Source organism: Oncorhynchus clarkii, unplaced genomic scaffold, assembly GCF_045791955.1.
Source record: "Oncorhynchus clarkii lewisi isolate Uvic-CL-2024 unplaced genomic scaffold, UVic_Ocla_1.0 unplaced_contig_8491_pilon_pilon, whole genome shotgun sequence".
Classification (NCBI taxonomy): Eukaryota; Metazoa; Chordata; class Actinopteri; order Salmoniformes; family Salmonidae; genus Oncorhynchus; species Oncorhynchus clarkii.
This window is the reverse complement of record NW_027257943.1, coordinates 197496-269584: the sequence shown is the minus strand read 5'-3', so window position 1 is coordinate 269584 and position 72089 is coordinate 197496. Positions and strand designations below refer to the sequence as shown.

Genomic DNA, 72089 nt, shown 5'->3' with positions numbered 1-72089 from the left:
TCAGCCACATACAGCTTCCATATTCAGCCACATACAGCTTCCATATACAGCTTCCATATTCAGTCACATGGAGCTTCCATATTCAGCCACATACAGCTTCCATATACAGCTTCCATATTCAGTCACATGGAGCTTCCATATTCAGCCACATACAGCTTCCATATTCAGCCATATACAGCTTCCATATTCAGCCATATACAGCTTCCATATTCAGCCATATACAGCTTCCATATTCAGCCACATGGAGCTTCCATATTCAGCCACATACAGCTTCCATATTCAGCCATATACAGCTTCCATATTCAGCCACATACAGCTTCCATATTCAGCCACATGGAGCTTCCATATTCAGCCACATACAGCTTCCATATTCAGTCACATGGAGCTTCCATATTCAGCCACATACAGCTTCCATATTCAGCCACATACAGCTTCCATATACAGCTTCCATATTCAGTCACATGGAGCTTCCATATTCAGCCACATACAGCTTCCATATACAGCTTCCATATTCAGTCACATGGAGCTTCCATATTCAGCCACATACAGATTCCATATTCAGCCATATACAGCTTCCATATTCAGCCATATACAGCTTCCATATTCAGCCATATACAGCTTCCATATTCAGCCACATGGAGCTTCCATATTCAGCCACATACAGCTTCCATATTCAGCCATATACAGCTTCCATATTCAGCCATATACAGCTTCCATATTCAGCCATATACAGCTTCCATATTCAGCCACATACAGCTTCCATATTCAGCCAAATGGAGCTTCCATATTTAGCCACATACAGCTTCCAGGTAGCCTAGTGGTTAGAACGTTAGAGCGTTGGGCCGGCAACCGAAAGGTTGGTGGATCGAATCCCCGAGCTGACAAGGTAACATTCAAGGTAAAAAATATGTTGTTCTGCCCCTAAACAAGGCAGTTAACCCACTGTTCCTAGGCCATCATTGTAAATAAGAATTTGTTCTTAACTAACTTGCCTAGTTAAATAAAAAAATGCAGCTTCCATATTCTTCCATATGCAGTGATAGTCTCTACTATCTATATAACATGGGAGTTTGATAACTTATTCAGGACATGTTATACACTGGTGGACACACACTGGGGAACTGTGAAGCTGGACATATATTGGGGAAAACCTATATACTACCCCTCCCTCTCCCGCTCTACCCCTCCCTCTCCCGCTCTCCCCCTCCCTCTCCCGCTCTGCCCCTCCCTCTCCCGCTCTACCCCTCCCTCTCCCGCTCTACCCCTCCCTCTCCCGCTCTGCCCCTCCCTCTCCCGCTCTGCCCCTCCCTCTCTCCTTTCAGTACCTCCCATTATCTCACAGTGTTGAGCATTCCACTGCATTCCGTAGTGGTGACATCAGCAGCTGTGTTTGTTTACAGGGCTTCTATATTGTGGGTATTCTACCCACAATGCCTCACCGAGCACAGACAGTGGCGAGAAAACACTGCACTGTAATGTACTTACCCAGCCAACACACACACACACACACACACACATTATTAAACCATTATTTAACTATTCAAGTCAGTCAAAAACAAACTCTGTTTTACAATGACGGCCTACACCATCCAACCCCGGACGACTGTGGACCAATTGTGTGCCGCCCCTGTGGGACTCCCAATCACGGCTGGATGTGAACCAGGCTGTATTTCCTTAAGTTGGAGAAGTCTTTACAAGAGCTGATATCACTTCTCATTACCGATGCACTGAATGTACTTCTTCATGCAGCTTACCTGGGGGGTTTCAGGTAATGGCTCATTTATCATGCAGTTTACCTGGGGGGGGTTCAGGTAATGGCTCATTTATCATGCAGCTTACCTGGGGGGGGGGGGGTGTTCAGGTAATGGCTCATTTATCATGCAGCTTACCTGGGGGGGAGTTCAGGTAATGGCTCATTATCATGCAGCTTACCTGGGGGCGGGGGGGGGGGGTTCAGGTAATGCTTCATTTGACTAATGCGTTTAATTCTATTAACAGGATAATGAAACCCCCAAAACGACCCACCCACTCACACAGTCCCTCATGTAGTGTCGCATGTCTTGCTGTGAAAAGGTCACCAGACAAGGTCAAAATCTGTCCTTCTGGCCCGGAGCAGTTAACCCACTGTTCCCCTGAGCAGTTAACCCACTGTTCCCCGGAGCAGTTAACCCACTGTTCCCCTGAGCAGTTAACCCACTGTTCCCCTGAGCAGTTAACCCACTGTTCCCCTGAGCAGTTAACCCACTGTCCCCTGAGCAGTTAACCCACTGTTCCCCTGAGCAGTTAACCCACTGTTCCCCTGAGCAGTTAACCCACTGTTCCCCTGAGCAGTTAACCCACTGTTCCCCTGAGCAGTTAACCCACTGTTCCCCTGAGCAGTTAACCCACTGTTCCCCTGAGCAGTTAACCCACTGTTCCCCTGAGCAGTTAACCCACTGTCCCCTGAGCAGTTAACCCACTGTTCCCCTGAGCAGTTAACCCACTGTTCCCCTGAGCAGTTAACCCACTGTCCCCTGAGCAGTTAACCCACTGTTCCCCTGAGCAGTTAACCCACTGTCCCCTGAGCAGTTAACCCACTGTTCCCCTGAACAAGGCAGTTAACCCACTGTTCCCCTGAGCAGTTAACCCACTGTTCCCCTGAGCAAGGCAGTTAACCCACTGTTCCCCTGAACAAGGCAGTTAACCCACTGTTCCCCTGAACAAGGCAGTTAACCCACTGTTCCCCTGAGCAGTTAACCCACTGTTCCCCTGAACAAGGCAGTTAACCCACTGTTCCCCTGAACATGGCAGTTAACCCACTGTTCCCCTGAGCAAGGCAGTTAACCCACTATTCCCCTGAACAAGGCAGTTAACCCACTATTCCCCTGAACAAGGCAGTTAACCCACTGTTACCCTGAACAAGGCAGTTAACCCACTATTCCCCTGAACAAGGCAGTTAACCCACTATTCCCCTGAGCAAGGCAGTTAACCCACTATTCCCCTGAACAAGGCAGTTAACCCACTATTCCCCTGAACAAGGCAGTTAACCCACTGTTCCCCTGAACAAGGCAGTTAACCCACTGTTCCCCTAAGCAAGACAGTTAACCCACTGTTCCCCTGAACAAGGCAGTTAACCCACTATTCCCCTGAACAAGGCAGTTAACCCACTGTTCCCCTGAACAAGGCAGTTAACCCACTATTCCCCTGAACAAGGCAGTTAACCCACTATTCCCCTGAACAAGGCAGTTAACCCACTGTTCCCCTGAACAAGGCAGTTAACCCACTGTTCCCCTGAACAAGACAGTTAACCCACTGTTCCCCTGAACAAGACAGTTAACCCACTGTTCCCCTGAGCAAGACAGTTAACCCACTGTTCCCCTGAACAAGGCAGTTAACCCACTGTTCCCCTGAGCAAGGCAGTTAACCCAATATTCCCCTGAGCAAGGCAGTTAACCCACTGTCCCCTGAACAAGGCAGTTAACCCACTATTCCCCTGAGCAAGGCAGTTAACCCACTGTCCCCTGAACAAGGCAGTTAACCCACTATTCCCCTGAGCAAGGCAGTTAACCCACTATTCCCCTGAGCAAGGCAGTTAACCCACTGTCCCCTGAACAAGGCAGTTAACCCACTATTCCCCTGAACAAGGCAGTTAACCCACTGTTCCCCTGAGCACGGCAGTTAACCCACTGTTCCCCTGAACAAGGCAGTTAACCCACTGTTCCCCTGAGCATGGCAGTTAACCCACTATTCCCCCGAGCAAGACAGTTAACCCACTATTCCCCTGAACAAGGCAGTTAACCCACTATTCCCCTGAGCAAGACAGTTAACCCACTATTCCCCTGAACAAGGCAGTTAACCCACTGTTCCCCTGAACAAGGCAGTTAACCCACTGTTCCCCTGAACAAGGCAGTTAACCCACTGTTCCCCTGAGCAAGACAGTTAACCCACTATTCCCCTGAACAAGGCAGTTAACCCACTGTTCCCCTGAACAAGGCAGTTAACCCACTATTCCCCTGAACAAGGCAGTTAACCCACTATTCCCCTGAACAAGGCAGTTAACCCACTTTTCCCCTGAACAAGGCAGTTAACCCACTATTCCCCTGAACAAGGCAGTTAACCCACTGTTCCCCTGAACAAGGCAGTTAACCCACTGTTCCCCTGAACAAGGCAGTTAACCCACTGTTCCCCTGAGCAAGACAGTTAACCCACTATTCTCCTGAACAAGGCAGTTAACCCACTGTTCCCCTGAAAAGGCAGTTAACCCACTATTCCCCTGAACAAGGCAGTTAACCCACTATTCCCCTGAACAAGGCAGTTAACCCACTGTTCCCCTGAACAAGGCAGTTAACCCACTATTCCCCATAACAAGGCAGTTAACCCACTATTCCCCTGAACAAGGCAGTTAACCCACTGTTCCCCTGAACAAGGCAGTTAACCCACTGTTCCCCTGAACAAGGCAGTTAACCCACTATTCCCCTGAACAAGGCAGTTAACCCACTGTTCCCCTGAACAAGGCAGTTAACCCACTATTCCCCTGAACAAGGCAGTTAACCCACTATTCCCCTGAACAAGGCAGTTAACCCACTGTTCCCCTGAGCAAGGCAGTTAACCCACTGTTCCCCTGTGCAAGGCAGTTAACCCACTGTTCCCCTGAACAAGGCAGTTAACCCACTATTCCCCTGAACAAGGCAGTTAACCCACTTTTCTGATTCAGAAGGGTTGAGTTAAATGTGGAAGACTCATTTCAGTTGTACTGACTAGGTATCCTCTTTCCCTTTCCCCTCCAGACCTGTGGGTTAACCTGTCACACACACACTCCTCCAGACCCGTGGGTTTACCTGTCACACACACACTCCTCCAGACCTGTGGGTTTACCTGTCACACACACACCCCTCCAGACCTGTGGGTTAACCTGTCACACACACACTCCTCTAGACCTGTAGGTTAGCCTGTCACACCCTCCTCTAGACCTGTGGGTTATCCTGTCACACCCTCCTCTAGACCTGTGGGTTATCACAGACACATCCATCTAGACCTGTGGGTTATCACAGACACATCCCTCTGGACCTGTGGGTTATCACAGACACACCCCTCTAGACCTGTGGGTTAATCTGTCACACCCCTCTAGACCTGTGGGTTAACCTGACACACACACACTCCTCCAGACCTGTGGGTTTACCTGTCACACACACACCCCACTAGACTTGTGGGTTAACCTGTCACACACTCCTCTAGACCTGTGGGTTAACCTGACACCCCTCTAGACCTGTGGGTTAACCTGTCACACACTCCTCTAGACCTGTGGGTTAATCTGTCACAGACACATCCCTCTAGACCTGTGGGTTAATCTGTCACAGACACATCCCTCTAGACCTGTGGGTTAACCTGTCACCCACTCCTCTAGACCTGTGGGTTTACCTGTCACACACACACCCCACTAGACTTGTGGGTTAACCTGTCACACACTCCTCTAGACCTGTGGGTTAACCTGACACCCCTCTAGACCTGTGGGTTAACCTGACACCCCTCTAGACCTGTGGGTTAATCTGTCACAGACACATCCCTCTAGACCTGTGGGTTAATCTGTCACAGACACATCCCTCTAGACCTGTGGGTTAACCTGTCACCCACTCCTCTAGACCTGTGGGTTAACCTGTCACACACTCCTCTAGACCTGTGGGTTAACCTGACACACATCCCTCTAGACCTGTGGGTTAACCTGACACACATCCCTCTAGGCCTGTGGGTTAATCTGTCACAGACACACCCCCTCTAGACCTGTGGGTTAATCTGTCACAGACACATCCCTCTAGACCTGTGCGTTAATCTGTCACAGACACATCCCTCTAGACCTGTGGGTTATTACAGACACATCCCTCTAGACCTGTGGGTTATCCTCTAAACAGACTTCAGGCAGAACAGAAACCCATGTCTGCCGGCCAAATTCCATCGGCCTGTCCGTATCTTTCCTATGGTGTTGTCATGTCTTTGGCATCATTAAATTGAAGACTGTTATTTTATCAAATCAATTCTCTGTCATTATTATTACGTGATTAAACTAATCATGTAAATGTAATTAACTAGGAAGTCGGGTCACCAAGGAAAATATTCAGAGTACAAAGTTATAATTTTCCTAATATAACTCTTCAGATATTTTAATATCTGATCAATTAGTCTTCTAATGAATGAATTATTCTTTACCTCACGTCAGTCTCATTCCAAACGTAGTAAATTGTTGGTTATCTGCATGAACCCAGCCTTTACTATGACTCATCCATACATCAGTTGGCTTAATCATTTATTTACTAACTAAATAAATAAAATGCAGAAAAAAAACAAACAGTAGCTATGGTTACAGGGAAATGATAGGGGAGGTTCCCTAGTGGGCTAAGCCGATATGACGGCTTGGTGGACAAAGGGAACTGGGTGTGGACTGAGAAGGGGGTGTGGACTGGGAAGTGGGTGTGGACTGAGAAGGGGGTGTGGACTGAGAAGGGGGTGTGGACTGAGAAGGGGGTGTGGACTGAGAAGGGGGTGTGGACTGAGAAGGGTGGGAAAGACAAGAGTCACTACACAGTTGATAATTATATTGATTGAAATGCTAATCCTTTGCACAAGAACGCTCACTCATTCGGGAATAAATTGCAATCAATATATATATTTACGCTCAGGGTGTCATCGTGATCTCTGTTGGAATCGTCCGTCTTTCTGTTGGAAAGTTCCTCTGATCGTCTCTCTGCTTCCATGAAGTCTCTTTCGTGGTTCGACTGGATACTTCAGAGTAACATTCAGAAATGTTCTTGTAGAATAGATGTTTCGGTGGTTGTTGGTCTTCGCATTCAATGGTACATAATTTCTAGTTGCAGGCTAGTAATTAGTATTGAAGAGTTGCTCTTATTCTGGCGGGATCGATAGTCTCAGAGTTTAACCATTTCCACCCGTGTAGCCAATGCTCCACGTGGTTTGGTTAGGAATTCAACAACCATTACAACCTTAGCTTATACTGAAGTTTTTGTGATCTCTACTCAAACCTTCGCCCCTCAACTTACCGAGTTACGCATGGTCTAAAGTGCATTTCTTCAGGTGGGGGTTTTATTCAGAACAGCAGAAAAGGGCTGTCCCATGACGTCAGATCAACGTTTGTGCTCACGGGGGCGGGCCATTGACTTAGTTCAACTTTAAAGGGAATACAATTCTCTCACATTAATGGTTTAAAATCACATTACATCATTTCACAAATAGTTTCATCTTTACTCATTCGTTTTATACAGTAATGAGATGCAAACCTCATGATGGAGGCTCCTGTATAAACAGAGTTATGGTAATGTGGCCGTATTGTCTTTCATGAGGTCACAAACATGAAACAAAATGGACCGGGTCGTACCTGGCTTCTCCACCGACCGTTTACACATTCTCCAAAACATGGACATTGTTCAGTTCTCAAGTTCTGTGATGTAGAAGAAGTTCCTTTGTTCTACTGTGAAACTCTCTCTCTCTATATATATATACTGCCTGGCCATGAGGAGAGAGTCTCCTCCAGGAATTTACGACCTGAGATAACAGAACCTGGATGTAGGGGTAAGAGAGAGGTGGTGAGAGAGAGGGGGGATGGTACGCGCTATACCCAAAGAGGGCAACGTCATGACAGTGTCTACGGTTAAAGGTAGAAAAAATGGTTGATATCGGTTCAGTTCAAATCAAATTGTATTGGTCACATCCACGTGTTTAGCAGATGTAATTGCGGCTGTAGTTCAGGATGTGTGCTATTCTGCGTGATGACATAAAGCAGATGTAAGTGGTTATTTGCGTTCATTGGGTGACAAAACCGTTGGACAGTGTGAGATGTCATTTCTGTTGAAGTAACAGTTATATTTTATTGCCTTGCGATAATGTAGTTACTGTTGATAATGTAGTTACTGTTGATGATGTAGTTACTGTTGATAATGTAGTTACTGTTGATAATGTACTTACTGTTGATAATGTAGTTACTGTTGATAATGTAGTTACTGTTGATAATGTAGTTACTGTTGATAATGTAGTTACTGTCAATAATGTGCCGTAGTTACCGTCAATAATGTACTTACTGTTGATAATGTAGTTACTGTCAATAATGTGCTGTACTTACTGTTGATAATGTACTTACTGTTGATAATGTTGCCACTGTCATTAATGTAGTCACTGTTGATAATGTAGTTACTGTTAATTATGTAGTTACAGACAATAACGTAGCTACTGTTGATAATGTACTTACTGTGAATAATGTAGCTACTGTTGATAATGTAGTTATTGTTGATAATGTAGTCACAGTTAATAATGTAGTCACGGTTGATAAAGTCGTCACTGTTGATAATGTAGCTACCTCTGAATAACATAATCTGATAGGAGCACACAATCACTTCCTCTGACATCACCAACAGATGTTACATAACCAGAAGTCTAACCAACATGGAACCAGTCGGACAGGAAACTAACAACCTGAATGAATCATTGTGGGCTCCAGATAATGTAGTTACCAGGCTCTGTTGTGTAATTCATTTTTGGGAACCAAAATAAAACTGGTAAATGAACCACCAGGCAAATAGACTGTATTCATTACCCTTGATCAGAGCAGCCAAACACGACCTAACACAGTGTTAATGAGGGTTGGATAGAGGCCATCTCCAGCTCTCTCTAATGGGCATGACTCACTCGTTTACAGGCAGCAGCAACAACCAGGCTGATATGTCTCCATCCCAAATGGACTCACTCATTTACAGGCAGCAGCAACAACCAGGCTGATATGTCTGCATCCCAAATGGAACCCTATTCCCTATATAGTGCACTACTTTTGACCAGGGTCCATAGGGCTCTGGATAAAAGTAGTGCACTAAATAGGGAATAGGGTGCCATTTGGAAGGTAGCCTATCCCTTGATTAGATCCATGGGACAACTCTCTCATTGGCTTTCCACCCCCAGGATATGTGTTAACAGCCAGTACTAACCACTAATATAACCCCTCTGTGCTAGCAGCTAGCATAGCAGCATGTGGTCTCCTGTATGGGTGGTCTGTCTGCTTCAGTTGACATGGGGGACTCATTTGAACTTTGGCTGTGATGGTAATGTCTGCTGGACTGAACTGAGACTTGGAACAGAGAGGTGAGGAGACAGCAGGAGACAGCACTGACCTTTAGGGCTCTCTTGCTCTAATACAGACAGACAGACGGACGGACGGACGGACGGACGGACGGAGACAGACAGACAGACAGACGGAGACAGACAGACAGACAGACAGACAGACAGACGGAGAGAGACAGACAGACAGACAGACCAAATCCTCCTCCCTCTCCTCTAGTCTGTCCCTGGCTACAAACACACATCTCCTGAGAGGAGGAGAGTTGCCGAGCTTTAAGCTACTGATGCTGACTGAGGAGATGTATATCGAGTCACACGGTATGTAACTGATGAAAAGGAAAGGAAGGAAAGTCTAAAACCGGTCGAGGATGATGCTGTTTTCTTTCCATTATCATGGCTATGGGTGCGTCCTGAAATATCATCCTATTTCCTATATAGCGCACTACTTTAGACTAAGGCTCTGGTCAAAAGTAGTGCACTACGAAGGCAATAGCGTGTCATTTGGAATGCATTTTATGGATTTGTATCACCATGGTGATCGTTTATCATGGACTCCAGCTGATCAACCTCATCACCTCTTATTCCTGACTGGAGCAACACTTCTCACCATGTTCTTTATGAGAACCCTTCTCACCATGTTCTTTATGAGAACACTTCTCACCATGTTCTTTATGAGAACCCTTCTCACCATGTTCTTTATGAGAACACTTCTCACCATGTTCTTTATGAGAACCCTTCTCACCATGTTCTTTATGAGAACACTTCTCACCATGTTCTTTATGAGAACACTTCTCACCATGTTCTTTATGAGAACACTTCTCACCATGTTCTTTATGAGAACCCTTCTCACCATGTTCTTTATGAGAACCCTTCTCACCATGTTCTTTATGAGAACACTTCTCACCATGTTCTTTATGAGAACACTTCTCACCATGTTCTTTATGAGAACACCATGGTGACACATCTGTCACCATCGTTACGCACATCTGTCACCATCGTTACGCACACCTGTCAGCATCGTTACGCACACCTGTCACCATCGTTACGCACACCTGTCACCATCGTTACGCACACCTGTCACCATCGTTACGCACACCTGTCACCATCGTTACACACATCTGTCACCATCGTTACGCTCACCTGTCACCATCGTTACGCTCATATCAGCGCTTCTTTGGACTCACCTGGACTCCTTAACTTTGTTGATTGCCTCCTTCCTATATCTGTCTGTTCCTCGGTTTGATCCCCGTGTCAGCATTAACATCATTATGTTTCGCCTGTCCAGACGCTCTCTGTGTTTTGTTTCATGTCTGTTATTTATTAAATATTCACTCTATGTTGCTTGCTTCTCGTCTCCCAGCGTCTGTCCTCGAAGGGCATTAATAGGGAGTTGGTCCTCCCCTTTGCTGCTATAACAGCCTCCACTCTTCTGGGAAGGCTTTCCACTAGATGTTGGAACATTGCTGCTATAACAGCCTCCACTCCTCTGGGAAGGATTTCCACTAGATGTAAGAACATTGCTGCTATAACAGCCTCCACTCCTCTGGGAAGGCTTTCTACTAGATGTTGGAACATTGCTGCTATAACAGCCTCCACTCTTCTGGGAAGGCTTTCCACTAGATGTAGGAACATTGCTGCTATAACAACCTCCACTCTTCTGGGAAGGCTTTCCACTAGATGTAAGAACATTGCTGCTATAACAACCTCCACTCCTCTGGGAAGGCTTTCCACTAGATGTTGGAACATTGCTGCTATAACAGCCTCCACTCCTCTGGGAAGGCTTTCCACTAGATGTTGGAACATTGCTGCTATAACAGCCTCCACTCCTCTGGGAAGGCTTTCCACTAGATGTAGGAACATTGCTGCGATAACAGCCTCCACTCCTCTGGGAAGGCTTTCTACTAGATGTTGGAACATTGCTGCTATAACAGCCTCCACTCTTCTGGGAAGGTTTTCCACTAGATGTAGGAACATTGCTGCTATAACAGCCTCCACTCCTCTGGGAAGGCTTTCCACTAGATGTTGGAAGATTGCTGCAGGCTACTCGATTCCGTTCAGCCACGGGGTGACAGGTAGCCTAGTGGTTAGAGCGTTGGGCCAGTAACCGGAATGTTGCTAGATTGAATCCCCGAGCTGACAAGGTAAAACTCTGTCGTTCTGCCCCTGAACAAGGCAGTCAACCCACTATTCCTAGGCTGTCATTGTAAATAAGAATTTGTTCTTAACTGACTTGCCTTGATAAATAAAGGTGGGGGAAAAAAGAGCATTAGTGAGGTCGGACACCGATGTTGGGCGATTAGGCCTGGAACTTTGTTGCCACAAAGATGGAAGCACAGAATTGTCTAGAATGTCATTGTAAGCTGTAGCGTTAATATTTCCCTTCTCTGGAGGCCCGAACCATGAAAAACAGCCCCAGAACATTATTGCTCCTCCACAAAACTTTAGAGTTGGCACTATGCTTTGGGTGCAGGTAACGTTCTCCTGGCATCTTGGCTAACCCAGATTCGTCCATCGGACTGCCAGATTGTGCTTCATCAGTCCAAAGAACACGTTTCCACTGCTCCACAGTCCAATGGCAGGGAGCTTTACACCTCTCCAGCCGACACTTGGCATTGCGCATGGAGTTTCCATGGAACAGTTCTTGTCTTGACGTTGCTTCCAGAGGCAGATTGGAACTCAGTAGTGAGTGTTGCAACCGAGGACAGGCGATTTTTACGCACTACGTGCAGCACTCGGTGGTCCCGTTCTGTGAGCTTGTGTGGCCTACTACTTCGCAGCTGAGGCGTTGTTGCTCCTCGACGTTTCCACATCACAATAACAGCACTTACAGTTGACCGGGGCAGCTCTAGCAGGGCAGACATTTGACGAACTGACTTGTTGGAAAGGTGGCATCCTGGCATCCACGTTGAAAATCACTGAGCTCTTCAGCAAGACCATTATACTGCCAATGTTTGTCTATGGAGATTGCATGGCCATGTGCTCGATTTTATACACCTGTCAGCAGCAGGTGGGGCTGAAATAGCCGAATCCACTAATTTGAAGGGGTGTCCACATACTTTTGTATATACACTGCTCAAAAAAATAAAAGGAACATTTAAACAACACAATGTAACTCCAAGTCAATCACACTTCTGTGAAATCAAACTGTCCACTTAGGAAGTAACACTGATTGACAATACATTTCACATGCTGTTGTGCAAATGGAATAGACAACAGGTGGAAATTATAGGCAATCAGCAAGACTCCCCCAATAAAGGAGTGGTTCTGCAGGTGGTGACCAGACCGCTTCTCAGTTCCTATGCTTCCTGGCTGATGTTTTGGTCACTTTTGAATGCTGGCGGTGCTTTCACTCTAGTGGTAGCATGAGACGGAGTCTACAACCCACACAAGTGGCTCAGGTCGTGCAGCTCATCCAGGATGGCACATCAATGCGAGCTGTGGCAAGAAGGTTTGCTGTGTCTGTCAGCGTAGTGTCCAGAGCATGGAGGCGCTACCAGGAGACAGGCCAGTACATCAGGAGACGTGGAGGAGGCCGTAAGAGGGCAACAACCCAGCAGCAGGACCGCTACCTCCGCCTTTGTGCAAGGAGGAGCAGGAGGAGCACTGCCAGAGCCCTGCAAAATGACCTCCAGCAGGCCACAAATGTGCATGTGTCTGCTCAAATGTGCATGTGTCTGCTCTGTCAGAAACAGACTCCATTAGGGTGGTATGAGGGCCCGACGTCCACAGGTGGGGGTTGTGCTTACAGCCCAACACCGTGCAGGACGTTTGGCATTTGCCAGAGAACACCAAGATTGGCAAATTCGCCACTGGTGCACTGTGCTCTTCACAGATGAAAGCAGGTTCACACTGAGCACATGTGACAGACGTGACAGTCTGGAGACGCCGTGGAGAACGTTCTGCTGCCTGCAACATCCTCCAGCATGACCGGTTTGGCGGTGGGTCAGTCATGGTGTGGGGTGGCATTTCTTTGGGGGGCCGCACAGCCCTCCATGTGCTCGCCAGAGGTAGCCTGACTGCCATTAGGTACCGAGATGAGATCCTCAGACCCCTTGTGAGACCATATGCTGGTGCGGTTGGCCCTGGGTTCCTCCTAATGCAAGACAATAGACCTCATGTGGCTGGAGTGTGTCAGCAGTTCCTGCAAGAGGAAGGCATTGATGCTATGGACTGGCCCGCCCGTTCCCCAGACCTGAATCCAATTGAGCACATCTGGGACATCATGTCTCGCTCCATCCACCAACGCCACGTTGCACCACAGACTGTCCAGGAGTTGGCGGATGCTTTAGTCCAGGTCTGGGAGGAGATCCCTCAGGAGACCATCCGCCACCTCATCAGGAGCATGCCCAGGCGTTGTAGGGAGGTCATACAGGCACGTGGAAGCCACACACACTACTGAGCCTCATTTTGACTTGTTTTAAGGACATTACATCAAAGTTGGATCAGCCTGTAGTGTGGTTTTCCACTTTAATTTTGAGTGTGACTCCAAATCCAGACCTCCATGGGTTGATAAATTTGATTTCCATTGCTCATTTTTGTGTGATTTTGTTGTCAGCACGTTCAACTATGTAAAGAAAAAAGTATTTAATTTAGAATATTTCATTCATTCAGATCTAGGATGTGTTATTTTAGTGTTCCCTTTATTTTTTTGAGCAATGTATATAGTGCGTGAGTGTGTGTGTCGGCATTACTCTGTCCTGTAATGCATTTCTCTGCACCAGACGCTATGTGAAACAGCCAGCCAGTGTACAGCCCAGAGGTCTCTGGCCAGAGCTCCAGGCTCCACCCCCGTCTCATGACTGGCTGTTGTGTCATACGGTATTCTTAGAGGGAGTCAACTGAGGCAAAGCCCTCAGCCCAAAGGACAAGTTTCAACCTCTATCTATTCAATATGAAAACACACAGAGCTGTGTGCTAGTGGCTAGTACTCTATCTATTTAATATGAAAACACACAGAGCTGTGTGCTAGTGGCTAGTACTCTATCTATTCAATATAAAAACACACAGAGCTGTGTGCTAGTGGCTAATACTCTATCTATTCAATATGAAAACACACAGAGCTGTGTGCTAGTGGCTAGTACTCTATCTATTCAATATGAAAACACACAGAGCTGTGTGCTAGTGGCTAGTACTCTATTCAATATGAAAACACACAGAGCTGTGTGCTAGTGGCTAGTACTCTATCTATTCAATATGAAAACACACAGAGCTGTGTGCTAGTGGCTAGTACTCTATCTATTCAATATGAAAACACACAGAACTGTGTGCTAGTGGCTAGTACTCTATCTATTCAATATGAAAACACACAGAGCTGTGTGCTAGTGGCTTGTACTCTATCTATTCAATATGAAAACACACAGAGCTGTGTGCTAGTGGCTAGTACTCTATCTATTCAATATGAAAACACACAGAACTGTGTGCTAGTGGCTAGTACTCTATCTGTTTAATATGAAAACACACAGAGCTGTGTGCTAGTGGCTAGTACTCTATCTATTCAATATGAAAACACACAGAGCTGTGTGCTAGTGGCTAGTACTCTATCTATTCAATATGAAAACACACAGAGCTGTGTGCTAGTGGCTTGTACTCTATCTATTCAATATGAAAACACACAGAGCTGTGTGCTAGTGGCTAGTACTCTATCTATTCAATATGAAAACACACAGAGCTGTGTGCTAGTGGCTAGTACTCTATCTATTTAATATGAAAACACACAGAACTGTGTGCTAGTGGCTAGTACTCTATCTATTTAATATGAAAACACACAGAGCTGTGTGCTAGTGGCTTGTACTCTATCTATTCAATATGAAAACACACAGAGCTGTGTGCTAGTGGCTTGTATCGATGTAAGAAATGACAGTACTTTGGTCAATGATGATTCGTTGTAAAAAATAAATCAATATATGACTTAGTCAGAACTAAGAAATGAGTTGTACAACTAGATGTAATGAAGTCTTTACTGAAGCAAACCGTACATCGATTCAAGTGCTTTGGACCTCATTCCCTGACGACATTTAACCTGGAACGACACTTCCTGTGACAAATAACCACCAGTAAACAATTCATTTATAAAGATGGACATTAAAACTTTTTTATTTAATAACATTTTCCCGGCCACAACAATAAAATTTAACAAATAATCACAAAAAAAAGAGTGACCTTCCATTAGCTGTACATTACATACACTATAGTAAAACTGACCGAGCTTAAAACCCACTACAACATTCATGTAGTGCTTCCAGCAGCATTTTACCAAAGACAAAGACATTATACATATGTACAAATCCACATTGAATCCATCGCAAATTTCACATATGTACAGCGTACGTGGCTGTGGTAAAGAGTACTAACATCTATCAACGTCGTTGCTCGGTTCAAGATTCTGTTTTTTTTTTTTACTTCCTTCTTCTAAAAGTTGTGTAGTAGTAACTCTAGAGACTGTCTTCTAAAAGTTGTGTAGTTGAACTCTAGAGACTGTCTTCTAAAAGTTGTGTAGTAGAACTCTAGAGACTGTCTTCTAAAAGTTGTGTAGTAGAGCTCCCGAGACTGTCTTCTAAAAGTTGTGTAGTAGAACTCTAGAGACTGTCTTCTAAAAGTTGTGTAGTAGAACTCTAGAGACTGTCTTCTAAAAGTTGTGTAGTAGTAACTCTAGAGACTGTCTTCTAAAAGTTGTGTAGTAGTAACTCTAGAGACTGTCTTCTAAAAGTTGTGTAGTAGAACCCTAGAGACTGTCTTCTAAAAGTTGTGTAGTAGAGCTCTCGAGACTGTCTTCTAAAAGTTGTGTAGTAGAACTCTAGAGACTGTCTTCTAAAAGTTGTGTAGTAGAGCTCTCGAGACTGTCTTCTAAAAGTTGTGTAGTAGAGCTCTAGAGACTGTCTTCTAAAAGTTGTGTAGTAGAACTCTAGAGACTGTCTTCTAAAAGTTGTGTAGTAGTAACTCTAGAGACTGTCTTCTAAAAGTTGTGTAGTAGTAACTCTAGAGACTGTCTTCTAAAAGTTGTGTAGTAGTAACTCTAGAGACTGTCTTCTAAAAGTTGTGTAGTAGAACTCTAGAGACTGTCTTCTAAAAGTTGTGTAGTAGAGCTCTCGAGACTGTCTTCTAAAAGTTGTGTAGTAGAACTCTAGAGACAGTCTTCTAAAAGTTGTGTAGTAGAACTCTCGAGACTGTCTTCTAAAAGTTGTGTAGTAGAGCTCTCGAGACTGTCTTCTAAAGGTTGTGTAGTAGTAACTCTAGAGACTGTCTTCTAAAAGTTGTGTAGTAGAACTCTAGAGACAGTCTTCTAAAAGTTGTGTAGTAGAACTCTAGAGACTGTCTTCTAAAAGTTGTGTAGTAGAGCTCTCGAGACTGTCTTCTAAAAGTTGTGTAGTAGAGCTCCCGAGACTGTCTTCTAAAAGTTGTGTAGTAGAACTCTAGAGACTGTCTTCTAAAAGTTGTGTAGTAGAGCTCTCGAGACTGTCTTCTAAAAGTTGTGTAGTAGAGCTCCCGAGACTGTCTTCTAAAAGTTGTGTAGTAGAACTCTAGAGACTGTCTTCTAAAAGTTGTGTAGTAGAACTCTCGAGACAGTCTTCTAAAAGTTGTGTAGTAGAGCTCTCGAGAGAGTCAATAGTTAAAATTCTTACAAGTAGCAAAAAAAACATATTTTAAAAAAAATTCATTTTCAAAACATTTACAATATAGCCAAATGCCTGATTCTGCCACAGCTATGTTACCTTACCGTGGAGCAGCACATTGGGCTGACTGACACACCGACTATAGACTGCAGATTGTGATAGGACAGTTGACACTGCACTGAAAAGAAGCTACATCCAACCGTGTGGAGCACACAGAGGTTTGGAGTTGTGCTACGCCGTTCAGACAGCGGTGTAATAAAATAAACACTGTACTCCATCTCTCTACTTCCTTCTCAGCTGAAGACAAGCATTCTCCAGACAGATAGATAGAGATATAGATAGAGATATAGATAGATATGGCCCTTGAATGACCAAAAGTGGTTTGAGTGCCTCTTATTTTTCTGAGTAAAAAAAATGAGGCAAAATCCACTGGCTTCATTTCCTCATAGCCACAAAACGTAGAAAGAAATGCACTTTGGTATGTAACCAAATGCCCTGGGTTATTCACATCACAATAAGAAGATATATCTATCACAACAGTCTGAGGTAAAGATTAAAATGTATTTTTGTCCTTCTCTCCGGGAGTGATAAAATGAAGCTAACAGCTGTAACCCCTTGAATTGTTTTGATGTTAAGACAAGACAGAGGCTGTCAGTTCCTCAACCCTTTCAGAGCATAAGGTCATTGCTTCTTACTAAGCGTTCCCTGTTGGCAAAGGGTGTTTCCAGGTGAGAGTTAGTCATCCCGAAAGATCTGACGCTCTACCTAGAAAACTTCACGGCTGTTTCCCGAAATGGCACCCTATTCCCTATATAGTTCACTACTTTTGACCAGAGCCCTATCAAAAGTAGTGCACTATATAGGGAAATAGGGTGCCATTGTGGATGTGGCCCATGTAATACCTGTCGTTGTGCGGCCGCTTGGCTTTCTCCTCGCTACCACATCAGAGGTTAAGCAAAGGAAGACTGTCTTTGGGCTTGAAGAAAACATCCATGAAAATGACTGTAAACATTTCACACATCTGTGAAATGGATGTATGTTCAGGGGAGATGTGCTGTAGGTAGGTGTATGTAGGGGAATGAAGTCATTATGTTACTGGTCTTGGGTTACTAAATGAATGGCATTAATAACCAAAGGCACATTGTATTCGACCTAAGGACACGATTCCTCCCGACTATCACAAAACAACTACAATAAAAAAAAAGTCAAAAGAACGTTGTGACCCCGCCCCCTGTCCTGCCCCTCCCCGCTGATGTTCTCCAATCAGCAGGTGGCAATGGGTTCCAAAGGGGGCGGGGCTACTGAGCAGTGTGCAGCTGGCCCTGGCAGGCACTGAACCAATCATCAGCGGGGCAGGCCGGGGCTCTACTCCCTGACCTGATGAGGTCACCAGGTCGTCCATCCAATCCCCAGCCAGCCACACCTGTTCGGAACTCCAATCAAACAGAGTCTTCTGCTCCGTGTCCTGGAGCCTCCAAGTATCCACACAGTGACCGTCTGATAGGATCCCATAGTATAGTTCTTGTGCATTAGGTCATAAGTCGCTCCGTGGTTACCGACCGTCCAACCAGACAAAAACACAACATTCTGTTCTATTCAGCCCTAAGTTTAATTTAATATCTTTTAGATTCCCTCTTTTATTTGACAATATTGTTTTATGTAAAATAAACAAGTACAACTTTGACAAAAGCTTTAAAGAAGCCTCAGTCTGATTTATGGTTAACTAATAAAAACCCTTTTGTCAAATACTTTGGAAAATCTGAAGGTTCAACACATTTGGGGAAAATGTTCATTACTAGGTTTATAGGAGTCTGTTTTACAGGTTGCCTTTCACATAAAGCAAAGGGGGATATGGGAACACTTTTTTTTGGCTGTGCAAGGGAACAAGCGTTTTAGGAATTTACACTCTGGCCAGAGACACGTATCGGTTCACTACTGAAGATAATGTTAAAGAAACGATCAAATGAAAAATAAAACTCTACAACTCTACAGTCGCAACAGTCAACATGGTGTAAACTAAGCAATTCAAAAAAGCTACATGAGTCAACCTTAAGTCCTGATTAATCAGCGTGCTTTATAACCACGTGTTATAACACTAACTGTCTTTCACTACAACCCGGAGTATTACTGAGACCACCCGGGCTCTGAAGAACTATTCAGAATTACTGAGACCACCCCAGGCTCTGAAGAACTATTCAGAATTACTGAGACAACCCGGGCTCTGAAGAACTATTCAGAATTACTGAGACCACCCGGGCTGTGAAGAACTATTCAGAATTACTGAGACAACCCCAGGCTCTGAAGATCACCTATTCAGAATTACTGAGACCACCCGGGCTCTGAAGAACTATTCAGAATTACTGAGACAACCCGGGCTCTGAAGAACTATTCAGAATTACTGAGACAACCCCAGGCTCTGAAGATCACCTTCTAGTCAGAATTACTGAGACAACCCCAGGCTCTGAAGATCACCTATTCAGAATTACTGAGACCACCCGGGCTCTGAAGAACTATTCAGAATTACTGAGACAACCCCAGGCTCTGAAGATCACCTTCTAGTCAGAATTACTGAGACAACCCCAGGCTCTGAAGATCACCTATTCAGAATTACTGAGACCACCCCAGGCTCTGAAGAACTATTCAGAATTACTGAGAGAACCCCAGGCTCTGAAGAACTATTCAGAATTACTGAGACAACCCCAGGCTCTGAAGAACTATTCAGAATTACTGAGACCACCCGGGCTCTGAAGAACTATTCAGAATTACTGAGACAACCCCAGGCTCTGAAGATCACCTATTCAGAATTACTGAGACCACCCGGGCTCTGAAGAACCATTCAGAATTACTGAGACCACCCGGGCTCTGAAAAACTATTCAGAATTACTGAGACAACCCCAGGCTCTGAAGAACTATTCAGAATTACTGAGACAACCCCAGGCTCTGAAGATCACCTTCTAGTCAGAATTACTGAGACAACCCCAGGCTCTGAAGATCACCTTCTAGTCAGAATTACTGAGACCACCTGGGCTCTGAAGATCACCTATTCAGAATTACTGAGACCACCCCAGGCTCTGAAGAACTATTCAGAATTACTGAGACAACCCCAGGCTCTGAAGAACTATTCAGAATTACTGAGACAACCCGGGCTCTGAAGAACACCTTCTAGTCAGAATTACTGAGACAACCCGGGCTCTGAAGAACACCTTCTAGTCAGAATTACTGAGACCACCCCAGGCTCTGAAGAACACCTTCTAGTCAGAATTACTGAGACCACCCCAGGCTCTGAGGAAGACCTTCTATTCAAGTATATGCAGTCATGCCCATGTAGTAAGCACCTCATCGACCTACCAGCCCCAACCTACCTACCCAGCCTGACCCTAGATCAGTCTTTCAACACAGACACAGTCCTCTCTGATGAGGACATTATAATATCCACAGTCCTTCACAGACACAGTCCTCTCTGATGAGGACATTATAATATCCACAGTCCTTCAACACAGACACAGTCCTCTCTGATGAGGACATTATAATATCCACAGTCCTTCATCACAGACACAGTCCTCTCTGATGAGGACATTATAATATCCACTGTCCTTCAACACAGACACAGTCCTCTCTGATGAGGACATTATAATATCCACTGTCCTTCAACACAGACACAGTCCTCTCTGATGAGGACATTATAATATCCACAGTCCTTCAACACAGACACAGTCCTCTCTGATGAGGACATTATAATATCCACAGTCCTTCAACACAGACAGTCCTCTCTGACAAGGACATTATAATATCCACAGTCCTTCATCACAGACACAGTCCTCTCTGATGAGGACATTATAATATCCACAGTCCTTCAACACAGACACAGTCCTCTCTGACGAGGACATTATAATATCCACAGTCCTTTATCACAGACACAGTCCTCTCTGATGAGGACATTATAATATCCACAGTCCTTCATCACAGACACAGTCCTCTCTGATGAGGACATTATAATATCCACAGTCCTTCAACACAGACACAGTCCTCTCTGATGAGGACATTATAATATCCACAGTCCTTCATCACAGACACAGTCCTCTCTGATGAGGACATTATAATATCCACAGTCCTTCAACACAGACACAGTCCTCTCTGATGAGGACATTATAATATCCACAGTCCTTCAACACAGACACAGTCCTCTCTGATGAGGACATTATAATATCCACAGTCCTTCAACACAGACACAGTCCTCTCTGATGAGGACATTATAATATCCACAGTCCTTCATCACAGACACAGTCCTCTCTGATGAGGACATCATCACAAAGCCACTTCACCTCAGCTCTACTCTGCCTCAGCACATTTAGTTTCTAATCATCCATTAATCTGATAGAACAAAACAAAGTAGACATTTTTGCTCCAAAATCCTCTTTACATCCATTGTCAAATAAAAAGCACCATTGTTTTGCAGTGAAGATATATATTTCACAGCAGCCGTACCAAGGAATAGCACCTAATAACTTATTATGTTGACATCTCATAATTTGATAGATGCCCTTCTCTCCCCTCCCCTTCTCCCATCCCCTCCCCTCCTCTCCCCTCCTCTCTTCTATCCCCTCCCCTCCCCTCCTCTCCCCTCCCCTTCTCCCATCCCCTCCCCTCCTCTCCCCTCCCCTCCTCTCCCCTCCCCTTCTCCCATCCCCTCCCCTCCTCTCCCCTCCTCCTCTCTGTCAGAACACATTATTCCGTGTATCACTCCCTTGTTTCTGGTACAGGTGAAAACAAGACAAACCTGCACTAATTTTCCCCCTCGTTCTAGTTCAGTTGTTTAAGGAATGTCAAGAGAATTACAGGCATAGTCTGTCAGGTAAACGAATGTTTCCACACCGCGGTCCAACCTCTCACTTTAACTCTTAACAGTCTTAAAACAGCCACTTTCCATCCTCGCATTTATTTGACCAAAACCTCATCTCAGATACTATGATCTTAGCTTATATAAAATAAAAAAACACCTTTCTCACAGCTATTTAATGTCACTATATCAATCGGATAAGGTAGAGAAGCAGAGCCTAAATATCTTCAGACTGTCTGATATGAGTTAGTTATGTTATGTAGTTATGTATTACGCCATGTGTTCATCGTGGCCAGCCACCCATTCTGTTATTCTACACTATCGTGCCCAGGTTATCAGTCTCTGCTTGGGCCAGATTGTGTGAACGGTAGCCACCTGCTCCATCATAGCACACAGTCCTGAGACTAAACACCTAAAAGATATGAGTTAGTTATCGCCATGTGTTCATCGTGGCCAGCCACCCATTCTGTTATTCTACACTATCATGCCCAGGTTATGAGTCTCTGCTTGGGCCAGATTTGTGTGAACGGTAGCCACCTGCTCCATCATAGCACACAGTCCTGAGACTAAACACCTAAAAGATATGAGTTAGTTATCGCCATGTGTTCATCGTGGCCAGCCACCCATTCTGTTATTCTACACTATCATGCCCAGGTTATGAGTCTCTGCTTGGGCCAGATTTGTGTGAACGGTAGCCACCTGCTCCATCATAGCACACAGTCCTGAGACTAAACACCTAAAAGATATGAGTTAGTTATCGCCATGTGTTCATCGTGGCCAGCCACCCATTCTGTTATTCTACACTATCGTGCCCAGGTTATGAGTCTCTGCTTGGGCCAGATTGTGTGAACGGTAGCCACCTGCTCCATCATAGCACACAGTCCTGAGACTAAACACCTAAAAGATATGAGTTAGTTATCGCCATGTGTTCATCGTGGCCAGCCACCCATTCTGTTATTCTACACTATCGTGCCCAGGTTATGAGTCTCTGCTTGGGCCAGATTGTGTGAACGGTAGCCACCTGCTCCATCATAGCACACAGTCCTGAGACTAAACACCTAAAAGCATTGTTCCCTTCACGATGACCACTTTCATGTTTATCTCTTGTTTATATTTAAATAAAAGCTGCTACAGAGCTACTAAACAATGACGCGGTGAATTAATAACGCTGAATAAACCCGTCTGTCTAAAAAAAACACACTGTTGAGTACTGTGACTGGTACTGTCCGTCTGTCTAAAAAACCACACTGTTGAGTACTGTGACTGGTACTGTTCAGGCTTCCCCAGTTGTTTTTCTCTCTCTCGGAGACACAATCATCTCTCCATTTAAAAAAAAACAAACCAAAACCAGTAAGAAGAGATATCCTAGATTAGACAACGAACTAGCTGTCGTTTACAGTTTCTTCAACTGACTAGTTTTGGCAACACTGTCCTCTGTTGGATGTTCCCGTTAGCGTCCGTCATTTGTGCCAGGTTAGTCCTTATCTTGGAGGTGGAGCCCGAGGTGGGAGGTAATTTGGAGATTGATGTGATAGCGCCAGAGCCCCCGTCGGTGATACGCTTCACCGCTGTTTTGTCCCCCGTGGGAGGTTTGGGCAAGCGCCTCCTGAGCCAGGGGTGTCTGAGGGCCTGGCTGGGGGACATGCGCACGGCAGGGTCCCACTCCAGACACTGCTTGATGAAGTCCAGGAACAGGGGGTCGTCGCAGCCCTTCAAGGCCGTCACCCACTCCTTGCTCCCCGGGGGTCCCCTCAGTTTGCCCCGGCGGGAGCGCCCTCCGTTCAGCACCACCGAGCCGTCCGGCAGGGTCGTCACCGCGCAGTACCGGGGGTAACCCTTGGAGCTCACAAAGTTCTTGGCTCTCTTGGAAGAGTCCAGAAGTTTCTGCGAGGGCATGCCCAGCAGCTCGATGACGCATGCCAGTTGGTCCCCTTCGTCTTCGCCCGGCAAGAGAGGGTACCCAGTGAGCAACTCCGCTAAGATGCAGCCCAGGCTCCACATGTCAATAGGCATCCCATAGCGTGACCCCAGGATGACCTCGGGAGCTCTGTAAAAACGAGACTGGATGTAGGTGTAAACCCGCTGGTGCTCGTAGCAGCTGGAGCCAAAGTCGATGACCTTGATCCCGCTGCGTCCCTGCTGCTTCAGGAGAATGTTCTCTGGCTTCAGGTCACAGTGGATGATACGGTTCTTGTGCAGCGAGTCCAGACACTGCAGGATAGAGTGGGCGAACTTCCTGACGAGCGGCAAGCTGAAGCCCTGGAACTTGTTCTTCTTGATGAGCTCGTAGAGGTTCATGCTGAGGAGTTCAAAGGTCATGCAGATGTGGTTACGGAATGTGAAGTTCTCCAGCATGTGGATCACGTTCATGGTGGAGTCTTTGTCCTGCTTCCTCAGGTGCTCCAGGATCCGGATCTCCTCGGCCGCCTGGCGGTGGAACCTCTTCTCGTTCCTCACCATCTTCAGCGCCACGTGGCAGTGGGCCTTGTGGTCGTAGGCCTTCACCACCTGACCGAAACTGCCCTTGCCAATCACCTTGAGGACCTCGTAGCGGTAGGAGACGTGGTCGTGGGGCACCTGGACGTAGGAGCCCTGATCGTCGTCGTAGCCTCCGTTGTTGGACCCCCCGATCACCCCCGGCCTCTTCTTGGCGTTGGGTCCAGCGAAATACACCTCTGGGTAACTGAAGATCTCGTGGTGCTCGAAGGCCGTAAGCTTGGGCATGAACTGCTTCATGGCCTGCTCCGGGGTCAGGGTGGCCGGCTGGGGCTTGCTGTCGGTGGACTTGAGGGAGGCTGAGCTGCCCTGCCGACACTGGGCCGTGGTGACGTCGGGCTGCTGACGGTCAGGCAGCGGTAGACCTGCCCGGCCCACAGAGGTCAACCCATTGGGCTGTGCAGTCAACACTGTCCGTTTGTTGCTGTTCTCCTCAAACAGCTGTTGAACGTGGATCTGTTGGTGGTTCCCCGCGTGCATGTGGTCACTCATGGTGTGCTTATTGCCTCCAACCTGGAAGAGATCAGAGGGACAGAACAAGACATTAGAATCAGCAGCAGCATCAACAGGAAAAGACCCAACTGAAAACAACGGACAGAAACAGTTGATATGTCCTTTGAACCCTGCACCCAAATACTTTGAGGAACTAGTGAGTCGAGCAAACCAATTCTGGATTCTAAAAGATACAGATATAGAAGATTCTAGATATAATCCAACTACCACTGACAGGAACACCTGGTTTTAGATGTGTTTCTAGATATAATCCAACTACCACTGACAGGAACACCTGGTCTAGGTTTTAGATGTGTTTCTAGATATAATCCAACTACCACTGACAGGAACACCTGGTCTAGGTTTTAGGTGTATTTCTAGATATAATCCAGCTACCACTGACAGGAACACCTGGTCTAGGTTTTAGATGTATTTCTAGATATAATCCAACTACCACTGACACGAACAGGTCTTAGCTTGTGTAGGTCTTAGCGTGTGTAGGTCTTAGCTTGTGTAGGTCTTAGCTTGTGTAGGTCTTAGCTTGTCTTAGCTTGAGTAGGTCTTAGCTTGTCTAGGTCTTAGCTTGTGTAGGTCTTAGCTTGTGTAGGTCTTAGCTTGTGTAGGTCTTAGCCTGTGTAGGTCTTAGCTTGTCTAGGTCTTAGCTTGTGTAGGTCTTAGCTTGTCTAGGTCTTAGCTTGTCTAGGTCTTAGCTTGTGGTTTATAAAGACGTTACAGCATCTACATGACAGTGGTGTTGTATCTATAGCAGACTAAAGCTTTATCTAGCTCGACCTACTGATCTGCAGGATAAGGCTCTTAGCAGGGAGTAGTGTGTGTGTGTGTGTGTGTGTGTGTGTGTGTGTGTGTGTGTGTGTGTGTGTGTGTGTGTGTGTGTGTGTGTGTGTGTGTGTGTGTGTGTGTGTGTGTGTGTGTGTGTGTGTAAGGATCTTAGCCGGGAGTAGTGTGTGTGTGTCTGGTTCTAAAGAACGCAATCACACACGTTCCTTAGATTACACAACCAGGAAGAAGGAAGCTGTAAGTAGAGTTGTGTTACTGGACTAGTCCAGCTGATAAAGGAACCAGGAAGAAGGAAGCTGTAGGGAGAGTTGTGTTACTATACTAGTCCAGCTGATAAAGGAACCAGGAAGAAGGAAGCTGTAGGGAGAGTTGTGTTACTATACTAGTCCAGCTGATAAAGGAACCAGGAAGCTGTAGGGAGAGTTGTGTTACTATACTAGTCCAGCTGATAAAGGAACCAGGAAGAAGGAAGCTGTAGGGAGAGTTGTGTTACTATACTAGTCCAGCTGATAAAGGAACCAGGAAGAAGGAAGCTGTAGGGAGAGTTGTGTTACTATACTAGTCCAGCTGATAAAGGAACCAGGAAGCTGTAGGGAGAGTTGTGTTACTACACTAGTCCAGCTGATTAAGGAACCAGGAAGCTGTAGGGAGAGTTGTGTTACTACACTAGTCCAGCTGATTAAGAAACCAGGAAGAAGGAAGCTGTAGGGAGAGTTGTGTTACTATACCAGTCCAGCTGATAAAGGAACCAGGAAGAAGGAAGCTGTAGGTAGAGTTGTGTTACTATACCAGTCCAGCTGATAAAGGAACCAGGAAGCTGTAGGGAGAGTTGTGTTACTATACCAGTCCAGCTGATAAAGGAACCAGGAAGAAGGAAGCTGTAGGTAGAGTTGTGTTACTATACCAGTCCAGCTGATAAAGGAACCAGGAAGCTGTAGGGAGAGTTGTGTTACTATACCAGTCCAGCTGATAAAGGAACCAGGAAGCTGTAGGGAGAGTTGTGTTACTACACTAGTCCAGCTGATTAAGGAACCAGGAAGAAGGAAGCTGTAGGGAGAGTTGTGTTACTATACCAGTCCAGCTGATAAAGGAACCAGGAAGCTGTAGGTAGAGTTGTGTTACTATACTAGTCCAGCTGATAAAGGAACCAGGAAGCTGTAGGGAGAGTTGTGTTACTATACTAGTCCAGCTGATTAAGGAACCAGGAAGCTGTAGGGAGAGTTGTGTTACTATACCAGTCCAGCTGATAAAGGAACCAGGAAGAAGGAAGCTGTAGGGAGAGTTGTGTTACTATACCAGTCCAGCTGATAAAGGAACCAGGAAGAAGGAAGCTGTAGGGAGAGTTGTGTTACTATACCAGTCCAGCTGATAAAGGAACCAGGAAGCTGTAGGGAGAGTTGTGTTACTACACTAGTCCAGCTGATAAAGGAACCAGGAAGAAGGAAGCTGTAGGGAGAGTTGTGTTATTATACTAGTCCAGCTGATAAAGGAACCAGGAAGCTGTAGGGAGAGTTGTGTTACTATACCAGTCCAGCTGATAAAGGAACCAGGAAGCTGTAGGGAGAGTTGTGTTACTACACTAGTCCAGCTGATTAAGAAACCAGGAAGCTGTAGGGAGAGTTGTGTTACTATACTAGTCCAGCTGATAAAGGAACCAGGAAGCTGTAGGGAGAGTTGTGTTACTATACCAGTCCAGCTGATAAAGGAACCAGGAAGCTGTAGGGAGAGTTGTGTTACTATACTAGTCCAGCTGATTAAGGAACCAGGAAGCTGTAGGGAGAGTTGTGTTACTACACTAGTCCAGCTGATTAAGAAACCAGGAAGCTGTAGGGAGAGTTGTGTTACTATACTAGTCCAGCTGATTAAGGAACCAGGAAGCTGTAGGGAGAGTTGTGTTACTACACTAGTCCAGCTGATTAAGGAACCAGGAAGCTGTAGGGAGAGTTGTGTTACTATACTAGTCCAGCTGATTAAGGAACCAGGAAGCTGTAGGGAGAGTTGTGTTACTATACCAGTCCAGCTGATAAAGGAACCAGGAAGAAGGAAGCTGTAGGGAGAGTTGTGTTACTATACCAGTCCAGCTGATAAAGGAACCAGGAAGCTGTAGGGAGAGTTGTGTTACTATACCAGTCCAGCTGATAAAGGAACCAGGAAGAAGGAAGCTGTAGGGAGAGTTGTGTTACTATACCAGTCCAGCTGATAAAGGAACCAGGAAGCTGTAGGGAGAGTTGTGTTACTATACCAGTCCAGCTGATTAAGGAACCAGGAAGCTGTAGGGAGAGTTGTGTTACTATACTAGTCCAGCTGATTAAGGAACCAGGAAGCTGTAGGGAGAGTTGTGTTACTATACCAGTCCAGCTGATTAAGGAACCAGGAAGCTGTAGGGAGAGTTGTGTTACTATACCAGTCCAGCTGATAAAGGAACCAGGAAGAAGGAAGCTGTAGGGAGAGTTGTGTTACTATACCAGTCCAGCTGATAAAGGAACCAGGAAGCTGTGGGGAGAGTTGTGTTACTACACTAGTCCAGCTGATAAAGGAACCAGGAAGAAGGAAGCTGTAGGGAGAGTTGTGTTACTATACTAGTCCAGCTGATTAAGGAATGGGGGAGGAGACAACAGAAGACAAAGGGGGACTCTCTCTCTCCCCGTCCTACTCTGCTCTGGACCAAATCAACAGAGAAGACAGTGCTTGACAAAGAGCCTATCAAGCGTGTGTGTGTGTGTGTGTGTGTGTGTGTGTGTGTGTGTGTGTGTGTGTGTGTGTGTGTGTGTGTGTGTGTGTGTGTGAGCTGCAATAGGATTGTGAAATAGGACACAATGGTGAACAATCTGGATTTCCAGACTCAACAGGATTCAAGAGATCAGCTGCCATGGGGACGAGGCTCTTAGTTAGTGATCACCTCCTCAGTTAGAAGTACTGCCTGCTGCTCGCTGCCAGGCCCTATACCCTCCCTTACTCTGTATAACATAACTGACCAGCCCTATACCCTCCCTTACTCTGCATAACATAACTGACCAGCCCTATACCCTCCCTTACTCTGCATAACATAACTGACCAGCCCTATACCCTCCCTTACTCTGCATAACACAACTGACCAGCCCTATACCCTCCCTTACTCTGCATAACATAACTGACCAGCCCAGCCCTATACCCTCCCTTACTCTGCATAACACAACTGACCAGCCCTATACCCTCCCTTACTCTGCATAACATAACTGACCAGCCCTATACCCTCCCTTACTCTGCATAACATAACTGACCAGCCCTATACCCTCCCTTACTCTGCATAACACAACTGACCAGCCCTATACCCTCCCTTACTCTGCATAACATAACTGACCAGCCCTATACCCTCCCTTACTCTGCATAACATAACTGACCAGCCCTATACCCTCCCTTACTCTGCATAACATAACTGACCAGCCCTATACCCTCCCTTACTCTGCATAACACAACTGACTCATCCACCTGGTCTGTTTTGCTCTCCCCCCCTCTCTCTCTCTCTCCCTCCCTTCTCCCTCCTCTCTCTTTCTCCCACTCTCTCTCCTCTCTCTCTCTCTCTCTCTCTCTCTCTCTCTCTCTCTCTCTCCCTCCCTTCTCCCTCCTCTCTCTCTCTCCCCTTCTCTCTCCTCTCTCTCTCTCCCCTTCTCCTCTCTCTCTTCTCTTTTTTTTCTCCCTTTCCTTTCCTCTCTACCCCCCTCCCTCTCCTCTATCTTTCTCCCTCTCTCTGTCTCTCTGCATTGTGTGTTTGAATAATGACATGTTCTATGTTCCATAAGGAAGAGGGCCTCCGTCTCTCCCCCGGCCGAGCACTACGTGATTCTGTCAGCAGCCAAGTGGGAGATAATAGACAACGTGGTCTGCTCACTATCAGGTCAGACTAGTCACTAGACTCACTACCAGGTCAGACTAGTCACTAGACTCACTACCAGGTCAGACTAGTCACTAGACTCACTACCAGGTCAGACTTGTCACTAGAAACTCACTACCAGGTCAGACGAGTCACTAGACTCACTACCAGGTCAGACTAGTCACTAGAAACTCACTACCAGGTCAGACTAGTCACTAGACTCACTACCAGGTCAGACTAGTCACTAGAAACTCACTACCAGGTCAGACTAGTCACTAGACTCACTACCAGGTCAGACTTGTCACTAGAAACTCACTACCAGGTCAGACTAGTCACTAGACTCCCTACCAGGTCAGACTAGTCACTAGAAACTCACTACCAGGTCAGACTAGTCACTAGACTCACTACCAGGTCAGACTAGTCACTAGAAACTCACTACCAGGTCAGACTAGTCACTAGACTCACTACCAGGTCAGACTAGTCACTAGACTCACTACCAGGTCAGACTAGTCACTAGACTCCCTACCAGGTCAGACTAGTCACTAGACTCACTACCAGGTCAGACTAGTCACTAGAAACTCACTACCAGGTCAGACTAGTCACTAGACTCACTACCAGGTCAGACTAGTCACTAGAAACTCACTACCAGGTCAGACTTGTCACTAGAAACTCACTACCAGGTCAGACTAGTCACTAGAAACTCACTACCAGGTCAGACTAGTCACTAGACTCACTACCAGGTCAGACTTGTCACTAGAAACTCACTACCAGGTCAGACTAGTCACTAGACTCACTACCAGGTCAGACTTGTCACTAGAATCTCACTACCAGGTCAGACTAGTCACTAGACTCACTACCAGGTCAGACTAGTCACTAGAAACTCACTACCAGGTCAGACTAGTCACTAGACTCACTACCAGGTCAGACTTGTCACTAGAAACTCACTACCAGGTCAGACTAGTCACTAGAAACTCACTACCAGGTCAGACTAGTCACTAGAATCACTACCAGGTCAGACTTGTCACTAGAAACTCACTACCAGGTCAGACTAGTCACTAGAAACTCACTACCAGGTCAGACTTGTCACTAGAAACTCACTACCAGGTCAGACTAGTCACTAGAAACTCACTACCAGGTCAGACTAGTCACTAGACTCACTACCAGGTCAGACTTGTCACTAGAAACTCACTACCAGGTCAGACTAGTCACTAGACTCACTACCAGGTCAGACTTGTCACTAGAATCTCACTACCAGGTCAGACTAGTCACTAGACTCACTACCAGGTCAGACTAGTCACTAGAAACTCACTACCAGGTCAGACTAGTCACTAGACTCACTACCAGGTCAGACTTGTCACTAGAAACTCACTACCAGGTCAGACTAGTCACTAGAAACTCACTACCAGGTCAGACTAGTCACTAGAATCACTACCAGGTCAGACTTGTCACTAGAAACTCACTACCAGGTCAGACTAGTCACTAGAAACTCACTACCAGGTCAGACTAGTCACTAGAAACTCACTACCAGGTCAGACTTGTCACTAGAAACTCACTACCAGGTCAGACTAGTCACTAGACTCACTACCAGGTCAGACTAGTCACTAGACTCACTACCAGGTCAGACTAGTCACTAGACTCACTACCAGGTCAGACTAGTCACTAGACTCACTACCAGGTCAGACTAGTCACTAGACTCACTACCAGGTCAGACTAGTCACTAGACTCACTACCAGGTCAGACTAGTCACTAGACTCACTACCAGGTCAGACTTGTCACTAGAAACTCACTACCAGGTCAGACTAGTCACTAGAAACTCACTACCAGGTCAGACTAGTCACTAGACTCACTACCAGGTCAGACTAGTCACTAGAAACTCACTACCAGGTCAAACTGACCAGGTCAGTTCTTTCATGCTAACTTCAATACTCTGTGTATATCTAGCTCCTTCTCTCCTATAAATGTTTAGCGTGAACGCTATTAGTGTACTTCCTGTGTTCCTGAGCTGCCTCCCCACCAGACCCTTCCCTAGGAGATAAGGTGATTACCTCCTCGCTCGGCAGACATCTTGTTTTCTCTGCAACATCCTGTTGCTTCGTTCAGGCAAGGGATTGTCTGTTCCCCCTGTCCTGCTGCTTCCACACACACACACACACACACACACACACACACACACACACACACACACACACACACACACACACACGACCTTTCAGACCCTGAATTTGCATGGTTAGAGTCCTTCTTCTCTCCCTCCAGAAACCATTACTGTCCTGTCTGTAGACTAGAGTCTGTCTCCACAAACCATCACTGTCCTGTCTGTAGACTAGAGTCTGTCTCCACAAACCATTACTGTCCTGTCTATAGACTAGACAAACCATTACTGTCCTGTCTGTAGACTAGCGTCTGTCTCCACAAACCATTACTGTCCTGTCTATAGACTAGACAAACCATTACTGTCCTGTCTGTAGACTAGAGTCTGTCTCCACAAACCATTACTGTCCGGTCTATAGACTAGACAAACCATTACTGTCCTGTCTATAGACTAGACAAACCATTACTGTCCTGTCTGTAGACTAGACAAACCATTACTGTCCTGTCTGTAGACTAGAGTCTGTCTCCACAAACCATTACTGTCCTGTCTGTAGACTAGACAAACCATCACTGTCCTGTCTGTAGACTAGACAAACCATTACAGTCTTGTCTGTAGACCAGAGTCTGTCTCCATACAGCAGGTGTTCCCTACATTACACTGTAATCAGCTGGTAGAACTGGTTTATTACTCTGTCTGCACTCCAACCCGATGGTCATGTCACTTCTAAACGTCCTCTATTCGCCTGGGGAGGTGTCCCAAATGTCACCCTGTTCCCTACATAGTGCACCACTGTCGTGTGTATACTTTATAGTGCGCTATAAAGGGCATAGGGTGCCACTTCAGACGCACCTAGAGGTCACTGTGTGATAATTCATCACAACGTATCAGAGGACAGTAATAGAGACTGGTCTCCTAGAGGTCACTGTGTGATAATTCATCACAACGTATCAGAGGACAGTACTAGAGACTGGTCTCCTAGAGGTCACTGTGTGATAATTCATCACAACGTATCAGAGGACAGTACTAGAGACTGGTCTCCTAGAGGTCACTGTGTGATAATTCATCACAACGTATCAGAGGACAGTACTAGAGACTGGTCTCCTAGAGGTCACTGTGTGATAATTCATCACAACGTATCAGAGGACAGTAATAGAGACTGGTCTCCTAGAGGTCACTGTGTGATAATTCATCACAACGTATCAGAGGACAGTACTAGAGACTGGTCTCCTAGAGGTCACTGTGTGATAATTCATCACAACGTATCAGAGGACAGTACTAGAGACTGGTCTCCTAGAGGTCACTGTGTGATAATTCATCACAACGTATCAGAGGACAGTACTAGAGACTGGTCTCCTAGAGGTCACTGTGTGATAATTCATCACAACGTATCAGAGGACAGTACTAGAGACTGGTCTCCTAGAGGTCACTGTGTGATAATTCATCACAACGTATCAGAGGACAGTACTAGAGACTGGTCTCCTAGAGGTCACTGTGTGATAATTCATCACAACGTATCAGAGGACAGTACTAGAGACTGGTCTCCTAGAGGTCACTGTGTGATAATTCATCACAACGTATCAGAGGACAGTACTAGAGACTGGTCTCCTAGAGGTCATTGTGTGATAATTCATCACAACGTATCAGAGGACAGTACTAGAGACTGGTCTCCTAGAGGTCACTGTGTGATAATTCATCACAACGTATCAGAGGACAGTACTAGAGACTGGTCTCCTAGAGGTCATTGTGTGATAATTCATCACAACGTATCAGAGGACAGTACTAGAGACTGGTCTCCTAGAGGTCACTGTGTGATAATTCATCACAACGTATCAGAGGACAGTACTAGAGACTGGTCTCCTAGAGGTCACTGTGTGATAATTCATCACAACGTATCAGAGGACAGTACTAGAGACTGGTCTCCTAGAGGTCACTGTGTGATAATTCATCACAACGTATCAGAGGACAGTAATAGAGACTGGTCTCCTAGAGGTCACTGTGTGATAATTCATCACAACGTATCAGAGGACAGTAATAGAGACTGGTCTCCTAGAGGTCACTGTGTGATAATTCATCACAACGTATCAGAGGACAGTACTAGAGACTGGTCTCCTAGAGGTCATTGTGTGATAATTCATCACAACGTATCAGAGGACAGTAATAGAGACTGGTCTCCTAGAGGTCATTGTGTGATAATTCATCACAACGTATCAGAGGACAGTAATAGAGACTGGTCTCCTAGAGGTCACTGTGTGATAATTCATCACAACGTATCAGAGGACAGTAATAGAGACTGGTCTCCTAGAGGTCACTGTGTGATAATTCATCACAACGTATCAGAGGACAGTACTAGAGACTGGTCTCCTAGAGGTCATTGTGTGATAATTCATCACAACGTATCAGAGGACAGTAATAGAGACTGGTCTCCTAGAGGTCATTGTGTGATAATTCATCACAACGTATCAGAGGACAGTAATAGAGACTGGTCTCCTAGAGGTCACTGTGTGATAATTCATCACAACGTATCAGAGGACAGTAATAGAGACTGGTCTCCTAGAGGTCACTATGTGATAATTCATCACAACGTATCAGAGGACAGTAATAGAGACTGGTCTCCTAGAGGTCACTGTGTGATAATTCATCACAACGTATCAGAGGACAGTAATAGAGACTGGTCTCCTAGAGGTCACTGTGTGATAATTCATCACAACGTATCAGAGGACAGTACTAGAGACTGGTCTCCTAGAGGTCACTGTGTGATAATTCATCACAACGTATCAGAGGACAGTACTAGAGACTGGTCTCCTAGAGGTCACTGTGTGATAATTCATCACAACGTATCAGAGGACAGTACTAGAGACTGGTCTCCTAGAGGTCACTGTGTGATAATTCATCACAACGTATCAGAGGACAGTACTAGAGACTGGTCTCCTAGAGGTCACTGTGTGATAATTCATCACAACGTATCAGAGGACAGTACTAGAGACTGGTCTCCTAGAGGTCACTGTGTGATAATTCATCACAACGTATCAGAGGACAGTACTAGAGACTGGTCTCCTAGAGGTCACTGTGTGATAATTCATCACAACGTATCAGAGGACAGTACTAGAGACTGGTCTCCTAGAGGTCACTGTGTGATAATTCATCACAACGTATCAGAGGACAGTACTAGAGACTGGTCTCCTAGAGGTCACTGTGTGATAATTCATCACAACGTATCAGAGGACAGTACTAGAGACTGGTCTCCTAGAGGTCATTGTGTGATAATTCATCACAACGTATCAGAGGACAGTACTAGAGACTGGTCTCCTAGAGGTCACTGTGTGATAATTCATCACAACGTATCAGAGGACAGTACTAGAGACTGGTCTCCTAGAGGTCACTGTGTGATAATTCATCACAACGTATCAGAGGACAGTACTAGAGACTGGTCTCCTAGAGGTCACTGTGTGATAATTCATCACAACGTATCAGAGGACAGTAATAGAGACTGGTCTCCTAGAGGTCACTGTGTGATAATTCATCACAACGTATCAGAGGACAGTAATAGAGACTGGTCTCCTAGAGGTCACTGTGTGATAATTCATCACAACGTATCAGAGGACAGTACTAGAGACTGGTCTCCTAGAGGTCATTGTGTGATAATTCATCACAACGTATCAGAGGACAGTAATAGAGACTGGTCTCCTAGAGGTCATTGTGTGATAATTCATCACAACGTATCAGAGGACAGTAATAGAGACTGGTCTCCTAGAGGTCACTGTGTGATAATTCATCACAACGTATCAGAGGACAGTAATAGAGACTGGTCTCCTAGAGGTCACTATGTGATAATTCATCACAACGTATCAGAGGACAGTAATAGAGACTGGTCTCCTAGAGGTCACTATGTGATAATTCATCACAACGTATCAGAGGACAGTAATAGAGACTGGTCTCCTAGAGGTGTTGACTGTCCAGTTCCAGGGGACTGACTGTCCCCTTAACCCAGAGGACTAGTACCAGCTCTGTCCTGTCTCTGTTCCAGGGGACTGACTGTCCCCTTAACCCAGAGGACTAGTACCAGCTCTGTCCTGTCTCTGTTCCAGGGGACTGACTGTCCCCTTAACCCAGAGGACTGGTACCATCAGTACTAGAGACTGGTCTTAACCCAGAGGACTGGTACCATCAGTACTAGAGACTGGTCTCCTAGAGGTGTTGTATTGTGAGGGGAGAACAAGCGTTCTGCTACTTGGCTTTCCTTTAACAGACCCTGGTGGATTTGCTTGTTGTTCGGACCAGATGGCAGATCCCTGGATAGAGAGAGGACAGTGTAGCACAAACAGCCTGCTAGCTCCTACTAACTGTACTGTAGCTATGATACCAATACACACTGTGGCAGGGAATGACTTTTAACGAAACACATCGGCTTGTTGTACGTCTGTCTGTCTCTTTCTAACTTTGACCCGTGCCCTGGAACAGAGACAGGACAGAGCTGGTACTAGTCCTCTGGGTTAAGGGGACAGTCAGTCCCCTGGAACAGAGACAGGACAGAGCTGGTACTAGTCCTCTGGGTTAAGGGGACAGTCAGTCCCCTGGAACAGAGGCAGGACAGCGCTAGTACCAGTCCTCTGGGTTAAGGGAACAGTCAGTCCCCTTGAACAGAGACAGAACAGAGCTGGTACCAGTCCTCTGGGTTAAGGGGACAGTCAGTCCCCTGGAACAGAGACAGAACAGAGCTGGTACTAGTCCTCTGGGTTAAGGGGACAGTCAGTCCCCTGGAACAGAGACAGGACAGAGCTGGTACTAGTCCTCTGGGTTAAGGGGACAGTCAGTCCCCTGGAACAGAGACAGGACAGAGCTGGTACTTGTCCTCTGGGTTAAGGGGACAGTCAGTCCCCTGGAACAGAGACAGGAGAGAGCTGGTACTAGTCCCCTGGAACAGAGACAGGACAGAGCTGGTACTAGTCCTCTAGGTTAAGGGGACAGTCAGTCCCCTGGAACAGAGACAGGACAGAGCTGGTAGCAGTCCTCTGGGTTAAGGGGACAGTCAGTCCCCTGGAACAGAGACAGGACAGAGCTGGTAGCAGTCCTCTGGGTTAAGGGGACAGTCAGTCCCCTGGAACAGAGACAGGACAGAGCTGGTAGCAGTCCTCTGGGTTAAGGGGACAGTCAGTCCCCTGGAACAGAGACAGGACAGAGCTGGTACCAGTCCTCTGGGTTAAGGGGATAGTCAGTCCCCTGGAACAGAGACAGGACAGAGCTGGTACCAGTCCTCTGGGTTAAGGGGACAGTCAGTCCCCTGGAACAGAGACAGGACAGAGCTGGTACCAGTCCTCTGGGTTAAGGGGATAGTCACTCCCCTGGAACAGAGACAGGACAGAGCTGGTACCAGTCCTCTGGGTTAAGGGGACAGTCAGTCCCCTGGAACAGAGACAGGACAGAGCTGGTACTAGTCCTCTGGGTTAAGGGGACAGTCAGTCCCCTGGAACAGAGACAGAACAGAGCTGGTACTAGTCCTCTGGGTTAAGGGGACAGTCAGTCCCCTGGAACAGAGACAGGACAGAGCTGGTACTAGTCCTCTGGGTTAAGGGGACAGTCAGTCCCCTGGAACAGAGACAGGACAGAGCTGGTACTTGTCCTCTGGGTTAAGGGGACAGTCAGTCCCCTGGAACAGAGACAGGAGAGAGCTGGTACTAGTCCCCTGGAACAGAGACAGGACAGAGCTGGTACTAGTCCTCTAGGTTAAGGGGACAGTCAGTCCCCTGGAACAGAGACAGGACAGAGCTGGTAGCAGTCCTCTGGGTTAAGGGGACAGTCAGTCCCCTGGAACAGAGACAGGACAGAGCTGGTAGCAGTCCTCTGGGTTAAGGGGACAGTCAGTCCCCTGGAACAGAGACAGGACAGAGCTGGTAGCAGTCCTCTGGGTTAAGGGGACAGTCAGTCCCCTGGAACAGAGCCAGGACAGAGCTGGTACCAGTCCTCTGGGTTAAGGGGATAGTCAGTCCCCTGGAACAGAGACAGGACAGAGCTGGTACCAGTCCTCTGGGTTAAGGGGACAGTCAGTCCCCTGGAACAGAGACAGGACAGAGCTGGTACCAGTCCTCTGGGTTAAGGGGATAGTCACTCCCCTGGAACAGAGACAGGACAGAGCTGGTACCAGTCCTCTGGGTTAAGGGGACAGTCAGTCCCCTGGAACAGAGACAGGACAGAGCTGGTACTAGTCCTCTGGGTTAAGGGGACAGTCAGTCCCCTGGAACAGAGGCAGGACAGAGCTGGTACTAGTCCTCTGGGTTAAGGGGACAGTCAGTTCCCCGGAACAGAGACAGGACAGAGCTGGTACCAGTCCTCTGGGTTAAGGGGACAGTCAGTCTCCTGGAACAGAGACAGGACAGAGCTGGTAACAGTCCTCTGGGTTAAGTGGACAGTCAGTCCCCTGGAACAGAGACAGAACAGAGCTGGTACTAGTCCTCTGGGTTAAGGGGACAGTCAGTCCCCTGGAACAGAGACAGGACAGAGCTGGTAACAGTCCTCTGGGTTAAGGGGACAGTCAGTCCCCTGGAACAGAGACAGGACAGAGCTGGTACCAGTCCTCTGGGTTAAGGGGACAGTCAGTCCCCTGGAACAGAGACAGGACAGAGCTGGTACTAGTCCTCTGGGTTAAGGGGACAGTCAGTCTCCTGGAACAGAGACAGGACAGAGCTGGTAACAGTCCTCTGGGTTAAGGGGACAGTCAGTCCCAGCATGTCCTTGATGTAAATGCACAGGCTTACATTGTGTCTTTTTAAAGCACCACGGTCATAAACTATAGACCCCTTCTGAAATGTTCAGCATGTCACCCTGTTCCTGATGCCTGTATGTTGTCAGCTGGTCTCTGTACTACAGAACAGGGTTGAGAGGTGGTTGTCAGCTGGTCTCTGTACTACAGAACAGGGTTGAGAGGTGGTTGTCAGCTGGTCTCTGTACTACAGAACAGGGTTGAGGTGGTTGTCAGCTGGTCTCTGTACTACAGACCAGGGTTGAGAGGTGGTTGTCAGCTGGTCTCTGTACTACAGAACAGGGTTGAGGTGGTTGTCAACTGGTCTCTGTACTACAGAACAGGGTTGAGGTGGTTGTCAGCTGGTCTCTGTACTACAGAACAGGGTTGAGAGGTGGTTGTCAGCTGGTCTCTGTACTACAGAACAGGGTTGAGAGGTGGTTGTCAGCTGGTCTCTGTACTACAGAACAGGGTTGAGAGGTGGTTGTCAGCTGGTCTCTGTACTACAGAACAGGGTTGAGAGGTGGTTGTCAGCTGGTATCTGTACTACAGAACAGGGTTGAGAGGTGGTTGTCAGCTGGTCTCTGTACTACAGAACAGGGTTGAGAGGTGGTTGTCAGCTGGTCTCTGTACTACAGAACAGGGTTGAGGTGGTTGTCAGCTGGTCTCTGTACTACAGAACAGGGTTGAGAGGTGGTTGTCAGCTGGTATCTGTACTACAGAACAGGGTTGAGAGGTGGGGGAGCTGTATGCTTCCACTATGTCAACTAGAGTTGTTCCACCATGTCAACTAGAGTTATTCCACCATGTCAACTAGAGTTATTCCACCATGTCAACTAGAGTTATTCCACCATGTCAACTAGAGTTATTCCACTATGTCAACTAGAGTTATTCCACCATGTTAACTAGAGTTATTCCACCATGTCAACTAGTTATTCCACCATGTTAACTAGAGTTATTCCACCATGTCAACTAGAGTTATTCCACCATGTCAACTAGTTATTCCACCATGTCAACTAGAGTTATTCCTCCATGTCAACTATAGTTATTCCACCATGTCAACTAGTTATTCCTCCATGTCAACCAGAGTTATTCCACCATGTTAACTAGAGTTATTCCACCATGTCAACTAGTTATTCCACCATGTTAACTAGAGTTATTCCACCATGTCAACTAGAGTTATTCCACCATGTCAACTAGTTATTCCACCATGTCAACTAGAGTTATTCCTCCATGTCAACTATAGTTATTCCACCATGTCAACTAGTTATTCCTCCATGTCAACCAGAGTTATTCCACCATGTCAACTAGAGTTATTCCACCAAGTCAACTAGAGTTATTCCTCCATGTCAACTAGAGTTATTCCACCATGTCAACTAGAGTTATTACACCATGTTAACGAGTTATTCCTCCATGTCAACCAGAGTTATCCCACCATGTCAACGAGTTATTCCTCCATGTCAACCAGAGTTATTCCACCATGTCAACTAGAGTTATTCCACCAAGTCAACTAGTTATTCCTCCATGTCAACCAGAGTTACTCCACCATGTCAACTAGTTATTCCTCCATGTCAACCAGAGTTATTCCACCTTGTCAACTAGAGTTATTCCACCAAGTCAACTAGTTATTCCTCCATGTCAACCAGAGTTATTCCACCATGTCAACTAGTTATTCCTCCATGTCAACCAGAGTTATTCCACCATGTCAACTAGAGTTATTCCACCATGTCAACTAGAGTTATTCCACCAAGTCAACTAGTTATTCCACCATGTCAACTAGAGTTATTCCACCAAGTCAACTAGAGTTATTCCACCATGTCAACTAGAGTTATTCCACCAAGTCAACTAGAGTTATTCCTCCATGTCAACTAGAGTTATTCCACCATGTCAACTAGAGTTATTCCACCATGTCAACTAGAGTTATTCCACCATGTCAATTAGAGTTATTCCAACAAGTCAACTAGAGTTATTTCACCATGTCAACTAGAGTTATTCCACTATGTCAACTAGAGTTGTTCCACCATGTCAACTAGAGTTATTCCACCATGTCAGCTAGAGTTATTCCTCCATGTCAACTAGAGTTATTCCACCATGTCAACTAGAGTTATTCCACCAAGTCAACTAGAGTTATTCCACCATACTTATACAACACTTACTAAAATAGTTATCTACACACAGTCACATCATGTTCAACTAGTGTGTCTGTGAAATGATCAGCCATTTAGTGTTTGTTGCCTCTGAGACAATCTACAGTGTGTGTGTGTGTGTGTGTGTGTGTGTGTGTGTGTGTGTGTGTGTGTGTGTGTGTGTGTGTGTGTGTGTGTGTGTGTGTGTGTGTGTGTGTGTGTGTGTGTGTGTGTGTCTAAATAGCTGTTCTAAATGCTGTCATTTTAACACTTGTCCTGTGTCTTGGTTGGATAACAGGGACATGATGTGGACAGGAATTGGGGGGCAGGTCAGGGAGAGGGTAGAGAGGACGACAGCTGCAGATTACAGGATACCACTGGTCTGTAGCCCAAACCACACACACAAACCACACACACAAACCACACGTGTTCAGTCCCTCCCTGTTTCAGTCCGTTTGGGGCACGATGAACAAGACCCAGCTCTCTGCAGACGGCCGGGGGTACCTCAGTCATTTATCACCCGCCCTCACCACCCCTAGTGTCCCAACTAAGAGAGCGATAATATCTGACTGCAAATATGTCTCAAATAGCTGCCTATTCTCATATAGAGCCGATGGGCTTTGGTCACAGCTAGGGCACTAGATAGGGAATAGGGGGCCGTTTGGGAGGAGGAGAGCTGTGTTTTGCTCCCAGCGTTGTGTTCCACTAAGAGGCCTTGCTTCAACACCTCTCTGTACTGTAGAGGTTCTGGTTCCACAACAGATGTCTTCGACACCTCTCTGTACTGTAGAGGTTCTAGTTCCACAACAGACGTCTACACCACCTCTCTGTACTGTAGAGGTTCTGGTTCCACAACAGATGTCTACACCACCTCTCTGTACTGTAGAGGTTCTGGTTCCACAACAGACGTCTTCACCACCTCTCTGTACTGTAGAGGTTCTGGTTCCACAACAGACGTCTACACCACCTCTCTGTACTGTAGAGGTTCTGGTTCCGGAACAGATGTCTACACCACCTCTCTGTACTGTAGAGGTTCTGGTTCCACAACAGATGTCTTCGCCACCTCTCTGTACTGTAGAGGTTCTAGTTCCGGAACAGATGTCTTCGCCACCTCTCTGTACTGTAGAGGTTCTAGTTCCGGAACAGATGTCTTCACCACCTCTCTGTACTGTAGAGGTTCTGGTTCCGGAACAGATGTCTACACCACCTCTCTGTACTGTAGAGGTTCTGGTTCCGGAACAGATGTCTTCACCACCTCTCTGTACTGTAGAGGTTCTGGTTCCGGAACAGATGTCTACACCACCTTTCTGTACTGTAGAGGTTCTAGTTCCGGAACAGATGTCTACACCACCTCTCTGTACTGTAGAGGTTCTAGTTCCGGAACAGATGTCTTCGCCACCTCTCTGTACTGTAGAGGTTCTAGTTCCGGAACAGATGTCTTCGCCACCTCTCTGTACTGTAGAGGTTCTAGTTCCGGAACAGATGTCTTCGCCACCTCTCTGTACTGTAGAGGTTCTGGTTCCACAACAGATGTCTTCGCCACCTCTCTGTACTGTAGAGGTTCTAGTTCCGGAACAGATGTCTTCGCCACCTCTCTGTACTGTAGAGGTTCTAGTTCCGGAACAGATGTCTTCACCACCTCTCTGTACTGTAGAGGTTCTGGTTCCACAACAGATGTCTTCGCCACCTCTCTGTACTGTAGAGGTTCTAGTTCCGGAACAGATGTCTTCACCACCTCTCTGTACTGTAGAGGTTCTAGTTCCGGAACAGATGTCTTCGCCACCTCTCTGTACTGTAGAGGTTCTGGTTCCGGAACAGATGTCTACAACACCTCTCTGTACTGTAGAGGTTCTAGTTCCGGAACAGATGTCTTCACCACCTCTCTGTACTGTAGAGGTTCTGGTTCCACAACAGATGTCTTCGCCACCTCTCTGTACTGTAGAGGTTCTGGTTCCGGAACAGATGTCTACACCACCTCTCTGTACTGTAGAGGTTCTAGTTCCGGAACAGATGTCTACACCACCTCTCTGTACTGTAGAGGTTCTGGTTCCGGAACAGATGTCTACACCACCTCTCTGTACTGTAGAGGTTCTGGTTCCGGAACAGATGTCTACACCACCTCTCTGTACTGTAGAGGTTCTGGTTCCGGAACAGATGTCTACACCACCTCTCTGTACTGTAGAGGTTCTGGTTCCGGAACAGATGTCTTCGCCACCTCTCTGTACTGTAGAGGTTCTAGTTCCGGAACAGATGTCTACACCACCTCTCTGTACTGTAGAGGTTCTGGTTCCGGAACAGATGTCTTCGCCACCTCTCTGTACTGTAGAGGTTCTAGTTCCGGAACAGATGTCTTCACCACCTCTCTGTACTGTAGAGGTTCTAGTTCCGGAACAGATGTCTTCGCCACCTCTCTGTACTGTAGAGGTTCTGGTTCCGGAACAGATGTCTACACCACCTCTCTGTACTGTAGAGGTTCTGGTTCCGGAACAGATGTCTACACCACCTCTCTGTACTGTAGAGGTTCTGGTTCCACAACAGATGTCTACACCACCTCTCTGTACTGTAGAGGTTCTAGTTCCGGAACAGATGTCTACACCACCTCTCTGTACTGTAGAGGTTCTGGTTCCGGAACAGATGTCTTCGCCACCTCTCTGTACTGTAGAGGTTCTGGTTCCGGAACAGATGTCTACACCACCTTTCTGTACTGTAGAGGTTCTGGTTCCGGAACAGACGTCTTCACCACCTCTCTGTACTGTAGAGGTTCTGGTTCCACAACAGACGTCTTCACCACCTCTCTGTACTGTAGAGGTTCTGGTTCCGGAACAGATGTCTTCGCCACCTCTCTGTACTGTAGAGGTTCTAGTTCCGGAACAGATGTCTTCGCCACCTCTCTGTACTGTAGAGGTTCTAGTTCCGGAACAGATGTCTTCGACACCTCTCTGTACTGTAGAGGTTCTGGTTCCGGAACAGATGTCTACACCACATCTCTGTACTGTAGAGGTTCTGGTTCCGGAACAGATGTCTTCGCCACCTCTCTGTACTGTAGAGGTTCTGGTTCCACAACAGATGTCTTCGCCACCTCTCTGTACTGTAGAGGTTCTAGTTCCGGAACAGATGTCTTCGACACCTCTCTGTACTGTAGAGGTTCTAGTTCCGGAACAGATGTCTACACCACCTCTCTGTACTGTAGAGGTTCTGGTTCCGGAACAGATGTCTACACCACCTCTCTGTACTGTAGAGGTTCTGGTTCCGGAACAGATGTAGCTACAGGGAGCGTAGCTACTGGAATAGACACCAGGACTACTAGAACAGGAGACAGGCCCTGACAGGGAGCGTAGCTACTGGAATAGACACCAGGACTACTAGAACAGGAGACAGCCCTAACAGGGAGCGTAGCTACTGGAATGGGCACCAGGACTACTAGAACAAAGGACAGGCCTGACAGGGAGCGTAGCTACTGGAATAGACACCAGGACTACTAGAACAGGAGACAGCCCTAACAGGGAGCGTAGCTACTGGAATAGACACCAGGACTACTAGAACAAAGGACAGGCCTGACAGGGAGCGTAGCTACTGGAATAGACACCAGGACTACTAGAACAAAGGACAGGCCTGACAGGGAGCGTAGCTACTGGAATAGACACCAGGACTACTAGAACAGGAGACAGCCCTAACAGGGAGCGTAGCTACTGGAATGGGCACCAGGACTACTAGAACAAAGGACAGGCCTGACAGGGAGCGTAGCTACTGGAATAGACACCAGGACTACTAGAACAGGAGACAGCCCTAACAGGGAGCGTAGCTACTGGAATAGACACCAGGACTACTAGAACAAAGGACAGGCCTGACAGGGAGCGTAGCTACTGGAATAGACACCAGGACTACTAGAACAAAGGACAGGCCTGACAGGGAGCGTAGCTACTGGAATAGACACCAGGACTACTAGAACAAAGGACAGGCCTGACAGGGAGCGTAGCTACTGGAATAGACACCAGGACTACTAGAACAAAGGACAGCCCTAACAGGGAGCGTAGCTACTGGAATAGACACCAGGACTACTAGAACAAAGGACAGGCCTAACAGGGAGCGTAGCTACTGGAATAGACACCAGGACTACTAGAACAAAGGACAGCCCTGACAGGGAGCGTAGCTACTGGAATAGACACCAGGACTACTAGAACAGGAGACAGGCCCTGACAGGGAGCATAGCTACTGGAATGGGCACCAGGACTACTAGAACAAAGGACAGGCCTGACAGGGAGCGTAGCTACTGGAATAGACACCAGGACTACTAGAACAGGAGACAGCCCTGACAGGGAGCGTAGCTACTGGAATAGACACCAGGACTACTAGAACAGGAGACAGCCCTGACAGGGAGCGTAGCTACTGGAATAGACACCAGGACTACTAGAACAGGAGACAGGCCCTGACAGGGAGCGTAGCTACTGGAATAGACACCAGGACTACTAGAACAGGAGACAGGCCCTGACAGGGAGCGTAGCTACCGGAATAGACACCAGGACTACTAGAACAAAGGACAGGCCTAACAGGGAGCGTAGCTACTGGAATAGACACCAGGACTACTAGAACAAAGGACAGGCCTGACAGGGAGCGTAGCTACTGGAATGGACACCAGGACTACTAGAACAGGAGACAGGCCCTGACAGGGAGCGTAGCTACTGGAATAGACACCAGGACTACTAGAACAGGAGACAGCCCTGACAGGGAGCGTAGCTACTGGAATAGACACCAGGACTACTAGAACAGGAAACAGGCTTGACAGGGAGCGTAGCTACTGGAATGGGCACCAGGACTACTAGAACAAAGGACAGGCCTAACAGGGAGCGTAGCTACTGGAATAGACACCAGGACTACTAGAACAAAGGACAGGCCTGACAGGGAGCGTAGCTACTGGAATAGACACCAGGACTACTAGAACAGGAGACAGGCCTGACAGGGAGCGTAGCTACTGGAATAGACACCAGGACTACTAGAACAAAGGACAGGCCTGACAGGGAGCGTAGCTACTGGAATAGACACCAGGACTACTAGAACAAAGGACAGGCCTGACAGGGAGCGTAGCTACTGGAATAGACACCAGGACTACTAGAACAGGAGACAGCCCTAACAGGGAGCGTAGCTACTGGAATAGACACCAGGACTACTAGAACAGGAGACAGCCCTAACAGGGAGCGTAGCTACTGGAATGGGCACCAGGACTACTAGAACAAAGGACAGGCCTGACAGGGAGCGTAGCTACTGGAATAGACACCAGGACTACTAGAACAAAGGACAGGCCTGACAGGGAGCGTAGCTACTGGAATAGACACCAGGACTACTTGAACAGGAGACAGCCCTAACAGGGAGCGTAGCTACTGGAATAGACACCAGGACTACTAGAACAGGAGACAGCCCTAACAGGGAGCGTAGCTACTGGAATAGACACCAGGACTACTAGAACAAAGGACAGGCCTGACAGGGAGCGTAGCTACTGGAATAGACACCAGGACTACTAGAACAAAGGACAGGCCTGACAGGGAGCGTAGCTACTGGAATAGACACCAGGACTACTAGAACAAAGGACAGGCCTGACAGGGAGCGTAGCTACTGGAATAGACACCAGGACTACTAGAACAAAGGACAGGCCTGACAGGGAGCGTAGCTACTGGAATAGACACCAGGACTACTAGAACAAAGGACAGCCCTAACAGGGAGCGTAGCTACTGGAATAGACACCAGGACTACTAGAACAAAGGACAGCCCTGACAGGGAGCGTAGCTACTGGAATAGACACCAGGACTACTAGAACAGGAGACAGGCCCTGACAGGGAGCGTAGCTACTGGAATGGGCACCAGGACTACTAGAACAAAGGACAGGCCTGACAGGGAGCGTAGCTACTGGAATAGACACCAGGACTACTAGAACAGGAGACAGCCCTGACAGGGAGCGTAGCTACTGGAATAGACACCAGGACTACTAGAACAGGAGACAGCCCTGACAGGGAGCGTAGCTACTGGAATAGACACCAGGACTACTAGAACAGGAGACAGGCCCTGACAGGGAGCGTAGCTACTGGAATAGACACCAGGACTACTAGAACAGGAGACAGGCCCTGACAGGGAGCGTAGCTACCGGAATAGACACCAGGACTACTAGAACAAAGGACAGGCCTAACAGGGAGCGTAGCTACTGGAATAGACACCAGGACTACTAGAACAAAGGACAGGCCTGACAGGGAGCGTAGCTACTGGAATGGACACCAGGACTACTAGAACAGGAGACAGGCCCTGACAGGGAGCGTAGCTACTGGAATAGACACCAGGACTACTAGAACAGGAGACAGCCCTGACAGGGAGCGTAGCTACTGGAATAGACACCAGGACTACTAGAACAGGAAACAGGCTTGACAGGGAGCGTAGCTACTGGAATGGGCACCAGGACTACTAGAACAAAGGACAGGCCTGACAGGGAGCGTAGCTACTGGAATAGACACCAGGACTACTAGAACAGGAGACAGCCCTAACAGGGAGCGTAGCTACTGGAATGGACACCAGGACTACTAGAACAAAGGACAGGCCTGACAGGGAGCGTAGCTACTGGAATGGACACCAGGACTACTAGAACAGGAGACAGCCCTAACAGGGAGCGTAGCTACTGGAATGGACACCAGGACTACTAGAACAGGGGACAGGCCTAACAGGGAGCGTAGCTACTGGAATAGACACCAGGACTACTAGAACAGGAGACAGGCCCTGACAGGGAGCGTAGCTACTGGAATAGACACCAGGACTACTAGAACAGGAGACAGGCCCTGACAGGGAGCGTAGCTACTGGAATAGACACCAGGACTACTAGAACAGGAGACAGGCCCTGACAGGGAGCGTAGCTACTGGAATAGACACCAGGACTACTAGAACAAAGGACAGGCCTAACAGGGAGCGTAGCTACTGGAATAGACACCAGGACTACTAGAACAAAGGACAGGCCTGACAGGGAGCGTAGCTACTGGAATAGACACCAGGACTACTAGAACAGGAGACAGCCCTAACAGGGAGCGTAGCTACTGGAATGGACACCAGGACTACTAGAACAGGAGACAGCCCTAACAGGGAGCGTAGCTACTGGAATGGACACCAGGACTACTAGAACAGGAGACAGCCCTAACAGGGAGCGTAGCTACTGGAATAGACACCAGGACTACTAGAACAAAGGACAGGCCTGACAGGGAGCGTAGCTACTGGAATGGACACCAGGACTACTAGAACAGGAGACAGCCCTAACAGGGAGCGTAGCTACTGGAATAGACACCAGGACTACTAGAACAAAGGACAGGCCTGACAGGGAGCGTAGCTACTGGAATAGACACCAGGACTACTAGAACAGGAGACAGGCCTGACAGGGAGCGTAGCTACAATGACATGATTCCAACTACCAGTGTAGCTGCGGTAAGTTGCAGAATTCTTCGTTAGACTACTGATTGATAGACTACATTGTCTCACAATTGTATTGGGAAAGACACCAATTTCCCTCCTCCCCAGTGAAAGTTAGTTATGCAGATTCGGTCAAATCTATATTCAAATCTATCTACTTGTTTTTTGGATGACTAGAGGTAAATAGTTGAGTAAATCAGAAAGCGAAATTGTGAATTTATGATACAGTCTACACATTGTGTGACCAGATACAACACCTAACACTGTCTGAACCTGACAATTAACAGATTAGATTAAATAGTATCAGTACTTAGAGAACAGTGGAGTTAGACACATGACCATTGATTATACCTGTCCTGAGCACAGACACAGAGACTGGTGAGAATTATGTCTGTTCCTCACAGCACAAACACTGGTGAGAATTATGTCTGTTCCTCACAGCACAGAGACTGGTGAGGAATATGTCTGTTCCTCACAGCACAGACACTGGTGAGAAATATATCCGTGGTTTATTTACAACTTAACAACATTGTCCCTGGGGCTATTTCAGGAAGGACCAATATAAATCTTCCTCATTTTGATTTGAACTTCCTGGTCAGGTTTTATTTTCCTTAAATCATAGTTGAAGATAAACACAAGGGCCCAATAAAATCCTCTGTCAGGAGAAAGCTGCTGAGCTGCTGAGCTAGTCCTTCTGGCCGAGTCTATATTTATATCTATTTGAAGGAAGGTCTAAATAAAGGCCTGGAAACTCCTCCTTCATTTAACTGGAGTCCAAATCCTCCATTACTTCAGGACACGCTTTTATAGAGCCTGCTGGACCAACTATCCACCAGTATTTAAACATTACAATATCATTTCATGTTTACATGTGGGTCATGTTTACACCCCCCCCCCCCCCCCCCCCCCCCCCAACATATGGCCCTTATAGTCTCGATTGATAAAATAAAGACTTATCTGTCTGAGATCACGTGTAAACATCGGGTAGGCTATAAAGTCAGTCGGCTAACGTAGCTACACTGTACACAGTACGAGTTGTTTCAACCTTCACAAGACACATAGCCTCTGCTTACCTGAGTATCTCTGTCAACGTGATTATCGTAACAATAAATAAAACGGTATCTTTTTCTACAGCACGCAAACTCATATTAAATCTCAACCTTCTATTTCCCTGAATCCCCGTGCGTTCCAAACCGAGCACACACACACACACACACACACACACACACACACACTAGCCATGGCTTCGAGACAAGACTCATTTTATACCAGTCTGACAACATGCTAAACATCGTAACTAACTGTCAACTCAACAACGCTGTAGGCATGCACAACAACAACAACAACAACAAATCCTAAATATGGTGCATTGGGATTTTGCAAGTTGCAACTGTATCACTGAGTAGTCTAACTAACGTTAAAGCTCCAAGTTTGAAATCTAGCCTATGCCGCCTGCTACGATCATCGTAAAAGTTACAGCACCGTAAAGAACGAATACCATGTACCCTTCCACGGTCATAAACAAAACTATAAGCACACGTGACATAGGCTACTACCGTACGTGTTATCTAGGATCACACGATATAGCTTGATATCTATGTATTGTCTGCTGTACCCTACACGTGCTAATGCCCTATAATGTACACCTCACGTGACAGTGTGGCAGGACAACTTGTTACGTGGTTGCATTTCGTTGAGCTGAATCTAAACCAAACCGCGGCGCTACGTTGTAACAACCATGTAACGACACAACCCTCCCTGTTCGCAACCAAACATGTTTTTATTAGACACCATTTCCGGTCTCCATAGCCTATAGATAAGCGATGCACGGTGTAAATGAAACTACTGTATCCCATTGCAATAGGCAGCAGGTCCACACTATTATTATTATTATAAGAAGAAGAAGCCGATGTTTAGTCCTCAGTAAACCCACAAGCAAGCATGGCTCCGCAGGTTACGTACCGTGAGCGACTTGATATTCCTGAGGGGTGGTAGTGTGACCGGCGATGGCGGGTCTGTCGCTGCTCCGGCCCGGGGACCCCCGACTCCGATTCCGGGGGAAGACTGTAGCTGGCAGATCTCACCCCCTTTGCCTGCAGATCGTACAAAATGACACAGGAAATGAGGTTAATCTGAATGGGCCTATTTACCCACATAGGCCACCTCAGAGTTATCAGGCTGTAGAGCAGGCTATGGACTCTGTCTTAATCCATTTTAAGGATAGTAATTTAAGCAGGCATTTAGGGGGTCATTGTAGGTGGAAATCCTTCTTGCGACAATGGCTTCGGCAAAACAGGTAGGTTAATTCCACATTATGTGTGCTTGGAACAACAGATGACCGCCAGAGTGTAGGCTATCCTGGTTGTAAGATCCGTTTGCGCCCCATAGTCGTGTAGCATATATAGATCGTAAAAAAACAACACAGAAACCAGTGGGCATATGATTCCGTCGTAAACCTGTGTTCTCTCTTGACACACATACTGTCATATGGGATAAATAACACACCAGCATTTGACTTTGGTTTTGCTAACAGCCCACTTCAGGCTTTAGAGAAAGAAAGAAAAAAAATCCCCGAATGTATCGCCATTAACTACTCAAAACATTATTTTAGCAAAGGCTCCCCCCCTCTTCAACAGACCAGGGAAAACCCGAAGCAAGACTCGGCGTAAACGTGTAATAAACTTGTTACAAAGGACCCGACAAAAAAGGCATAAAATCCATCAACAATATTCCTCCGGCGGTCAAAGGGAGTTTAACCGTATTGTTTAGCCCGTTCGGCTCCATATTGTTGTTCCTTACCAGTTGGGTAGACGGCAGCGCACGGCTTCTTGGATAACATGGCCGCTGGAGAGTCACACACAGAAAAACCCACTTTCAGAATCTCCCCTCCTCCCACTCGGCTGTGTGATCACCAATTTCGCTACTCCAATCAGCTACATCCAGTCTTGCATTCGCAACGTGCAACTCTGCAAAACTGGGAAGTCTTCCATCAACACCAGCTGAAATGTTGCTTCTGCTGCCACCATCGCTTGGACATACAACCCCAAAACACGAACCTATAGATACAAAAAAATAAAATATCCCACGCTAGGCTACTGTAGATCAATACAACAACAAACAAAAACTCCGTGTTTTTTTTCCTTCAACACAAGCAACATTCTACCGTTAGATGCAACAGAAGCGGCATCATTCTCTCTCACCTACACTGCAAATACATAGTCGGTCAACAAGTTTGGGTGTTGCCTTCTTCCTTATCTATCGTCCTTGCACTCATCCACCTCGCTCTCTCTCTCTCTCTCTCACTCACTCACTAATGAGCGTGAGACGTGGTTGGATCGGTTGCTAAGCTGGCGACGCACCACCAGCCTATGCTCCAGCAGGAACCGACAGACAGCCTACATTAAGGAAGTCCTCTTGGTCACTTGGTGATCACGAACCCAAACCCAACCAGCCCATTAATTAATATAACGTGATAGGAAGATCTATAAGGACTTTTCTGACTTGCAACGATCCAAACAACTAAAACAGAACTTTTACCTTAACCCTAAACCTTAAACAAACACTTGACCACCCCGCTAACCACATTCTTATCATATTCTGAAATTAAATATCGGCTTGCACGTCAGAATAGTCTGTATAGCCCTATACACATATGATACTCTACTGCACTGTGGTGCCCCACTTTGGTGCCCCACTGAACCACTATGTGTCTAACGAGCCCATCATGAGGCCTCCAGGAAACACACTATGGGACTTCAACATGCATTCTCTTCAGACAATAGCAACTGAAATCCCTATTGTACATTACTTGAACAATGAGCTTTTAACACGCAGACTCTCTCATTAGTGTCTGAGTTGCAGGTATTTCAGGCTGCAAAGGGGTACAACTATGTTTCGTCTGTTACAGATTCACGACATTGGATTTACACATTAACGTTCATCAACTTTACTAAACCGTTGTGTTATTCGTTCTCACAGGACTACAACTATCCCTTCTATTGGTTGGTACTGATACTGACCTGTCTTCTATTGGTTGGTACTGATACTGACCTGTCTTCTATTGGTTGGTAGTGATACTGACCTGTCTTCTATTGGTTGGTACTGATACTGACCTGTCTTCTATTGGTTGGTAGTGATACTGACCTGTCTTCTATTGGTTGGTAGTGATACTGACCTGTCTTCTATTGGTTGGTACTGATACTGACCTGTCTTCTATTGGTTGGTACTGATACTGACCTGTCTTCTATTGGTTGGTAGTGATACTGACCTGTCTTCTATTGGTTGGTACTGATACTAACCTGTCTTCTATTGGTTGGTAGTGATACTGACCTGTCTTCTATTGGTTGGTACTGATACTAACCTGTCTTCTATTGGTTGGTACTGATACTAACCTGTCTTTTATTGGTTGGTAGTGATACTGACCTGTCTTCTATTGGTTGGTAGTGATACTGACCTGTCTTCTATTGGTTGGTACTGATACCGACCTGTCTTCTATTCTCGAGAACTTTCTTATTCATGTTTGCGTTTCCTTTTTGGTGATATAGTATAATTGCACTGTTAAGGAAGAGCTCACCAGCAAGCATTTCACTGGACTGTTTAGTTCTGTTGTATCCTGTGGGTCACGTGACAAATAAACTCTGATTTGAGTTGGAGCTAGAGTGCAATTTAAGTGCAAACCGTTTACAAACCGTTTACAAATCGTTTACAAACCGTTTACAAACCTGCACTATTAGTACTGAATTAGTGCTGTGTTTGTTTAGCAACCTACCTTGAAAATACGGCATGGAGTCTGTCTTTCAGGCTGCAAACTATTGCAATATTCCCCAAGTGAAGTGTGGATGGAAGCTGGGTGGACGACTGTACCGACTACTAGAAGGGTTTAGCTCCTTCAACGTCTGTCTACTCCCCCAGTCTCAGCCCTGACCATACAGGAGTCAGGATTCAGGAGTGAAGTCACACACACACACACAACGTCTGTCTACTCCCCCAGTCTCAGCCCTGACCATACAGGAGTCAGGATTCAGGAGTCAAGACACACACACACACACACACACACAACGTCTGTCTACTCCCCTAGTCTCAGCCCTGACCATACAGGAGTCAGGATTCAGGAGTGAAGACACACACACACACACACACACACAACGTCTGTCTACTCCCCCACTCTCAGCCCTGACCATACAGGAGTCAGGATTCAGGAATGAAGACACACACACACACGCACGCACAACGTCTGTCTACTCCCCTAGTCTCAGCCCTGACCATACAGGAGTCAGGATTCAGGAGTGAAGACACACACACACGCACGCACAACGTCTGTCTACTCCCCCAGTCTCAGCCCTGACCATACAGGAGTCAGGATTCAGGAGTGAAGACACACACACACACACACAACGTCTGTCTACTCCCCCAGTCTCAGCCCTGACCATACAGGAGTCAGGATTCAGGAGTGAAGACACACACACACACACGCATGCACGCACGCCACACACACAACGTCTGTCTACTCCCCCAGTCTCAGCCCTGACCATACCGGAGTCAGGATTCAGGAGTGAAGACACACACACACACGCATGCACGCCACACACACACACACACACACACACACACACACACACACACACACACACACACACACACACACACACACACACACACACACACACAACGTCTGTCTACTCCCCCAGTCTCAGCCCTGACCATACAGGAGTCAGGATTCAGGAGTGAAGACACACACACACGCACGCACGCACGCCACACACACGCACGCACGCACGCACACACACACACACACACACACACACACACACACACACACACACACACACACACACACACACACACACACACACACACACACACACACCTCTCCGAAAGTCAAAATAAAAGCAGTGAGATCCTTCCATACACACTAGCATGTTGTCCCTCTGAGTCAGAGTAGTAAAACTAAGTGCATGCTCTTCAACCGATTCTCTGCCCCGCACCCTCCCGCCCGACTAGCATCACTACTCTGGACGGTTCTGACTTAGAATATGTGGACAACTACAAATGCCTACAAACTCTCCTTCCAGACTCACATTAAGCAACTCCAATCCAAAATTAAATCTAGAATCGGCTTCCTATTTCGCAAACAAAGCCTCCTTCACTCATACTGCCAAACATACCCTTGTAAAACTGACTTTCCTACCGATCCTTGACTTTGGCGATGTCATTTACTCAGCAAACTGGATGTAGTCTATCACAGTGCCATCTGTTTTGTCACCAACGCCCCATATACGACCCACCACTGCGACCTGTATGCTCTCGTTGGCTGGCCCTCACTACATATCTGTCGCCAAACCCACTGGCTCCAGGTCATCTATAAGTCTTTAATATGGCAGTTTTGCTTTCATGCAAATCAACAGCAGAGCGACAGAGAGCCTGAAGCAACCAGGAAATAAACAGATAAGCAGCATGTGTTTACACACTAGCCTTCACAACACTATTGGAGTGTATATTCACTATTGGCTGTAATAATACAAACATTATGTTTGAAACCAAGTGAAATGAAGAGCCATTTGTTTATGCGTATGGCTGAAGTACTGCTGTTCCTGCTGTGAACTGAACCAGCAGGTATGTATAATGGGGACTGTGGTGCGTTGTTAAGGTCATGGCTGGGCCTCGTGAGCTGTCTGTCTGTCTGTCTGCCTGTCTGTCTGCCTGTCTGTCTGTCTGTCTGTCTGTCTGTCTGTCTGTCTGTCTGTCTGTCTGTCTGTCTGTCTGTCTGTCTGTCTGTCTGTCTGTCTGTCTGTCTGTCTGTCTGTCTGTGTGTGTGTGTGTGTGTGTGTGTGTGTGTGTGTGTGTGTGTGTGTGTGTGTGTGTGTGTGTGTGTGTGTGTGTGTGTGTGTGTGTGTGTGTGTATGTATGTGTGTGCACCTCACAACACTTCTGAATCGATATCTCGTCCATGGCTTGGACACAGTAGTGACTAGTGTAAAGCCTTAGCCAATCAGAAAGAGACCCAGTAGTGACTACTGTAAAGCCTTAGCCAATCAGAAACAGACCAAGTAGTGACTAGTGTAAAGCCTTAGCCAATCAGAAACAGACCCAGTAGTGACTAGTGTAAAGCCTTAGCCAATCAGAAACAGACCCAGTAGTGACTAGTGTAAAGCCTTAGCCAATCAGAAACAGTCCCAGTAGTGAATAGTGAAAAGCCTTAGCCAATCAGAAACAGACCAAGTAGTGACTAGTGTAAAACCTTAGCCAATCAGAAACAGACCCAGTAGTGACTAGTGTAAAGCCTTAGCCAATCAGAAACAGACCCAGTAGTGACTAGTGTAAAACCTTAGCCAATCAGAAACAGTCCCAGTAGTGACTAGTGTAAAGCCTTAGCCAATCAGAAACAGACCCAGTAGTTATTAGTGTAAAGCCTTAGCCAATCAGAAACAGACACAGTAGTGACTAGTGTAAAGCCTTAGTCAATCAGAAACAGACCCAGTAGTGACTAGTGTAAATCCTTAGCCAATCAGAAACAGTCCCAGTAGTGATTAGTGTAAAGCCTTAGCCAATCAGAAACAGACCCAGTAGTGACTAGTGTAAAGCCTTAGCCAATCAGAAACAGACCCAGTAGTGACTAGTGTAAAGCCTTAGCCAATCAGAAACAGACCAAGTAGTGACTAGTGTAAAGCCTTAGCCAATCAGAAACAGTCCCAGTAGTGACTAGTGTAAAGCCTTAGCCAATCAGAAACAGACCCAGTAGTGACTAGTGTAAAGCCTTAGCCAATCAGAAACAGTCCCAGTAGTGACTAGTGTAAAGCCTTAGCCAATCAGAAACAGACCCAGTAGTGAATAGTGAAAAGCCTTAGCCAATCAGAAACAGACCCAGTAGTGACTAGTGTAAAGCTTTAGCCAATCAGAAACAGACCCAGTAGCGACTAGTGAAAAGCCTTAGCCAATCAGAAACAGTCCCAGTAGTGACTAGTGTAAAGCCTTAGCCAATCAGAAACAGACCCAGTAGTGACTAGTGTAAAGCCTTAGCCAATCAGAAACAGACCCAGTAGTGACTAGTGTAAAGCCTTAGCCAATCAGAAACAGACCCAGTAGTGACTAGTGTAAAGCCTTAGCCAATCAGAAACAGACCCAGTAGTGACTAGTGTAAAGCCTTAGCCAATCAGAAACATACCCAGTAGTTATTAGTGTAAAGCCTTAGCCAATCAGAAACAGACACAGTAGTGACTAGTGTAAAGCCTTAGTCAATCAGAAACAGACCCAGTAGTGACTAGTGTAAAGCCTTAGCCAATCAGAAACAGTCCCAGTAGTGATTAGTGTAAAGCCTTAGCCAATCAGAAACAGACCCAGTAGTGACTAGTGTAAAGCCTTAGCCAATCAGAAACAGACCCAGTAGTGACTAGTGTAAAGCCTTAGCCAATCAGAAACAGACCAAGTAGTGACTAGTGTAAAGCCTTAGCCAATCAGAAACAGTCCCAGTAGTGACTAGTGTAAAGCCTTAGCCAATCAGAAACAGACCCAGTAGTGACTAGTGTAAAGCCTTAGCCAATCAGAAACAGTCCCAGTAGTGACTAGTGTAAAGCCTTAGCCAATCAGAAACAGACCCAGTAGTGAATAGTGAAAAGCCTTAGCCAATCAGAAACAGACCCAGTAGTGACTAGTGTAAAGCTTTAGCCAATCAGAAACAGACCCAGTAGCGACTAGTGAAAAGCCTTAGCCAATCAGAAACAGTCCCAGTAGTGACTAGTGTAAAGCCTTAGCCAATCAGAAACAGACCCAGTAGTGACTAGTGTAAAGCCTTAGCCAATCAGAAACAGACCCAGTAGTGACTAGTGTAAAGCCTTAGCCAATCAGAAACAGACCCAGTAGTGACTAGTGTAAAGCCTTAGCCAATCAGAAACAGACCCAGTAGTGACTAGTGTAAAGCCTTAGCCAATCAGAAACAGACCCAGTAGTGACTAGTGTAAAGCCTTAGCCAATCAGAAACAGACCCAGTAGTGACTAGTGTAAAGCCTTAGCCAATCAGAAACAGACCCAGTAGTGAATAGTGTAAAGCCTTAGCCAATCAGACACAGCAGCCTCCAGTCTGTATCAACTCCCTGGACTCCAACAGGTTTGGAGGGACAACGGCTTCAGGGATTTGCCTGCTCTGATGATCTGTCAGTTGTGAAGGAATGCAGCTTCCTTCACTCAACCAAGTTGATCTTCTGTCTGTGTCGTCACTACATGACTTAGTCCAGGTATTAGTAGTATATACTGGCCTACCTGGTTAAATAAATAAATAAATAAAATGTTAAAATATACATATATATAAATACCAGGTAGGCCAGTTGAGAACACCTTTATTTAACCAGGGAGGCCAGTTGAGAAAAAGTTCTCATTTACAACTGTGACCTGGCCAAGATAAGGCAAAGCAGTGCGACACAAACAACAACACAGAGTTACACATGGAATAAACAAGCGTACAGTCAATAACACAATAGAAAAGTCTATATACAGTGTGTGCAAATGTAGTAAGATTAGGGAGGTAAAGGCAATAAATAGGCCATAGTGGCGAAATAATAACAATTTAGCAATTAAACACTGGAGTGATAGATGTGCAGAAGATGAATGTGCAAGTAGAGATACTGGGGTGCAAAGGAGCCATTTATTTTGTATTTTTTTAGAACAACATGGGGATGAGGTAGTTGGTTGTATGGGCTGCTCTGACGCTTAACGTCATATTTATTTAACTAGGTCAAGTCGGTTAAGAACAAATTCTTATTTTAAATGACGGCCTAGGCACAGTGGGATAACTGCCTGTTTCAGGGGAAGAACGACAGATTTGTACCTTGTCAGCTCGGAGATTTGAACTTGCAACCTTTCGTTTACTAGTCCAACGCTCTAACCACTAGGCTACCCTGCCGCCCCCATATGACTGTATTACTATCGGAATAGGAGCAGTTGTCGTCGTAGGATATTGATGACAGTTGGTTCCATCCACTCAGGCAACATTAAGAGCTGTGATCAATATGGAAGTCTCTTAAATCACTCAAGATCCCCAGGCTCTTATTTAAACAACCAGTGCTTCTGGGCTGGCATCCCCAGCCGCGCCCTCAGAGCATGCGCAGACCAGCTGGCCGGTGTGTTTACGGATATATTCAATCAATCCCTATACCAGTCTGCTGTTCCCACATGCTTCAAGAGGGCCACCATTGTTCTTGTTCCCAAGAAAGCTAAGGTAACTGAGCTAAACGACTACCGCCCCGTAGCACTCACTTCCGTCATCATGAAGTGCTTTGAGAGACTAGTCAAGGACCATATCACCTCCACCCTACCCGACACCCTAGACCCACTCCAATTTGCTTACCGCCCAAATAGGTCCACAGACGATGCAATCTCAACCACACTGCACACTGCCCTAACCCATCTGGACAAGAGGAATACCTATGTGAGAATGCTGTTCATTGACTACAGCTCGGCATTCAACACCATAGTACCCTCCAAGCTCGTCATCAAGCTCGAGACCCTGGGTCTCGACCCCGCCCTGTGCAACTGGGTACTGGACTTCCTGACGGGCCGCCCCCAGGTGGTGAGGGTAGGCAACAACATCTCCTCCCCGCTGATCCTCAACACTGGGGCCCCACAAGGGTGCGTTCTGAGCCCTCTCCTGTACTCCCTGTTCACCCACGACAGCGTGGCCATGCACGCCTCCAACTCAATCATCAAGTTTGCGGACGACACAACAGTGGTAGGCTTGATTACCAACAACGATGAGACGGCCTACAGGGAGGAGGTGAGGGCCCTCGGAGTGTGGTGTCAGGAAAATAACCTCACACTCAACGTCAACAAAACTAAGGAGATGATTGTGGACTTCAGGAAACAGCAGAGGGAACACCCCCCTATCCACATCGATGGAACAGTAGTGGAGAGGGTAGCAAGTTTTAAGTTCCTCGGCATACACATCACAGACAAACTGAATTGGTCCACTCACACAGACAGCATCGTGAAGAAGGCGCAGCAGCGCCTCTTCAACCTCAGGAGGCTGAAGAAATTCGGTTTGTCACCAAAAGCACTCACAAACTTCTACAGATGCACAATCGAGAGCATCCTGGCGGGCTGTATCACCGCCTGGTACGGCAACTGCTCCGCCCACAACCGTAAGGCTCTCCAGAGGGTAGTGAGGTCTGCACAACGCATCACCGGGGGCAAACTACCTGCCCTCCAGGACACCTACACCACCCGATGTTACAGGAAGGCCATAAAGATCATCAAGGACATCAACCACCCGAGCCACTGCCTGTTCACCCCGCTATCATCCAGAAGGCGAGGTCAGTACAGGTGCATCAAAGCTGGGACCGAGAGACTGAAAAACAGCTTCTATCTCAAGGCCATCAGACTGTTAAACAGCCACCACTAACATTGAGTGGCTGCTGCCAACATACTGACACTGACTCAACTCCAGCCACTTTAATAATGGGAATTGATGGGAAATGATGTAAATATATCACTAGCCACTTTAAACAATGCTACCTTATATAATGTTACTTACCCTACATTATTCATCTCATATGCATACGTATATACTGTACTCTATATCATCGACTGCATCCTTATGTAATACATGTATCACTAGCCACTTTAACTATGCCACTTTGTTTACATACTCATCTCATATGTATATACTGCACTCGATACCATCTACTGTATCCTGCCTATGCTGCTCTGTACCATCACTCATTCATATATCCTTATGTACATATTCTTTATCCCCTTACAATACAGTAGTTTTGGAATTGTTAGCTAGATTACTTGTTGGTTATTACTGCATTGTCGGAACTAGAAGCACAAGCATTTCGCTACACTCGCATTAACATCTGCTAACCATGTGTATGTGACAAATAAAATTTGATTTGATTTGATTTGATTTGAAGTTACCTCACAATGCCTATTGGCCTGGTTGTATGCTTCTCAAGTTACCTCACAATGCCTATTGGCCTGGTTGTATGCTTCTCAAGTTACCTCACAATGCCTATTGGCCTGGTTGTATGCTTCTCAAGTTACCTCACAATGCCTATTGGCCTGGTTGTATGCTTCTCAAGTTACCTTACAATGCCTATTGGCCTGGTTGTATGCTTCTCAAGTTACCTCACAATGCCTATTGGCCTGGTTGTATTCTTCTCGAGTTACCTCACAATGCCTATTGGCCTGGTTGTATGCTTCTCACGTTACCTCACAATGCCTATTGGCCTGGTTGTATGCTTCTCATGTTACCTCACAATGCCTATTGGCCTGGTTGTATGCTTCTCGAGTTACCTCACAATGCCTATTGGCCTGGTTGTATGCTTCTCAAGTTACCTCACAATGCCTATTGGCCTGGTTGTATGCTTCTCAAGTTACCTCACAATGCCTATTGGCCTGGTTGTATGCTTCTCAAGTTACCTCACAATGCCTATTGGCCTGGTTGTATGCTTCTCAAGTTACCTCACAATGCCTATTGGCTTGGTTGTATTCTTCTCAAGTTACCTCACAATGCCTATTGGCTTGGTTGTATGCTTCTCAAGTTACCTCACAATGCCTATTGGCCTGGTTGTATGCTTCTCAAGTTACCTCACAATGCCTATTGGCCTGGTTGTAGTCACAATGCCTATTGGCCTGGTTGTATGCTTCTCAAGTTACCTCACAATGCCTATTGGCCTGGTTGTAGTCACAATGCCTATTGGCCTGGTTGTATGCTTCTCAAGTTAGTGCTGTCTTGCCACGACAGTATCCATATACAGTAGGAGTTGGCAAGACAGCACAAGCAGATCTGGGAACCAGGCTAGATGAATTACTACTCTCAACAGATAAACAGACATGTCTTGCTGTATGGCTGAAAAGGTCCCTGCTCCACTTACTATGACCTTCAAAACAAATCAAAACATCCATTTCAATCAGGCTTGGGCCCGTCGCCGCGGCCCACAGCACTCCCCCTCTGGTGAGACGTGGTGATAACAGACTACCACGGTATAAACACAGCCTGTGTTGTTCAGCCTTCTGCTCACACGTACCATCCGTCCACCTCGTTCTACAGACACTGACAGCGTAACGGAGCTTCGGTGACATATGGCTGTTTGGGAGGCTGCTGCCGTCTCTTCCTTCCCTTCCAACCTAGAGCTGTTCTGTGTCTCAATGCACATCAGGCATTAGTCATTGAAGAGTGGCTGATCGGATACGGGCTCTGGTCCAAAGTAGTGCACTATATCAGTCATTAGTCATTGAAGAGTGGCTGATCAGATACGGGCTCTGGTCCAAAGTAGTGCACTATATAGGGAATAGGGCTCTGGTCCAAAGTAGTGCACTATATAGGGAATAGGGCTCTGGTCTAAAGTAGTGCACTATATAGGGAATAGGGCCCTGGTCTAAAGTAGTGTACTATATAGGGAATAGGGCTCTGGTTTAAAGTAGTGCACTATATAGGGAATAGGGCTCTGGTCTAAAGTAGTGCACTATATAGGGAATAGGGCTCTGGTTTAAAGTAGTGTACTATATAGGGAATAGGGCTCTGGTCTACAGTAGTGTACTACAGTGCCTTGCGAAAGTATTCGGCCCCCTTGAACTTTGCGACCTTTTGCCACATTTCAGGCTTCAAACATAAAGATATAAAACTGTATTTTTTTGTGAAGAATCAACAACAAGTGGGACACAATCATGAAGTGGAACGACATTTATTGGATATTTCAAACTTTTTTAACAAATCAAAAACTGAAAAATTGGGCGTGCAAAGTTATTCAGCCCCTTTACTTTCAGTGCAGCAAACTCTCTCCAGAAGTTCAGTGAGGATCTCTGAATGATCCAATGTTGACCTAAATGACTAATGATGATAAATACAATCCACCTGTGTGTAATCAAGTCTCCGTATAAATGCACCTGCACTGTGATAGTCTCAGAGGTCTGTTAAAGCGCAGAGAGCATCATGAAGAACAAGGAACACACCAGGCAGGTCCGAGATACTGTTGTGAAGAAGTTTAAAGCCGGATTTGGATACAAAAAGATTTCCCAAGCTTTAAACATCCCAAGGAGCACTGTGCAAGCGATAATATTGAAATGGAAGGAGTATCAGACCACTGCAAATCTACCAAGACCTGGCCGTCCCTCTAAACTTTCAGCTCATACAAGGAGAAGACTGATCAGAGATGCAGCCAAGAGGCCCATGATCACTCTGGATGAACTGCAGAGATCTACAGCTGAGGTGGGAGACTCTGTCCATAGGGCAACAATCAGTCGTGTATTGCACAAATCTGGCCTTTATGGAAGAGTGGCAAGAAGAAAGCCATTTCTTAAAGATATCCATAAAAAGTGTTGTTGAAAGTTTGCCACAAGCCACCTGGGAGACACACCAAACATGTGGAAGAAGGTGCTCTGGTCAGATGAAACCAAAATTGAACTTTTTGGCAACAATGCAAAACGTTATGTTTGGCGTAAAAGCAACACAGCTGAACACACCATCCCCACTGTCAAACATGGTGGTGGCAGCATCATGGTTTGGGCCTGCTTTTCTTCAGCAGGGACAGGGAAGATGGTTAAAATTGATGGGAAGATGGATGGAGCCAAATACAGGACCATTCTGGAAGAAAACCTGATGCAGTCTGCAAAAGACCTGAGACTGGGACGGAGATTTGTCTTCCAACAAGACAATGATCCAAAACATAAAGCAAAATCTACAATGGAATGGTTCAAAAATAAACATATCCAGGTGTTAGAATGGCCAAGTCAAAGTCCAGACCTGAATCCAATCGAGAATCTGTGGAAAGAACTGAAAACTGCTGTTCACAAATGCTCTCCATCCAACCTCACTGAGCTCGAGCTGTTTTGCAAGGAGGAATGGGAAACCATTTCAGTCTCTCGATGTGCAAAACTGATAGAGACATACCCCAAGCGACTTACAGCTGTAATCGCAGCAAAAGGTGGCGCTACAAAGTATTAACTTAAGGGGGCTGAATAATTTTGCACGCCCAATTGTTCAGTTTTTGATTTGTTAAAAAAGTTTGAAATATCCAATAAATGTCGTTCCACTTCATGATTGTGTCCCACTTGTTGTTGATTCTTCACAAAAAAATACAGTTTTATATCTTTATGTTTGAAGCCTGAAATGTGGCAAAAGGTCGCAAAGTTCAAGGGGGCCGAATACTTTCGCAAGGCACTGTATATATGGAATAGGGCTCTGGTCTAAATTAGTGCACTATATAAGGAATAGGGCTCTGGTCTAAAGTAGTGCACTATATAAGGAATAGGGCTCTGGTCTAAAGTAGTGCACTATATCAGTCATTAGTCATTGAAGAGTGGCTGATCAGATACGGGCTCTGGTCTAAAGTAGTGCACTATATAGGGAATAGGGCTCTGGTCTAAAGTAGTGCACTATATCAGTCATTAGTCATTGAAGAGTGGCTGATCAGATACGGGCTCTGGTCCAAAGTAATGCACTATAGAGGGAATAGGGCTCTGGTCTAAAGTAGTGCACTATATAGGGAATAGGGCTCTGGTCTAAAGTAGTGCACTATATAGGGAATAGGGCTCTGGTCTAAAGTAGTGTACTATATAGGGAATAGGGTTCTGGTCTAAAGTAGTGTACTATATAGGGAATAGGGCTCTGGTCTATAGTAGTGCACTATATAGGGAATAGGGCTCTGGTTTAAAGTAGTGCACTATATAGGGAATAGGGCTCTGGTCTAAAGTAGTGCACTATACAGGGAATAGGGCTCTGGTTTAAAGTAGTGCACTATATAGGGAATAGGGCTCTGGTCTAAAGTAGTGCACTATATAGGGAATAGGGCTCTGGTCTAAAGTAGTGCACTATATAGGGAATAGGGCTCTGGTTTAAAGTAGTGTACTATATAGGGAATAGGGCTCTGGTCTAAAGTAGTGTACTATATAGGAAATAGGGCTCTGGTCTAAAGTAGTGCACTATATAAGGAATAAGGCTCTGGTCTAAAGTAGTGTACTATATAGGGAATAGGGCTCTCGTCTAAAGTAGTGCACTATACAGGGAATAGGGCTCTGGTCTAAAGTAGTGCACTATACAGGGAATAGGGTGGAATTTTGGACACAGTATATGATCCACCATGTTGTCTTTTCTTCAGTCCCCCAGTTGTCAGCTCTGAGGAGGGGAGAGACCGCCTGACGTATACAGACTGTTTCTAGTCAGAGGGAAGAGATGCTGGAGCCTGGGGGCGTCGGTACAGCTCTGGGTTACCATCGGACTGTTTCTAGTCAGAGGGAAGAGATGCTGGAGCCTGGGGGCGTCGGTACAGCTCTGGGTTACCATCGGACGGTTTCTAGTCAGAGGGAAGAGATGCTGGAGCCTGGGGGCATCGGTACAGCTCTGGGTTACCTTTGGACTGTTTCTAGTCAGAGGGAAGAGATGCTGGAGCCTGGGGGCGTCGGTACAGCTCTGGGTTACCAATGGACTGTTTCTAGTCAGAGAGAAGAGATGCTGGAGCCTGGGGGCGTCGGTACAGCTCTGGGTTACCATTGGACTGTTTCTAGTCAGAGAGAAGAGATGCTGGAGCCTGGGGGCATCGGTACAGCTCTGGGTCACCATTGGCTCCAAGTCCAGCCTCCCTCCATCACTGCTAGTTAGGCCTACCCTACCACAGCATGGCAACATGCTCACTCGAGCACGTGAATGCATTGGCTGGTGTGCCTGGCGAAAGTAATGCGTTGACTGTCTGGCTGCGTGTAGAGTGTAGACAGCATCTCAGAGGGTAGTGGGATCGATGTTTAGACAGCATCTCAGAGGGTAGTGGGATCGATGTGTAGACAGCATCTCAGAGGGTAGTGGGATCGATGTTTAGACATCATCTCAGAGGGTAGTGGGATCGATGTGTAGACAGCATCTCAGAGGGTAGTGGGATCGATGTGTAGACAGCATCTCAGAGGGTAGTGGGATCGATGTGTAGACATTCTAGTCTGTAGTATCTGAGAGTTATTACATTCTAGTGTGTAGTATCTGAGAGTTATTACATTCTAGTGTGTAGTATCTGAGAGTTATTACATTCTAGTGTGTAGTATCTGAGAGTTATTACATTCTAGTGTGTACTATCTGAGAGTTATTACATTCTAGTGTTTAGTATCTGAGAGTTATTACATTCTAGTGTGTAGTATCTGAGAGATTACATTCTATTCTGTAGTATCTGAGAGTTATTACATTCTAGTGTGTAGTATCTGAGTGTTATTACATTCTAGTGTGTAGTATCTGAGAGTTATTACATTCTAGTGTGTAGTTATTACATTCTAGTGTGTAGTATCTGAGAATTATTACATTCTAGTGTGTAGTTATTACATTCTAGTGTGTAGTTATTACATTCTAGTGTGTAGTATCTGAGAGTTATTACATTCTAGTCTGTAGTTTCTGAGAGTTATTACATTCTAGTCTGTAGTATCTGAGAGTTATTACATTCTAGTGTGTAGTATCTGAGAGTTATTACATTCTAGTGTGTAGTATATGAGAGTTATTACATTCTAGTCTGTAGTATCTGAGAGTTATTACATTCTCGTGTGTAGTATATGAGAGTTATTACATTCTAGTCTGTAGTATCTGAGAGTTATTACATTCTAGTCTGTAGTATCTGAGAGTTATTACATTCTAGTGTGTGGTATCTGAGAGTTATTACATTCTAGTCTGTAGTATCTGAGTTATTACATTCTAGTCTGTAGTATCTGAGAGTTATTACATTCTAGTCTGTAGTATATGAGTTATTACATTCTAGTGTGTAGTATCTGAGAGTTATTACATTCTAGTGTGTAGTATCTGAGAGTTATTACATTCTAGTGTGTAGTATCTGAGAGTTATTACATTCTAGTGTGTAGTATCTGAGAGTTATTACATTCTAGTCTGTACTATCTGAGAGTTATTACATTCTAGTCTGTAGTATATGAGTTATTACATTCTAGTGTGTAGTATCTGAGAGTTATTACATTCTAGTGTGTAGTATCTGAGAGTTATTACATTCTAGTCTGTAGTATCTGAGAGTTATTACATTCTAGTCTGTAGTATCTGAGAGTTATTACATTCTAGTGTGTAGTATCTGAGAGTTATTACATTCTAGTCTGTAGTATCTGAGAGTTATTACATTCTAGTGTGTAGTATCTGAGAGTTATTACATTCTAGTCTGTACTATCTGAGAGTTATTACATTCTAGTGTGTTTCTCTTTCTGTAGGGAATAGAGTTCCATTTGGGACTCAGACTCTGTCTGTAGGGAATAGAGTTCCATTTGGGAGTCACACTCTATCTCAGAGAAATCTACGGCATGCAACAGACATGCAGTGTCAGAAGTCACACCATCCTCCGAGACTATGGCTGCCTTCCAGATTGCACCCTATTCCCTATGTAGTGCACTACTTTAGACATGAGCACTGGTAAAAAGTTGTGCACTGTGTTGGGAATAGGGTGCCATGTGGGACACAGCTCACGTCTTGTCTTCTCCTCTCTAATATGGAAAAAGGCTGTAGCGTTGAGTGCATCAGAGGAGAGACAGACTAGAAGCATCAGTAAACAAATGATCCCTAGAGAGAGAGAGAGAGAGAGAGAGAGAGAGAGAGAGAGAAAGAGAGAGAGAGGATGTATGGAGGAGAGAGAGAGAGAGAGAGAGAGAGAGAGAGAGAGAGAGAGAGAGAGAGAGAGAGAGAGAGAGAGAGAGAGAGAGAGAGAGCCTGGTGTTATAATGATCTGTGTGTGTAAATGTACCCTGAACCTGCACTTCTGTGATCTGCTGCAGTAATAATGAAGCTGAGGGACAAATCACCTCATTATGATCCAAAATGGAGGAGAGTGGAGCTTTTACACCTGAAAGCACCGTTCAGAGCATCGCCCAGAGCATCGCTCAGGCTCCCGGAGACACAGAGAGCTACAGGCTTCCTTCAGGCTGTTGCTGGGCTCCCAAGTGGCGCAGCAGTCTAAGGCACTGTATCTCAGGGCAAGACGTGTCACTATACTACTGGTTCGAATCCAGGCTGCATCACATCCGGACGTGATCGGGAGTCCCATAGGGCGGCGCACGGTTTGCCCCGGGAAAGGCTGTCATTGTAAATAAGAATTTGTTCTTAACTGACTTGCCTAGTTAAATAAAGGTTACATTTTTAAATCATAATTAAGCACACCTGAAGGAGTTGGTGTAGGATAGATATGGTGTGGATAGGTTAGGATAAACAGATAAATAGCTTATAAACAGGTTATAAACAGGTTATAAACAGGTTAGGAATAGGTTATAAACAGGTTAGGAATAGGTTATGAACAGGTTATGAACAGGTTAGGAATAGGTTATGAACAGGTTATAAACAGGTTAGGAATAGGTTATGAACAGGTTAGGAATAGGTTATGTATAGGTTAGGAATAGGTTATAAACAGGTTAGGAATAGGTTATAAACAGGTTAGGAATAGGTTATGAACAGGTTAGGAATAGGTTATAAACAGGTTATAAACAGGTTATAAACAGGTTAGGAATAGGTTATAAACAGGTTATGAACAGGTTAGGAATAGGTTAGGAATAGGTTATAAACAGGTTATGAACAGGTTAGGAATAGGTTAGGAATAGGTTATAAACAGGTTATAAACAGGTTAGGAATAGGTTATGAACAGGTTAGGAATAGGTTATAAACAGGTTAGGAATAGGTTATAAATAGGTTATAAACAGGTTAGGAATAGGTTATGAACAGGTTAGGAATAGGTTATAAACAGGTTAGTAATACCTGGGGGAGTTGTAGGGCAACAACAGAAGATGGAAACCAACAGCATAAGTACTGTAGGACCAGGAGTTTTGCCTGAACCATGTGATCTCACTAAGACCTGTACTAAGGCCCAGACATTCTCCTGAACCCTGTGACCTCACTAAGACCTGTACTGATTCCCAGACATTCTCCTGAACCCTGTGACCACACTAAGACCTGTACTAAGGCCCAGACATTCTCCTGAACCCTGTGACCACACTAAGACCTGTACTAAGGCCCAGACATTCTCCTGAACCCTGTGACCTCACTAAGACCTGTACTGATTCCCAGACATTCTCCTGAACCCTGTGACCACACTAAGACCTGTACTAAGGCCCAGACATTCTCCTGAACCCTGTGACCACACTAAGACCTGTACTAAGGCCCAGACATTCTCCTGAACCCTGTGACCTCACTAAGACCTGTACTGATTCCCAGACATTCTCCTGAACCCTGTGACCACACTAAGACCTGTACTAAGGCCCAGACATTCTCCTGAACCCTGTGACCTCACTAAGACCTGTACTAAGGCCCAGACATTCTCCTGAACCCTGTGACCTCACTAAGACCTGTACTAAGGCCCAGACATTCTCCTGAACCCTGTGACCTCACTAAGACCTGTACTAAGGCCCAGACATTCTCCTGAACCCTGTGACCTCACTAAGACCTGTACTAAGGCCCAGACATTCTCCTGAACCCTGTGACCTCACTAAGACCTGCACAATGAGCCACCAGATGAAGAGAATAATAACCAGGTCTCTCCCAAGGAGAGGTAGAGGGATTGACCTCAGAGAGACCAGGAAGGAGAGGTAGAGGGATTGACCTCAGAGAGACCAGGAAGGAGAGGTAGAGGGATTGACCTCAGAGAGACCAGGAAGGAGAGGTAGAGGGATTGACCTCAGAGAGACCAGGAAGTAGAGGTAGAGAGATTGACTTCAGAGAGACCAGGAAGGAGAGGTAGAGGGATTGACCTCAGAGAGACCAGGAAGGAGAGGTAGAGGGATTGACCTCAGAGAGACCAGGAAGGAGAGGTAGAGGGATTGACCTCAGAGAGACAAGGAAGTAGAGGTAGAGAGATTGACTTCAGAGAGACCAGGAAGGAGAGGTGGAGGGATTGACTTCAGAGAGACCAGGAAGTAGAGGTAGAGAGATTGACTTCATAGAGACCAGGAAGGAGAGGTAGAGGGATTGACCTCAGAGAGACCAGGAAGGAGAGGTAGAGGGATTGACCTCAGAGAGACCAGGAAGGAGAGGTAGAGGGATTGACTTCAGAGAGACCAGGAAGGAGAGGTAGATGGATTGACTTCAGAGAGACCAGGAAGGAGAGGTAGAGGGATTGACTTCAGAGAGACTAGGAAGGAGAGGTATTGGGATTGACTTCAGAGAGACCAGGAAGGAGAGGTAGAGGGATTGACTTCAGAGAGACCAGGAAGGAGAGGTAGAGGGATTGACCTCAGAGAGACCAGGAAGGAGAGGTAGAGGGATTGACTTCAGAGAGACCAGGAAGGAGAGGTAGAGGGATTGACTTCAGAGAGACCAGGAAGGAGAGGTATTGGGATTGACTTCAGAGAGACCAGGAAGGAGAGGTAGAGGGATTGACTTCATAGAGACCAGGAAGGAGAGGTGGAGGGATTGACTTCAGAGAGACCAGGAAGTAGAGGTAGAGAGATTGACTTCAGAGAGACCAGGAAGGAGAGGTGGAGGGATTGACTTCAGAGAGACCAGGAAGTAGAGGTAGAGAGATTGACTTCAGAGAGACCAGGAAGGAGAGGTGGAGGGATTGACTTCAGAGAGACCAGGAAGTAGAGGTAGAGAGATTGACTTCATAGAGACCAGGAAGGAGAGGTAGAGGGATTGACTTCAGAGAGACCAGGAAGGACAGGTAGAGGGATTGACTTCAGAGAGACCAGGAAGTAGAGGTAGAGAGATTGACTTCATAGAGACCAGGAAGGAGAGGTAGAGGGATTAACTTCAGAGAGACCAGGAAGGAGAGGTAGAGGGATTGACTTCATAGAGACCAGGAAGGAGAGGTAGAGGGATTGACCTCAGAGAGACCAGGAAGGAGAGGTCGAGGGATTGACTTCAGAGAGACCAGGAAGTAGAGGTAGAGAGATTGACTTCAGAGAGACCAGGAAGGAGAGGTGGAGGGATTGACTTCAGAGAGACCAGGAAGTAGAGGTAGAGAGATTGACTTCATAGAGACCAGGAAGGAGAGGTAGAGGGATTGACTTCAGAGAGACCAGGAAGGACAGGTAGAGGGATTGACTTCAGAGAGACCAGGAAGTAGAGGTAGAGAGATTGACTTCATAGAGACCAGGAAGGAGAGGTAGAGGGATTGACTTCAGAGAGACCAGGAAGGAGAGGTAGAGGGATTGACTTCATAGAGACCAGGAAGGAGAGGTAGAGGGATTGACCTCAGAGAGACCAGGAAGGAGAGGTCGAGGGATTGACTTCAGAGAGACCAGGAAGTAGAGGTAGAGAGATTGACTTCAGAGAGACCAGGAAGGAGAGGTAGAGGGATTGACTTCAGAGAGACCAGGAACATGAAGCACCCTCTCTATTCTCTCCTATAATATAGTCAGCTACAGAGGAGAGTCCTTGGCCTGCATGGCCTACTGCTGGTCATCTCATCTATTTGTATTCCCACTTTAAACCCCCTAGAGTCGATTACTGCAGCCCCCCGGAAATTGAATTAGCATAATTAATAAATCCCCATCAAAATCCATCAGTTTAAACTATACATATCTGTTATTTTTTGTATTGGATGCGTCTCAATCCACCGATGTCGCACTTCCTCATCCGTAGTGGAAGGTGGTAGAGCTAGGAGCGATGTTTGTCAGACTGTGAGACATCCGTAGTGAAAGGTGGTAGAGCTAGGAGAGATGTTTGTCAGACTGTGAGACATCCGTAGTGAAAGGTGGTAGAGCTAGGAGAGATGTTTGTCAGATTGTGAGACATCCGTAGTGAAAGGTGGTAGAGCTAGGAGAGATGTTTGTCAGACTGTGAGACATCCGTAGTGAAAGGTGGTAGAGCTAGGAGAGATGTTTGTCAGACTGTGAGACATCCGTAGTGAAAGGTGGTAGAGCTAGGAGAGATGTTTGTCAGATTGTGAGACATCCGTAGTGAAAGGTGGTAGAGATAGGAGAGATGTTTGTCAGACTGTGAGACATCCGTAGTGAAAGGTGGTAGAGCTAGGAGCGATGTTTGTCAGACTGTGAGACATCCGTAGTGAAAGGTGGTAGAGCTAGGAGAGATGTTTGTCAGACTGTGAGACATCCGTAGTGAAAGGTGGTAGAGCTAGGAGAGATGTTTGTCAGACTGTGAGACATCCGTAGTGAAAGGTGGTAGAGCTAGGAGAGATGTTTGTCAGATTGTGAGACATCCGTAGTGAAAGGTGGTAGAGCTAGGAGAGATGTTTGTCAGACAGTGAGACATCCGTAGTGAAAGGTGGTAGAGCTAGGAGCGATGTTTGTCAGACTGTGAGACATCCGTAGTGAAAGGTGGTAGAGCTAGGAGAGATGTTTGTCAGACTGTGAGACATCCGTGGTAGAGCTAGGAGAGATGTTTCCCCGAAAATCAGTCTTCTCACTAAATTGTCTGTAGCGTCCAAGCGGTTTGGTCTACAAAACTAGGACTGAGGAGAGGAACTGAACAAATTAACCCAATGGGGTGAGGAGAGAACATTACATAAATCACCTGATCGATTCATGTTCACCTAGCAACCATAACAGCCCTGGGAGAGAACACAGACAGACACACAGAAGACTGGATGCTATAGAATGTGTAGAATCAGTATATATATACACTGGACTAGAGATAGAAGACTGGATGCTATAGAATGTGTAGAATCACTATATATATACACTGGACTAGAGATAGAAGACTGGATGCTATAGAATGTGTAGAATCAGTATATACACACTGGACTAGAAATAGAAGAAGGATGCTATAGAATGTGTAGAATCAGTATATATATACACTGGACTAGAGATAGAAGACTGGATGCTATAGAATGTGTAGAATCAGTATATATATACACTGGACTAGAGATAGAAGACTGGATGCTATAGAATGTGTAGAATCAGTATATATATACACTGGACTAGAAATAGAAGACTGGATGCTATAGAATGTGTAGAATCAGTATATATATACACTGGACTAGAAATAGAAGACTGGATGCTATAGAATGTGTAGAATCAGTATATATATACACTGGACTAGAAATAGAAGAAGGATGCTATAGAATGTGTAGAATCAGTATATATATACACTGGACTAGAAATAGAAGACTGGATGCTATAGAATGTGTAGAATCAGTATGTATATACACTGGACTAGAAATAGAAGAAGGATGCTATAGAATGTGTAGAATCAGTATATATACACTGGACTAGAAATAGAAGACTGGATGCTATAGAATGTGTAGAATCAGTATATATATACACTGGACTAGAAATAGAAGACTGGATGCTATAGAATGTGTAGAATCACTATATATATACACTGGACTAGAGATAGAAAGACTGAGCACATCATATGTGTCCAGTTTATATCTCCTCATCTCCTGTATGAGTTCAGACAGACTGCTATCAGTTTATCATTCATCTCCTCATCTCCTGTATGAGTTCAGACAGACAGCTATCAGTTTATCATTCATCTCCTGTATGAGTTCAGACAGACTGCTCTCAGTTTATCATTCATCTCCTGTATGAGTTCAGACAGACAGCTATCAGTTTATCATTTAACTACTCGTCTCCTGTATGAGTTCAGACAGACAGCTCTCGGTACAGGAGGGACTATTTTCCCAGACCGTGAGACAT

The 72089-nt window shown here is 46.1% G+C and overlaps 1 protein-coding gene across 1 annotated transcript; it reads right to left on the bottom strand.

The window, feature by feature from the left end:
- Positions 1 to 22650: 22650 nt before the first annotated feature.
- On the bottom strand, positions 22651 to 50591 carry LOC139394141 (dual specificity tyrosine-phosphorylation-regulated kinase 2-like). The gene is made up of 3 exons (XM_071142176.1): positions 50355 to 50591; positions 49518 to 49648; positions 22651 to 24546 (listed from the first exon to the last, which is right to left on the bottom strand). Exons 1-3 carry the CDS (start codon positions 50392 to 50394, stop codon positions 22942 to 22944), a joined length of 1776 nt encoding a protein of 591 aa, XP_070998277.1. The 5' UTR covers positions 50395 to 50591; the 3' UTR covers positions 22651 to 22941.
- Between the last annotated feature and the right edge of the window lie 21498 nt (positions 50592 to 72089).

What these genes read in the sequence shown, in the direction of transcription:
- LOC139394141 (XM_071142176.1), bottom strand. Translation starts at nt 50,394, where the DNA reads ATGTTATCCAAGAAGCCGTGCGCTGCCGTCTACCCAACTG. An exon ending in CGCTGCCGTCTACCCAACTG is followed by an intron (nt 49,649 to 50,354) that starts GTAAGGAACAAC and finishes TACGATCTGCAG; the next exon opens with GCAAAGGGGGTGAGATCTGC. An exon ending in GGAATATCAAGTCGCTCACG is followed by an intron (nt 24,547 to 49,517) that starts GTACGTAACCTG and finishes GATCTCTTCCAG; the next exon opens with GTTGGAGGCAATAAGCACAC.